The sequence below is a fragment of the Anopheles marshallii genome, chromosome 3, assembly GCF_943734725.1.
Source record: "Anopheles marshallii chromosome 3, idAnoMarsDA_429_01, whole genome shotgun sequence".
Classification (NCBI taxonomy): Eukaryota; Metazoa; Arthropoda; class Insecta; order Diptera; family Culicidae; genus Anopheles; species Anopheles marshallii.
In genome coordinates, this window is record NC_071327.1 from 77244362 (window position 1) to 77305309 (window position 60948).

Sequence of the window (60948 nt, forward strand, 5' to 3'; positions counted from 1 at the left end):
GCAAATCACTTCTCATAACATTCATCTAGAAATCTTGTTTGATTAATTGTATGTGTGCATCGGTGTGGGGTGGAATGTTCACAGTCTTTAAAATATAATATAACGATAACAAGCTTCCTCTTGAAAAAGCACCACACACACACACGCGCCTTGTACGATCGTGTCCAGGGTAGAAACAGCACAACGACAAGACCGTTCTACAGCTTTACCTTGTCTCAAAATGTCACAGGAAAGTTTATCTTCCATGTCGTTGAGGATAGGTTGTACCGAACCATCATCAACAAATACAGTGTCTCGGAGGTTCTTGCACCGATAGTGGATCAAATAGTAAGCCATACGAGCGCATTGCGTGTGGGTTGTAGAAGGACCTTCCGAGCACAAAAATGAACCGAAAGAAGTGCAAGCGACCGTCGCCTTCATTTATTTACGATGGCAAAAGGAAGCTTGAATGGATAATGGAGAGTAACAAGAGTCAAACATGTTGGTCGTATGCCCCGTTTTGAATAACACCCAGCAGACAAAACACCCACCCAGGTCGAGACGGCATGCGACATGAACGACTTTTCGTTTTTTTCCCCCCCTCTCAGTTTCCAAGGAATGGTCTTGTAACGAGAAGAAGCTCTAACGAGAAGCCGAACCATTATTGAGCACGTGATCCGACGCTCGACGCCTTCTACATATCCTTAAAATAAACACACAGAACGAAAGGTATCGAACCAAACACACAACAATCGTACCGGAACGTAATAAAACAGTGGGAGCAGAATGGAAAGAGTGTGGCGTCATGGAAGGGGGGGGGGGAAGTATTTTTATTTCCAGTGAATGTCACATATTTATCCGAACTTTAACCTATGTACGGGAGCCTTGTAGACATTGGAGGTGGTAACATTGAGACTCGATAACACCTCCGTCTCGAGTTCAAATCTCAAGGGAATTGTAGTGTATGTCTAGCCCATATTCAACTATGGAAAATTCAAGTCATATAGTCGTCAAGATCCAGAACACCACTCGACTGTGTGGAACTTTTGGTAGAATAACCAAAGGTAAAGAATAAGTCGCCTTCCCAATCGCGCGAAGCTGTTGAACAAAACGCAATCGTGTACGCCAACAGGCGAAGTACAAGAAACTTTTTCAATTGTGTTCTTCTACCGTGGCACGAAACATGGTTAGGAGGGGGAGCCCCATGAGTTTCCATATATTATTAACACATCACATACTATACCAGCTCGTTTTGCAAATTCCAACTTACTGCCGTTTTGAAAAGTTGGCTCCCGTTCTGCGGGGAACTTGTGGTTTGCCAGCCGTGTTGTAATAATTCCATGTTGCACCTTTTCTCGTTGTTCTCCTTCGGACGTAACACGTCTCGCCTTCGGCTGGCCTTCTACTGCGTGGGGGTTAAAGCTCACCCACCCGATCACGCCTGGTGCAGTAATTTCTGGAACAACAGCTTGGCCAGCGTAGCCCAACCGGCTGTTCGCGTGTCTTCGATGCACACACGACCAGCGCCGGCAGTGCTGGGCGTTGTAACCGACTGGGCCCCGGTACAGACACACTTGATCCACGTCCTTAGGCCGGCCATCCAGCGGGGTGTTTTCGGTGAGGCCGTGTCATCGTCCCGTTTACGCCGATGCTTACGGAGCCGTGCCACCAAACGCTGGGAGAATATTTGGCACACATTTCGGCACCCGTCCGAGGCAAACAGTAGAAAGATAAACATCGTCCTGTACCTTTCACTTCGGAGTCCACTTGGAGGCGATTTCCGGGGGAAGGGGTTCCCTGTGCTGGCTGTACAAACACCGTTAAACAAACCCACGCAAGGGCTGATAATTCCAGCACTTTCTTTGTTTTATTCCCACCTGTTTTTTTTTTTTATATTTTTGGTGTTATCACATTTCTCACCCTGCCAGAGCGGTTCGAGTGTACGGCTGGGTGGGAAAAACAAAACAAAAAACACGGACACAGTTTGTCTTTCCTCCCAGGCGTGTGTTTCGTAAGAAATGTCCCGAACTTTGCACCACCCTTAAGGACACTTCACTCGAGAATTGACTACGGCATGATCACGGAAATGGCGAAACGGCTCAACGCTGGAGCACTGCAGATGGAGTGAAATATGGTTCTTCACATTTTGAAGCAGGTTTAAGGTCACGTTTATCACATTTAAAGCCGTTCCGTGCTGCTGGAAATTCGTTCCAAACAAACAAACAGAAAAAAAGCCACAACACGCACAGCGAATCGTCTCTCATCCGTTCCGGACTATTTCTCAAACTCGAATGGTTGCGTCACACGTCACAGCAGAACCGTGTCGTGTTCTGTGCGTGATGGCGGATGTTGCGAAACATGATGGCCGAACTTTGCCGTTCCAGTGAACCTGGGATGAACTTCCGGAGGAGAAGTGATGCGACATATTTTTTGTCCGCTCCTGTGGCATTCACCTCTAACGCTTTCAAACTTAATCCTTCGGGCCCGAAAGGAACAAGCTTTCCGCGGTCGGTCCCATTTCGGATGAACTCCCATCAACAGACCTCGTGAAGTTGTAGGCGCTTCCTACAAGTGGCAGAATTGCCAAAAAGCACGTGCAGCAAAAGCATTACCGGCACTGGAGCGATCCCAGACGCAGGCGCATGTTTATGTTTTGACTGGTCCCTTGAACCTGAACTCAGGGGGAAACAAACACAAGCCAACTTTCCGCATGTCCCATTCCCTCTATCCACCGTATAGAGTCTCCCGGACACATCCTTCCTCTGGTCCTTCATATCCCTGTGGTTGCGTTATCTGTGAACCTTCAGTTTGGCCGGAAAGCGAGAAAGAAAAACGTCTCTGTGGCGTAGATCAAAGATTATGGGTTATGTTTAACATTCAGAATATTGCGATAAAAGCGCGGACGCCCAGTGCCTGACAGTTCACACCGGAAGTAATGTGATTTACTTTTATGACACGTACGCACCTTATCGTATGCCTAAATGGGCTATTTTGTCATTTTTATCGTAATTTGACGAGGGTTTTGGAAGGTGCCGGAGATGGAAAAACGGGACCTGGCAGCTTACTTTCCGTACACATATGGCCATTTGTTGGAGGGGATGTGTTGTAGATGATTTCAAGCATCCGCTATCCGTCAAAAGCTGTTCCTTTCGATTAGCATGAGGATGCATCGAAATCGTTCGTATGGGAAGCACTTGGCAACGGTTGAAAATTTATGATCCATCGTTAAAATGATCGACAAGCTTAAAGTGCTCTTTCGTGCAGAAGATACATGGGGGTTCTGTTGCTTATTATGATGTTCATTCCGTAGCATATTGTAGAATTTTTCACAAATAGTGTTCTTAAGTTTTGAACTGCTTTTGTTTATTGATCACAAATTTTAGAACTGGGACAGGCAAACAATTTCTTGCTTAAGTAAATCACGTCAACAACAAACAAATCCGTCGAATATAGCCTAGATATATAATTTATGACATTTTTTTGTACAATTTAATCAGATAACAAATTGAACCACGTGGTTCGTTTTAAATTTTTAAAATAGAATAATTTGTTGTAATTCCACGATACTTTCCCACTGTGCAGCATTCAGCGGAGTTATAGTTCAGAGCATTCCTGCAGATGGCGCTATCTTTATTATGACGTTTCCGCGATAAAGAAACCGGCAAACGTAAACAAAACCATGTCGTACGATTTATCACCGATAACACAATGCTTCTTCTTGTGTGAAAACCTCGCTCAAATGCATGAATTTGCATAGTTTACATGTGCGCTCTTCTGTTTTAGGCATGCATTGTGGATGAATCACCAAAAAACCGCTGATTCATCACCGCAAATCGACCTGTTTCAGCGGGAGACACGAAAAGGATGGCGCGAAGATTGTACCAAGGCGCGAACGAGATGGTGCGATAGGTGAAATTTTGACAGCAGCATGCAATTTGCTACATACCAACAGCATAAAAACACGTCGCTGCAGAAACGGATACCGATACGGCCGGTAGGTGAGTGGAAAGGTTGCAGCAGGTGTCCGGCTGGCGGGTGTAGGGGACGGGTAAGGTAAGAAGTTTCTTCTGCCAGCAGAAGACGATCCCGGAGTAATGCATCATCCTCTTCCGCGATCATCGTGACTTCGCGAAGAGAGCAAACGTGAAAACTTGTTTGTTCGTTCGCACCGGAACGGAGGTTTCGGTGAGCCGGCACCAGCTTGGACCGTTCAGTCTCGAAACGTACACGGTCGAAGTCGGACGCAAAGCTGAAACTGGTTCCCCGACACTTTATTGCGTGCGCGAGTGCTAGCCGAATCGGATGTTAGGATCATCGTTGCCCTAGAAACCGCCGCAGGTTGTTTGATCGCTGGTGCGCTTCAATAATACACATCGGTGGAGATTACGAGCACCGGATGACATAACCCCAGTGGTGTGCGGATGTGCTGTGATTTAAGCGCCGGAACCGGTCTTACATCGTTGGTGATTTATCGTCGCGGTCCAGCCGGGGAGGAAGACTTCCTTTAGCTCATCCGTTTCAAACGTCTCGCTTTCCAAAGTGGATTATGTAACGTGGCTTGCTAAGGAATTATCCCGTGGAACGTGAGCAAGATACCCCGTTGATCCAGAGTGTTCAAAACGGTGGCTGAATACCGGTTTCGAACAGTGACCTACTAAACGGCGCGTATAACGGAGCTTCGGTGTGGAACGGCGCGCCACGAGTGACTCGATAGGTTTTCCTTTTGTTTCCCACAAACAACGCAAGAGATAGAGAGGACCACGAGGGGAACAAACTGTTTTTTTTAGACCACCCGTGCCAGAAGCAACCAAAGAAGGCAGAGAAACGATTTAAAGCCACGAAAAAAGAAGACCAACAGACACGGAAAGCTGGTAAAAAGCAGATCGCGCTTTGTGGTGAAAAGCAGACGAGAGAAAGAAGTAAGAAAGACTTCAACCGCCCCGAGGGTTTGTGAACGTGCGATCGAATCGTAGCGTAGAAAAGAAAGCTCGGACTGTGTGGCTGCCCAGTCTCTCGCGTCAGCGTCTTTGGAGAAAGTTACACTCGCGTTCGAATCGTCAGCCATGAACAAGAGCGGAACCGGACAGGGCCAGTGGCCGGCTGATGTTGGCATTGTTGGAATACAGATCGTCTTCCCGTCACAGTTCGTCGATCAGACAGAGCTGGAAGCGTTCGATGGGGTGTCGGCCGGCAAGTATACCGTCGGGCTGGGCCAGCAACGGATGGGCTTCTGTTCCGACCGGGAGGACATCAACTCCCTATGCCTGACCGCCGTACGCAAGCTGCTCGACGAGCAGAAGATTCCCTTGTCGCGGATCGGCCGCCTCGAGGTCGGGACCGAGACGATCGTGGACAAGTCGAAGAGTGTAAAGTCGGTGCTGATGCAACTGTTCGAACCGGAAGGTGTGACCGATCTCGAAGGGATCGATACGACTAACGCGTGTTACGGTGGGACGGCCGCATTGCTGAACGCGATCAACTGGATTGAATCGTCTAGCTGGGACGGCCGTTTGGCGCTGGTCGTGTGCGGTGATATAGCGGTGTACGCGCAGGGATCGGCTCGCCCTACCGGGGGGGCCGGTGCGGTGGCCATGCTCATTGGGCCGGATGCACCGCTACGCTTCGAGCGCGGACTGCGGGCGACCTACATGAAACATGCGTACGATTTCTACAAACCCGACCTCAGCTCCGAGTATCCCGTCGTGGACGGGAAGCTTTCGATCCAGTGCTACCTAAGTGCCCTTGATGCGTGCTATCAGCTGTACCGGTCGAAGTTTGCCCAGCGCCACCCGGACATTGTCACGCCCGTCACGCTCGACACATTCGATGCGGTTATCTTCCACAGCCCGTACTGCAAGCTGGTGCAGAAGTCGTTGGCACGTATTGGGCTGAACGATTTCGTGCTAACGCCGCCCGATCAGCGTGCCACGCTGTTCCCGGGCTTCGAACAGTTCGCGAACGTGCGGCTCGAGGATACGTACTTCGATCGGGACGTGGAGAAAGCGTTTATGACGCAGTACGCGCCGGTGTTTGCGGCCAAAACGAAACGCTCACTGCATCTGGCCAGCCAAGTCGGTAACATGTACACGCCGTCCGTGTACAGCTGTCTGGTGTCGTTGCTGGTCGGTTCGGATGTGGACGAGCTACTGGGCAAGCGGGTTGGCGTGTTTTCCTACGGTTCCGGGCTGGCATCCTCGATGTACTCGATCGCGGTTACAACCGACCGGGACCGATTGGCCGATTTCAAACGTCAGCTTAACTACGTTCAACCGTTGCTGGATCGTCGAACGAAGGTAGACCCGGCCGAGTTTACCAAGCTGATGGAGGTGCGCGAGAAGAACAACCATGCGGCACCGTACGAACCGTCCGGTTCCGTTGATGTACTGTTCCCGGGCACCTACTACCTGAAGGCGGTCGACTCGATGCACCGACGGACGTACGAACGTGTGCCACCGGAGCAACCTTCCTCGTGAGCCACCACCATGACCAGAGCCGGAACGAAAGTTGATTTCAAACACTCGAAACTAACACACATACGCGCGCGCGCCTTCCCCTTTCCGCCTTCGAAGACTGTTGCCCGAGGGATGCTGCTTCAAAGGAGTGTACTTTTGTTTATCTTTGTTTAATGTAAGCTTTTCCTCCGATCGCGATCGCCGAGCAATCCGATCAGACTGTAGAGTTTGTTAATGCAGGAGATCCAGTTGAGCCAGTCAGGAAGATGATATAACTATGCATGAAGTTGTTTTTTTTATATAGTGGATTAGTTAGAATAGTTAGAGAAAAACACACACACACACAAACACCAAAAATGGTGCGGCACAGTCCACGGTGGTGTTTTTTTTTTCGTGTACGAATTTTCCTCTCTCCATCCGTGGTTTGGTGTCCGATCGGTTGTGTTAATATGATTCGTTTGTTCATTTTTTATACGAGATGAAAAGTATCAAAACAAAATGTATGGTGAACTGTATGACAATCATCGGGCGTACGATTCGTTTTCGAAAATGAAAGAAATTCATCCCAAAACGGTTGATCAACACCGGATCAACGGACGTCCTCCGCACGTCGTTTGCACTTACACGCAATCGTTGCGTGATCGATCGCCCTGTGTGATGGGTGTCAACATTCGGACCTTCGCACTCACCGTACCATCTCCCCAATGGGGAAAAACTGGTTTAATTCCCACCCAACATATTACGTGGCCCATCTTCCCGTGGCTCCACCCGTAGTGCGATCGGCGTGTTTTTGACTGTCTGATTGTTTTGGTGGAAGCTCGCTTTCTATTCCGGTAAAACATTGCGAAGCGGTTTCAGTAAGCGGTCGCATCTATTTCATTAAAAAATGTGTTGTAACATTTATCATCAGCGCAAAGCCACTAGCTCTAGCACGGAGTGGTGTGGTATGGAAGATGAATTTTTAATGAAAAAACGCCACACCTTTCTTGTACACCAAAATGCCTCCAACAAGATCCTGTTCCGAATACTTTGGCGGTCGATTCGATGTGTCTGGATGAAGGTTTCTATTGGAATTTCCCAAAGCTGGTTTTGTTGGAAGAAGATTATAAGTGCTTGATCAGAGATCGCCCCGACTTTTGGACGACTGCGAATAACGCACGACAGGAACACGACATCCGACGTACGTCATAAGCGCTGGACATAGTGACGCAGAACTTATCCAATATCGAATGTTAACGTAATCATTTACCTTCATTTGGTCAAAATTTCACACTTAACCTTGAAACGATCGACAAAGATCTTGTTCCCAGCAGGTCAATGTTGGGGAAGCTCACAGCCCAACACTAACGACTCATGAAAACACGGTTTAAAGCACACTTGAAATAAATAAAAAAAAAACGGATGCACTGTCACGCCATCCGTTGCAACCGAGGTAACCGTGATAAAAACGCACAAATTTCCCAAGGGTCGCATTGGTTGGACTTTGAACGGCCGCTCCGGCATAGAATGTGTCGTCACGTCAACGACGACGCATTTTAGTCTGCGCGACGAGAGCCAAGAGATAGCGAAAGCAGCATGCGTTCAGTGAAGTGGATACAACAAAAACTACACGTGAGTATTAACAACCAGTAGCCAAGGTACGGATAAGTGTGGTCCATATCAATTAGTTCTGCCCGTTTGTTGCTAAGCTTATCACGTACCATTTGCCGGTCGGTACTCTGATTTAGTGAGATAATTTCGAATGCTTCAGAGCTGCTCCTTAAGAGGGCTTTAATAAGAATGAGAGTATTTGTTGAAAGCATCGGAAATTGTTGTAGGGATCGTTGTCGACGCTGTCCGATTTCATTGCCGCTATTGATTCAGATGAAACGTATTGACCGAACCTTTGGTGGGAGAGCAACGGTCTCGATAAAGATGGTCCCATCTTTCCTTCTTCCCTCCAACATTTACCAACTCTCCAGCAAAGTGGTTATGACTGCTTCGGCGGTGATGTTCGTTGCATAATACAATTTCAAACATCGTCACAACCCATTGATCTGATGCCCGAAGATCGAATGTCACACCTCGGTCATATGGGGTGTTTTTTTCCCATCCTTTTTTTACCTTCAAAATCTTATCGATTCCAATGCAAACTGCTCCCAGTTTGGTGAAACTATCCGACACATTGTTGTACCGTCGGAGTTTTTTTACTGTGTGCATCTGCATCACCGTACTGCGTTTAGCAGACGGATGTTACTTATTTTTATCTCGAGTGTTCCGCGTGCACCGTCAGATTTGGCCTCAGAAATTATACCAAAAACAAAATAACCTTCACTCACATGGAACGCAGCATGATCAGGTCCCCTTCTTGAAGCACCACTCGAGTACGAACATTTGTTTATCATTGAATAATGTTCAATCGGTTGGTGCTTTGCGTGGGGAAAACAAAAAAATCATCTCCAAAAAAACACACACAGACTCAATCGTATCAAACAACAAAAAAGATCTCCAAATCGCCCTCAAAAACGAGAAGCCCAATGGCACAACTGAAGCCACGTGAACGCGCGCGTCTGTAGTGAAATTTTATTCCCATTCCAAAATGTGCCACCCGTTCATTGGGTTTTCTCTGGCGAGGAAAAGTGTGTCATCCAGCGGGTGCGTGTGAGCAGCGGCACAATCTGTGAACGCAACACACCCCAACGGTACGGAATGACCGTGAAGCTGAGGTCTCTTTAACCGCTCGATGATGCCTGCCGATCGGTGGTTAAATTCAGCAAGCTTAGCTAAATAGTGTGCGATCGGCCACTAGATGAAGCTAAACCAACACATTGCCATTTCTCGCTTGTTTATTTGCGCCGTTTTCTTTTCCCCGCACCCTTACGGAACGGATCAGCAAAGGGGGATCGAATGCGGGAACACCACGTAAGAGCGGATGTAGCTTCTTCTCTTCGTTTTCTCGCGTGATGCAACGAACCGAGCGGACTTTCCTTGCTTCCTACGAAATCACAATCCTCCCATGCGCACCCGTTATACAGGCGCACGCAGCGCAAGACCTAATTTATGCAGTTTTTGTGCGGTTTGAGGTACGCGGTAGCGTTCCTGCTCTGGCAACCGACGAACATTGGGCGAAGGAAAATGTAAGCGAAGGTACGTGAAGCATATACTAGTTCGCTACGGTGGGTCAACGAACGAACGGAAAGGAATACGGGCGGGCATTCTTCAACTGACCTTGGCATCTCAGCAGGTTAACGGAAGACGGGAAGTTTCACAGCGTGTCAGCGGCAGCTGGAGAACGGGACTGGTGGAGGGTGAGAGAAAAAGGGAAAACACACCACCCACCCACCCCAAACCGGAAATATGTGGGCAGCAAGTATTGTACGCTTTCAATAACGATTATTGCGCGTTAGACTTTATTCTACACGTGGCTTACACCGAGTCGAGTCCGCTTCTGGTTCTGACACGTTCAGTCTTCCTTCCCTACACCGCCTTACTCCGCACACCGGACACTAGAAGCTGATAAAATCCGTTCCATACTGTGGTACGAAGCGGTACAAGTTGGCACCGGATGGGTTGACCCGCGTCTCAAATGTGGTGCCGGCGCGTACAAGAAACGGAACCGCCTTTGGTTCGAAAAGATCCTACGAAATAGATACGGTAGGTAGAAAGCCAAAATCTAACCACCGTCCGCTGGAGATGATTTCCATCACACTTACGTAAACTTTGTATCCCTTGATGTTGGTGCTGTTGCTTAGACCAACGTCTTCCCGCAGCTTCACGCTCACGGTGTACGGTGCACCGTCGGCCCGGCGTGAAACAAATGCAATTGCTTGCGTCAGCTCATGGCCCACCCGGGGCAGTATGGATCGTTTCCAGATCTGCGTGTGGAAGATACCGACGTGTACAGTGGCCGGGATGAGAGATTGTTTTGTGTCTCCTTCCGCGCACGGTATCGCGCTTACCTCTATCTTGTTGATCGTCTTGACAAGTCGTCCCTGAATACCCAACGGATCCTGGTTAACCTTAATGATGGCCCTGTTAAGCAGTAGCTCCTTAACCTCCGGAGTCACCTTGGCCAGATCGTTCGATATGAGAAACGGGGCAGCGAGCACCGTCCAAACGGCCAGCTGGGATTTGCTCTGATCGTAGCTTAACCCATAGTTTCCAAGAATCAGCTGTCGAGAAGGCGATCAGTGGTGAAAAATGTAACCTCCAGCAGAAGGAACCCCTCCCTTACCGTATCAGGATCATTCCAATGCCCCGGTCCGGAATGTGGGACGATTCTGTTCTGATGGTCGGAAAAGTATTTCGTAATCTCCACCACCGACTGGTGCGAATCCTCAATGTCCCCCCAGTTACGCCACATGTTGCACGTTTCCTTCAGCTGCTCGTAATCCGGCTAAAGTGAAAGATCACCAATTTATTGCCCTGGTTGCAAAGCAAGGGAAAAAAAAACCCCCGCTGGAGGCGGCATTGAAATTCAATAGCTTCACTTACGATGATGCCATTATACTCCTGATAGGCGGGCCACGAGCAGGAGTACAATATTGGACGGCCGGTTTCGTTCATAAATGCACCAAACTTGATGTAATCTGGCCCGTGTAACGAAACAGACGCACGATGCGCAATTTAATACAGTGCTAGGGTGAAAGTAAACCGTTTGCTTTGCTTCGCTTCGCACTCTTACCATCCACCATCAGCTCCACGTCAGCGTAACAACCATCAATCTTGATGAAGTCTACGTCCCAATCGGCAAACGTTTGTGCATCCAGCTTGAAGTAGCCCATCATGCCGGGATAGCCGGCGCACGTTTTTGTGCCAATGTCTTGATAGATACCAAACTTTAGCCCTCGTGCGTGGATCTAGAAAGACGCACACTTTATCTTCGGAACCGGGAGTTAGGTTGGGCAGCGGTAGTGCGTTGTCTTACATAGTCAGCTAGGTGTTTGATGCCGTTGGGGAATCGCTCCTTGTTCGGTTGCAGCACACCGTCCTCATCTCGCTCGTCTGCCATCCAGCAGTCATCGATGTTGACGTACTCGTAACCAGCATCCCGATAGCCTTCGGACACCATCAGATCAGCCATTCTCTTAAACAGCTGCTCGCTGATACACTCATCCGGGTACTTTTTGCAATCCGTTATACACCGATACCGCTCCCAACTCATCCATCCCATCGGTGGTTTTCGTGCCAGTCCATTGTCCAGCCCGTGAACTACTACTGCCGTACAACAAACCAGGATCACTCCTGCTAAAGCTGCACAGATCTTCACTGGTAACATTTTGTCCAACCAATAGCCCACACTGTGTCAACGCTTTCCTAACAGACGACTAGCATTCCCAGTTCTTGGGGAGCATCATTTTATAACAAGAACTAATGCGACCTACCCTTTAATCTGACCCATTAAGATAGGTTTGTCGGTTTTATCAATGCATGTACAACGTGTATTGACTCCTCGGGTACTCGAAACCATAAAATGCCTAGCAGGACACTTCGGAACAACGACCCCCCTCCAAGCGTTGAGTATTTTGATGACCCAAATTTCGTGAGTGCACCATTCTAGTTGGCCGATCGGATTGGTACGCGGTTGGTCAACAAGTACCTGCCGCCCGTGCCAAACAGAATTTCTTAACAAATTTAAGATTTATTGCGAGCCTATTGCTTGAAGAATGATAAGAGGCTTACGGCCGAACGGTGTCATGCGTATATGATCGTGATTAAATGAGCATCTTGATTCTATGAAAAATCGGGATAAGCTGTGAGTTACATTGCTCTTTAATGCTCTTTCGATACGTTTTTTTTAACGCGATTGACGATGAGCATTTCAAGGCCAAATTATTGAAAGTAATGAACCTGTTTAGTTGGAGTCAAACTGTGCCGAGGCGTTGTAAACTCCATTAGCAGAAACGATCATCTTAATTGCTACCTTTATCAACAAGTTCAACATCAACAGATGAATTAGTGAGCTAAAGCATGGCAAATGTAATGCGATCCTAATTGAACATTAATTGACTTCAGCAGGAATGTTTTGAGGTGATTAATTTTGCAGATATTTTTTTTTTATTACAAGAGAACAAGAAGCATTCTTCTGTTTGACCGTATCTTTCACGTTTTTTATTTAGGTTTTAAATGCCTCAAATCTTTCAAAGCTAACTGATATAAATTAATGCGATCGATATAATTGCGAGATCCCAATGTTAAATGCCGGCAAGTGTTAATTACACCAATTTTATTTAGAAAGAGTAAAAAGCTTATTTTTATTTATAGAAGAGGCACCCTGTATTCCTGGAAAACATAAACAAATCATAAAGAAAAACCACAAGCTAGCAATATTTTCAAGCAACTCGTTTTGAGGTGCGTTTGAATCAAAACAGACCCGAATGAAATGGCATGCGGGCCAGTTTTCGCTTCGCGCAAGCGAGACAGCAACCCTTTGACAGCTCCGAACGATTTCCACCACCAACACTCGTGCAAAATACGTCGTTGTGTAGCGAAACGTCGCAGAAAACTCTCCCACACAAGCGCACCGCTCCGAAAGCAATCACGTGAATATTGTAATGGTGGAGAAGAGAAGATCTGCTGCCGTTGGTGTTCTTGCCTGAGAGCTGCCTGCGTTCGAAAGGATTTCCCCGTGTCCGTGTGCTGTCCGGATTTGTTGCCATCGTTCACCGCCGTTCCGTGGAACATCAGGATCTGTTCGGTTGCATTCCGGGACCATCTCGACCGCGTACACACAGATCACCAGTTCCGTAGTTGAACAGTTTGCCTAGAAAAGGGTGAGTCTTTTGCTTTACCGACGAAAACGGTGACGGTCCCTTGAATGGTCCTCGCAGTGGACGGACTATTTTCCCGCTCACCCCGCGTTGGAAAACTCCCGTCCCGTGTGGTGGTGAAATTTGTTTTAGCTGTTACCGACGATTGGTTTTAGAGCACGGAGCGTGAATATTGATTCCAGAAAGGCGTAACGAAAATCGATAATGTTTGTTCGTGCCCCGCACGACGCGCTGGATGTCCTGTGGAAAGTGATGGAAACCGCTGGTGTGGAGAGGGTGCAGTGGCAGGATAAAACAAACATCGGTTCCTGTCTATAGCGAGCGTGCTGGAAAACACGTAAAATATTGTGCATTGAAGGTTTTGAGCAACCTGAGCCAGGAAAAAGGTAGATGTCATGTGACTTATCAGTTCAAAACAGCTGACCATTTTTTCGCTTCGCAAGCACACTATCTCGCTTACACGAGCGGTCGTCGGTATGGTCCATCTCTCTCGCTCGCTGCCGAGTTGCATGGGTTCCCCCATAAGCAGCATAACTGGTAAATAAGTGAAGGCGCAGAACCATTGCATAAGTGACGGGGAAATGATCTACCACAGCCAGAAAAAGCCACCAACGGATATCCTGAAAACTGCAACAGCACCATCATGATTGTCAGTGGTATCGATTTTCGTGTCATCGGTTCAAAACAAATCAATCTACCCCGTGTGTAACACAGCGGACACATGCGAATGTCAAGGGAACCGAGGAGGCTCCGTAACGAACAAGTGAATTAAATATTAAACAATAGTCATAAAGGACCGATTAGGCTCTGGCTGTGTTGAGCTCGGCGACATCCAGTTTACTAATCGATCATTGCTTTTCCCTGCAGGTGCTGCCCCCGATAGAATGTCCACAATGACGGAATACTGGTTAATATCTGCACCGGGTGACAAGACCTGCCAGCAGACCTGGGAAACGATGAACAATGTTACCAGCAAGCAGAACAATCTGTGTGAAAACTTTAAGTTTCATATTCCGGACCTTAAGGTATGAACATGGGTGACACCTTGCAGGGAATCTTCTACAGTAGTTGAGCACACCATTCATGCGGTTTATTCTTTTTATCTATTGTAGGTGGGAACCCTCGATCAGCTGGTCGGACTGTCCGACGATTTGGGCAAGCTGGATGGCTACGTAGAGCAGACAACGCGCAAGATTGCCGCCTATCTAGGCGACGTGCTGGAAGATCAGCGCGACAAGTTGTACGAGAACTTGCAGGCCAACAACAGTGAGTAAAAGCTAGAAAGTGGTGTTTGTTTATTATTATTTGAAGTGTGGATGTATTTTCCTTTCCTCGCAAAGGAATTACCCTTGCAGACGCATAAGTAAATGCATAATTTGTTTTTCCATAATGCTGATCACAATGAGGTATCGCGCAGATCGCGCAGAGTACAGAGTGCGCAAACAAAAATTAATCAACCCTATCAATTGTCGTTCGAAACTATTCAATAGCAGGAGTGGCTGCCATTAGCGTTAGTCTCTTCTGCGGTAGTAGCTAGTTTTGTGGGATGTTTTTCTTTTGCTTTGGGATCCTCACTAGGAAAAGAATACTCGAATGCGACTTCATATTGAGGCAATAAGCGCAGCTTCTTTTAAACACTTGCCAAATGAGTTAGTTCTACAATGATCTGTTGATTTTGATGAATATTGTTTCGATCGTTAAAATATTGTTGTACTTTGGTTCTGTTACATCGGTTCTTTTGTTCCCTATCCTCGCCCCTTACCAATTACACCTTATGCCCTTCCAATCTGAACCTATATTTTAACCAATTCATTCAACACCCTCTGCACACAACCGTACACTTAACCGCTCTGTGTTATGCCCGTTTGCTATCCGCGTGTGCATTACGATGCGGAAATAACACAAAAAAGGCCCGGACTCATCGGATGATGAATCCGGTCCGGCAACACCGGCGTTGGATGATAATAAACGCTTAGCACTATTGAGTGATGAAGCCGGTGGGCAACCATGTGACCAAGACCATCGGCCACGAACTCGTTCCTCCAGCCATAGCCACAACGAGGGTGGCACAACGACGGCAAGTTCCTCGCGCCATGGTAGTATGACGAATTCTTCCTCATCGGCCTGTTCGGTGGAGCGGCATCACGGGACATTGGTAACCAGCGGTGGTGAGCCCGGGCTGGTGTGTACCTGTCCGATACCGTCGACTCCAACAACACCGACCACACCGCCAACGGTGGTGTGCCAAGTGTACGATTACGATACGATTTACACGGTGGCTTGTGGTGACGCTAGCTGTACTTATCGCGCTAGCAGTAAGGATGGCCACCACAGAGCAATAAAGCCACCTCGTTCCCCGAGAAGTTCGAATACGAGCAACAAAAGTCGTAAGGGTAGCAGCAGCAGCGGTAGTCACGGTCACCTGACGGTAACCGGTAGACCACCTGACGAATGTGGACACAGCGCACCCGAGACGGACCATGACGAGCAGGAAGAGTCCGGATTCGAGTGGCGCTGGTTTCATCGACGCAAGCATTCACAGACAAAGTCCAGGTACTGACCGTCACGGTCCCAGCGCACTACTGAGCAGCTAGGCCGGTCATCATCCTGTATGTTGGATGTTGTTGATGATGAAGAATGTGATCGTTTTGTTAAACAATCATCACATACACATCATGTGTTGTTCTTGTCATTGTTTCTGTTGTTTGTTCGTTGATGTTTCACTAGCGATCATTCGGTTCGATACATCATATACGCCGCTGGTGGACAGATTCATTCGATTGGTATAGGCTGGTCTAAAACAAAGTTCATGTTTCATTTCCATATCATGCAGTGTCATCCCTAGTCCATCCATAAATGGGCTGTCGTAGCGCACAGAATATGAACTTAAGGGTGCCAATAGAGCACCGTTCATCATTATGCTTAAATCGAACATATGTGGGAGGTTGTATGTATGTTCCTTACGCTCATCAATGTATGTAACTCATCATCTGAAAAAGAATCATCAACCGAATTGGACAGCACCGTTGATGTGTGTTTGTATTTTTCTGTCTCTGTATGTCCCTTAAATGTTACATCTTGCATACGTCCCATTTGATGCCAGTTGTTCTTTTGCTGTATCACTGAATGTATATAGTTTGTCATTTGGAACCGTTCTGAAGGAACGTGGCCCACTTGTCGCCATCGAAATGAACACGCATTTGTAGTAAATGTTTGCTGTCATTTTTTACGTGTGAATATGGTGATCGTCATGATGATCGGTATATTTAAAACACATTTATTTGAGTTCTTCCACTCTATGCATTGAATTAGAGGCGAATGTATCCTTTGGCGAATGTGTAAACTGTACCAAACATTCCGTTCTCGTTCGCACCACACCACTCCGGCGGTGTTTAACGGACCGGTAGGAGTCGCTCGTCAAGCCATCTATTCGGCGGCCACAGCCCTGGGCGAACATCCGGGATCGGTTTGCGCACCTCAGCCGTCAGCAGTAGTTGCTGTGGAGGTAGAGCGACCACCGGCAGACATGACCGTGCTTCAAGTCCCGAACAGGACGCTGTATGGGAGGTTTACGGCGGCGGTGGTATGCTGGATCCTTCCTCTACCGGCGGTGTTGCTGCTCCGTCTGGGACGACCTTCACGTCCACGGTGGCACGGAATGGGTTACGTCAGGGAAAGGCGACTGCAAAAAAGCTGCCACAACCAACGTCGGTTTCGGCGGTCATCAATCCAGGTCAGGCTTACCTGGTTCCCATGAATGTTGCGATCAATTTTCTTCTTCTTATTTTTTTAAATGCATACTTTCCCAATACACAAAATACACTCTTCTATTTCTCTTTTTCTCACTTCCACTAGCTGGTCTGCTGTACTATGTTATGTTTGTTTAATTGAAAAAAAACTGCATACTTCAGGTCGTTTGTTTTCTGTTGTCTATCCTTTAAATAGTCGTTAGTCTTTGTGTTGCCCACCGCTGATCACCTGTGCTGCTGATTCACTGTGAACACTTACCCGGATAGAGAAGGCTTTCCTTCCTGCACAACCTGTTCGGCTCCCCATATACTAATTGTTTGTTGGGTTCCATAATTATTGCACAACCCACCCTTGCCCCGTGTTGTTGTGTTCTGGTGCCTAAACACTATTTTAATCTATACTCTATGCTCTGTTTGCTACTCTTTCTGTATCACACAATGTATCTCTATCTTATTTCTTTTAATCTGTTTTCCAGTCCTTGTTTGTTTCAGGATCATCGCCATGTTTGCTGCAAGCTGTTTAAGCGCTCTTATGTTTTGCGTGTCCTTTCTTCTTTTCCAGTGCAAGCGTGCTAATTGCATACACAGGTCATACACACTAGCCCCAACCCATACCACTTCCCTCGTATCATCCTCGGAAAGTGCACTCCGTCTGTCCAAACCATCATGTCCTGCCGTTGAGTTTTATTATTTTTCAAATGTCTCGTTAAAGTTATTTGCACCATTTGCAGCGTCCTGTTATCCTAGTAGTTTTCTATTTTTATTATCAGTTGCATTATATCAGGTACGATACTAAGTTCTCGATGGCGTCTAAGATAGTGCGCTCAGATTGTTATTCTGACGGGGTATTCCGATTTGAATAATTCAAGTTATAACCCCTCGGCTAAGTCAACAGTATTAATCGTGTTATAGTTACCTCTAGCTATATTTTGCTTGGAATCTAACTTTGATAGTATCTGTCTTTGGAACTGGCTCCGCCGAACTTAGTAGCGCACTTAATATTTCCGCACGCTTTCCTACCAATAATCACCATGCGTAATTCCCTTCCTTCTGTAACGTTCAAGCCCAAGTTTAATGCGAAATGTTTCACCTCCCAGTTAAAGATTTCGTTTACGTTTCTCTGTACATTGTACTTTTAGCTAGAAATGTGATTGGAAAGGAAAAGAAAAGCAAAACTTATGCAAGCATTTACATTTCGTTACCGTTGTTAGTGTAGCGGTTGAAGTTGTGAACACAATTGAAGGATATGATTAAATTTTGATTGTGCGTAAAAGTGGTGTTTCTACCGTGGAGCGAGTTTAGTGACAAATGATCAAATTTATACAATTATTATAACATAACATGTAAGAGACATATTTTAGATATTCTACTCGTGTAAGCCATGGTTGTCCCTCGCTTTGATGATGTGTTTACCCTTAAATTCTGCCGCTTTGTTTTGCTGTACATTTTATTTGTAGTGTGAAGCATTATAGTAAGCGAACAATATAAAGCGTATATTTATATTTCTTTTGCATACCGATTACTCTGTATGGTGCATACACATTTTCAACAGCACACGCGCGTCATGTATCTTGTACCTCTTCTTTACTTTGTGTACATGTGTACTATTTAGGCTTCGTTTCGTTTTTGCAGGATTGGTTCATACATTATTTTCGATATTTTCCGAAGCACCGACACAGTTTTTTTTATGTTTATTGGCATTTTTTTCTGTTGGCGCAGTACTAATAAATTCGTGTTTCTTTGTGTTTTCTTCCCCATTCTGTGCACTTGTTCAATCTTAGATGACTTGGCTTTGTACATCACCCGTTTCCAGTGGGATTTGGCCAAGTATCCGACGAAGCAATCGCTGCGTAACATTGCGGACATTATCTCCAAACAAGTCGGACAAATCGATGCTGATCTGAAGACGAAATCGGCCGCGTATAACAACCTGAAGGGCAACCTTCAGAATTTGGAGAAAAAGCAAACGTATGTACGGATGAGGATAGCGGTGTGATTGGAAAGTGTTTTTTTGAAAATTTATACCGTACTTTTTCCCCCACAGTGGCAGTTTGTTGACGCGTAATTTGGCGGATCTGGTAAAGAAGGAACACTTCATTCTGGATTCGGAATACTTGACCACGTTGCTCGTTATTGTCCCGAAGTACGTGTACGGCGACATCGCTCAAAAAGCGAGAACTTTTGGTTTCTAATAATTTAATTTGCCTTTTTTGTACCTCTTGAAAGGGCCAACATGGGTGATTGGAATGCACACTATGAAAAGATCACGGACATGATCGTGCCCCGTTCGTCGCAGACGATCACACAGGACGCAGACTATGCACTCTGCACGGTGACGCTATTCAAGAAGGTCGTGGACGAATTTAAGCTGCACGCCCGTGAACGTAAGTTTGTCGTGCGTGAGTTTGTTTACAATGAGGAAGAGTTGGCCGCAGGCAAGAACGAAATCACGAAGCTGGTTACGGATAAGAAGAAGCAATTCGTAAGTAGTATGAGTAAGCGTTTGATGGAAATGTTGAATCAGCAAATGTTAACGTTGCATATTTTCTTTATTGATCTTTCTTAGGGTCCACTGGTTAGATGGTTGAAGGTCAACTTTAGCGAGTGCTTCTGTGCCTGGGTGCACGTTAAGGCACTGCGTGTGTTCGTCGAATCGGTACTGAGGTACGAAGTTATACAATCAGTATTTTAAATACATCGGGTATTAATTATGGTACCTCTTTTCCCAGATACGGACTGCCAGTCAATTTCCAAGCCATCCTGATCCACCCGAACAAGAAGAGCACAAAGCGTCTGCGCGATGTACTTCAACAGCTGTACAGTCATCTCGATGGCTCGGCGGGCTCTTCCGGTGGAAATGCGGATGTAAGTGTTTCAGATTGTGTATTGTGTTTTAACGATTACTCGCAACACAACATAATATTGGTTACTTTTTTTGCAGAACGTCGATATTCCTGGACTCGGTTTCGGACAATCCGAATACTTCCCGTACGTGTACTATAAGCTTAACATCGATATGGTCGAAACGAAGGTTTAAACACAGTGGGAATGTATCTGAGGGTAGAACATTTGTCCGTTCTTTTTTTTCATCCTACCTAATCGTGTTTCCTTTTTCTCCCTTTTGCACCCGTCTATGCCGTCGTCATAGTGTTTTATGTTTTTTTTTCTTTTTTATTCGTTCTTAGTCTCGTTATCTTGTATGATGTTATGCAACTGTTGTTAAGCAATTTATCATAGTCCCTCTGTTACGCACAAACTATTTGTTTTTATTTTCGTTCTTGAGGAACAAAGCAACATCCCTTACTTCGCCTCTGCAAATCGATTTCACGTTTTTGTTCCCTCGTTTGTCGAAATTGATCCGTTTATGTTGATTATTTTATTGATGAGTTTTATTGATTATTGCTTAATGGGCAACAGAACATGAAGCCTACTTGTGTAGTGCGTATCGTTCATGTATGTGCTCGTCTTGTTTCGAACTATTGTATTATCCTTTTTCCCCCGATTCGGCCGTCGTGTTTATTAGCTGTATGTAAACCGAGCATAGTTAAGCAATGTTACAAACAAAACGATCAAAATGAATGTTGTAAGATCGCACTACGAAAGCGTTCGTATCAGGTGCTTTGACCGTGTATTAACAAGCGCTCGGTACCCGACTAAATAGGCAAGAAAGATACAACTAAACATCCCAAACGTTGGCTGGTTTGGCGTATGGAACGGTAAGGAACACGCACACCCAAACCAACACCTTTTGTTTACCGTTCCCAGTTACGATAGCGTTGCGTGCGAGGATACAATCGAAAGCGAAAGCTTCCTCAAGTTCAGCGATTTGACTAGCATATGATCAAAGTATTATCTCGTGTCACAATCAATTTGCCAACTGTCATCGAGCAAATCAATAATAGTATGGTGCCGTGGTGTTAAATGCAAATTAAATCGTTTCTTTTACGTATGTCGTTGTTGCACCCAGTTACACGTTCGTGAATGTGTACATACTGTCACATTGGTGCTGCATTGAATTGGAGTTCAAGCACTATTGACCATCGCCATTGCGAGTGCATTGAATAGATCGTTTCATTCTCCATTATTACCAATCATTGCAAAAAGTCCACTCACAAGTCCCTCACACACGATTGGCGGTGGAAAAGCAGACAGAACAATAATCGCAGTTGATGCTTACCGTAAGGAAGCCATCATTGTGAACCGAAATCCTCCCGTCATTAGTACTGGCCGATACGAATAGGAGTTTGGAGATGGTGAGGATTGTGTTGCAAAAATCTTGTTACTTGAATGTGCAAATTCTATAAACTATTCCATAAGTGAAGCCCGCCTGGAGAAGAACCCTTATTCCAAATGAGTATCATAATTAAAATCGAGTGTAAAGACGCTTGCATAGTAGCTATGGTAAACTATCTTTAGATGCCAGAGAAATCGAGACAGTTGAGCAAATCTATGCCGATTGGATTACACTGCAAGCAAGATAGTCTTTTGTTATCGTATATTATATTTCGTGTAAATAAAACGTAGTTCCAGGTGAAAAGATGTAGACTGTAAAACAAAACGGAACCCAACAGTCCAATGGAAAAGCGCATAATAATGGAACAGTTACAAAATCAATAATAATGATGAGTGGCGATGATGATGATGATAGGAACATTCCAAGCGAAACAAACGAATTATTACTTTTTTCACGGTGTTAAAAACAGACTGAATGATATTGGAAGTATTGAGAATGAATAGCCTTTCCGAAGATTACACAAATTCACAATTGAATGCTGTGGATCGATCTACTTATTGTGATGGTGAGTATACCTATTGAAACACGTAAAACCAACTGACCATTTTACTTGATCTGTATATTGATGATACTAACACATGGGACATTAAAGCCATGACAATGATGTACAACGAAAATGCATTCAGGTTAGTAGAACAATTTAAATGTTAAGCCGTTGTGATAAAAGTTGAAGGAGTTTTCCTACAAACGGGCGACCTCGAACACATTTGCCTTAGGGACTGCTTTAAGTTTGGTCATCATTGTTTTTCAGGATTTTAATGCTCGGGCCTTATAATCTCGCCAACCGTTGATGACATCATGAGAAAGACACCGAACAACAAAATTCCTTTATACGATTTAGCTGTTCTTGTAGCGAGAGAAGACATGGTACGACAGACTAAAAACGTTTGATTATAAGATTCACCCCTAAATTCGTCCCAAATCTAGCTGATGCCAATTAACTTATGCTAACCAATTTATGATCTTGTATGTAGCCAATTTTTATTTTTAGCTGCCAATTGAATGATTTTCGAGTAACACACAATGAACTGGACAAACGTAATTGGGTAATCCAATCTTACCAATGGTGTTTGTTTGTCCGGTTGGTTTAGTAGTACACGCTGATGGTCTTATGAAACGGGATGTACTCCAGCTCAGACGCATGCTTTCGACGATAGTCCCACAGGAAATGATCCAACAAAATCGCATTAACGCACTTCGGATCAATATCAGGATAACTCGTGATCAGTTTCTGTCGTACCATCGCTTTCAATTGTTCCACCACGTGGATAGAAGCACCACGAATTTCTATTTCCTCGCGAGATCCATATTCCAACAGTGTGTCCTCCTTCAGCAATGCCATCAATTCATCGCTGTAAGTTAACGTTCCGAAGTGTACTAGCACCTGTGGTACCCGATAGTCAGCAAACATCGTGATCGCATCGATATCTTCGAACCGACCCAATCCTTCTCCCCGGAAACAGGACCACACATCGCCAACCAAGATTTGAGCCCGCTTGTAGAACGATACACGTGTCTCCAGCGGTGATGCACCATCTTCACCGCCATGCTTCAGTACGGCTTCGTCCCGGAAGCAGGGAAAGTCTTCCACAATGCGCTGCAGCAGCTTAACCGCTGACCCATCACAGGTACGAACACAGTTTTCAAATTTGCCCTCATACCGTTCGAGCAGCACCTCGCCAACCTCGTGCAAACAGTTCACTCTCGATTGTAACAGTGGTGCTTTCGTTCCTTCCGTGTCGGACCGCAGAATTGATTCCAGCTGCTCGACCGTAATTTTCGAATAGAAGGACGGATTGGTAATGTCGATTCCTTCGCGCATTGCCCGGTTAATAGCGGCACACAGTGCAAAGTAACCCGTCTCGCCATCCACTTTCCATTTCGTTGCATCCGCTCCCGGTGTCCAGAAGCAAAAGTTAAGCGTATCGATCAGAAAAATCCAATTGACCGCATGCGGATCCTTTGCCGTCGGATGATGATGGTGTTGGGAAAAGTTTTCAATGTTAATTTCCTTCTCCTTAATGCCTCGGATGACTCGGTCCGCCAGCTTGTCGATGGCTTCGTCATGTACGCTTATGTACCGAGCGTTCTTTACGATCAGCTTGCCGGAATCAGCAGGAAACAGTTGTGGAGCCATAGTGGACTTAGTGCGTCTGCAGGGTTTACTTTTCACACCGAAGTAGAAAGCACGTGTTGCGTATGATTGCGATAATGCGCGTGGTAAGTGTTGCCGGCTTAGCAAGACTGAAAAGCGCGCGCTTTGCTGCATCCAGCTGATGTTTATGTTTTCCCAAATATTGATTTGATTTATTTGACATTAGATATAGGGTTGTTTATATCTATGGATTTAGATATGATGCTGGGATACGACAACGACGAGTTTTTACAGAGGTAGCATATTGATAACGATTCCATAGGTTTCAACAAATTTCTACAATTGCAAAAACTATCAATTAATTATTCACTTGAAGACGTTTTTGTTAACGACAAATCAAATACTTTATTCACTGCATATCAGCGAACTGCTGTATCTATTCCAAGCCTAACTTTTGCTTTATGATGAACTGTGGCAACCGTTTACCCTTCCAAAAGCGTGGTAACGGCACATCGTTGGCCTGTTTTAGCTTACTGGCCACATACGCTTCGGCGGAAAATTTTTCCGCCTCTTTTATTTGACCTATCAGTTCTGCTTGGAACAGTTTCTCCTTTTTCAATTCTCGTCTTTGTCGCAGCTGAAACAGGGGATGAGGTTGTTAGAAGCCGAGCGGATTGTACCTTCTATTACTTCACAATACTCACCTTTAACCATTCGAACTTCATCCGCTTGCGAAGCTTTTTCAGCTTATGCTTGCGCATTTTACGCCTACGGATGACGATTAACCGAGCTGCTTGTTTGCCATGTTCGTCCTTCGCGGTCGTATCGGTGGGTAGTTCTAGTGACGGTATTACCGCGAGGTTATCACCGATCGGTTCTTGCAAACCGGGACGCTGCACGGGAGTTTCGATAATGCGTGACACAATCGGAATGTCGATAATTTCTTTCAACGGGATCAGAGGATTCCTTCGTATGCTATTGCCAATCTCGAACCTTCCTACCGAAGAACGCAATTGAATTGGACGAATCGGAAGCAGTTCGTCCACTTGTTTTCCATTTGCGATAGGCCGAGGTTTTGCACTGTTCGTACTTTTCAGGGCAACAGCCGGCAAAACCACATTTGACGATGGTTCGTTCAGTGCGATGCGGCTAAAACTGCGTGCAAGCGACGCGACTCCTGCAAGGTGTGGAATGTGTGAAACACAGGACAACATACCAAAGAATCAATCGGTGTAGGGTGTTAGCCGTACTTACCGTAAATATGCCGGTGATGGAACATTTTTCCGCGACCATCAACAAATTTCGCTACCGAACCAGCACACGATTATACAATGTTTTGATTTTCCATACGGCGGCGGCTGTCAAACTGTCAACCCACTGGGTACAGTGTGGGTAATTATGTTATAACAGGTTTACAATAAATATTGCAATACGAAAAAGAAAACATTAAAAATAAAACATAATAAACCAATAAGGTAAGAAAAGCTGAATAACATAAACCCTGGCGGAAATTTTGTTAAAGATACGAAGTTGATAAATTTAAAAAAAACTCTTTAATCAAAACATATCCAACTGTTCAATTCTAATGTGCGTACGTGACAATTGGTCAGGGTTGCGTTCAGAGCGGGGATTTTAAATTTTGAAGATATAAAACGTGATCATTTTCCCTCAGTATGGCGCCTCCATCGCTTTGCATCTGTATTTTTCTTGTGGGACGTTAATTGTTTATTGCTTTCAGCTTTCTTTTATTTGTTAAATCAAAACCATTTTGTGCTGTGAGTTGGAAAAGCAATCCATTTCCATTTTGTGCGCATGTGCGGAGAAACGAAACGTTTTGTTGTTGTTCACTTCGCGTGATAGGAAGTAAACAAATATCTGCCATACAGAAGCTGTTGAATCTGGGGCGGATTCGTAGTTTTATCCACTCATACGTTGTAAGAATCAGGAGCATATCGTTCCAAAATGTTAAATTCTGCCTCGGTACACTTTTTCCTATTGTCCATCATAACAATCGCCATGACAGTATGGGCTGCTGACGTTGATAAGGTAGTGTTTCAGTTTCCCGAGTATGATTTTAAGGAAACGAGCAAAAATGTAAGTACGGGACGGTATCGATTTCGACATGGACGCCGGTTCTAGTTGATGCGTTTTCCGATCCACATGCAGGAGCTTACGTTTCGCGAGTACGAATCAGCCTGCGATCAAAGCAACCGATGCACGGAGTTTGATGGAATCGAGCGGACTCGGTGCGTGCGGGAATGTATTTCGCCGTCGTGTTACCAGGAAATATATAAATTTGATGAGGTAAGGGAATAAGTGATTGGCAAAACGGAAGTCCCCAATTGATGGGAATGTTTTTATTATAATTTTAGCTCGAGGAAGGTGAAATCGACGTACGACTGAACTCATTCCGTGCCTGTTTTATGCAACGTCTCAATCGCAACCGTGGCTGAAACACGTTGCTGTGTACGCTTTACTTCAGTAGTATTTGAGTATTCCTCATGGCCTGTTTACTATTCAGTATTGATATTATAGTACGAGCAGTGTGGTCCGTTCCTATCCATTCCTAGGCCGCTACGCGAATCAATCAATTTTTGCAAATAAATAGACCACTTTATTAACACATTCGGATAGTTTATTTTTAATCAAGTGCTGTATTGGTTTGAGGTTTTTTTTAAATGCTTTATTTTCCATCAAATCCATAAATTCATCTTTATTCGCTAAGATGAGAATGAACCACTTGTGAAAACAGAAAGCTCACTGTTCTTGCAATGGTAAATGCAGGAAAGAAAGGAACGTTAAAAGAAGGAAGAAGAAAAAAAAACTACAAACTCATTAACAGTGCATGAACATAACAAAATGGTAATGAAATGAAATGCTTAAACCAAAGGTGAAAAAATGTAACAAAAAAAAATAAATGATGATTTTAAAAGATGCATCGCAGATGGATCACTGTACAACCAACCAATGAAGTGTTTCAAACGCAGCCAATAATAAATTAATTCTTTACGTGTGCCTGTGTGTGTGTGTGTGTGTGTGTGGGTATGTTTTTCCTTCATTCCTACATCCCCGTATGCGTAAGGCTGTTCCTTGCACAAAGCACGATGGATAGAACTTACTGGGTCTTGAATATTGTCGCCACTGGCGAGAGGAAACAAGATGGCCCCGAATCACACACATTACATCCGAATGCATTTCATGTAAATCTAGCCCTGGAATACATCCTACCGAAGCGTTGAGCGATGATGGATGAGTTGTGTATGGTTTGTTTGTGTACATGAAAAACTACATGGCTAAATGAATTTCCACACACTGGGGGTGGCCCGCTAGGCGACTGGTTTTTAAAATGGCACAACGACTCCCTCACTATCTCCATCTCGTTTTTTTCCACTCGTGGAGAAATGATATCGGGTGAGTTCCTCTTCCAACCGGTGAGGATATTCCGAAGTCCGGGGATGTCCACAGGGGGTACGATTACGATTTGCTCTTGAGGCTTTCGAAAAACTCTATGCTATTCTTCAGATGGCCTGGAAGTAGTACGGGACTGCCGGGACGTTCCGGTGACGTATGGCCATCGTCACCATAACCCTCACTGGTCACCTCACCATTGATATCACCGTCCCCTGTCGGCGACGGTTCCTCCTGTTGGCCCACCTTATGGTCGTCTGTTACGTTGTTGGCCCTGTAGTATCCGCGCGCGTGTGTGTGTATGTTGTGTATGTGTGGTAGTATGTAGAATTTAAAAAAAAGAACATATCGTCTCAATTAACTAAACATCCATCGCTGTAATATCGAACACATGACTACTAACTGCAGCTACCATTTGTCTACTACTAAGCTACCGTTCAACGTACATGCAATTATCACTAGTTTGACTACTAAACTACGAACTAGAACAAAAACAAAAACATTAACAAAACAACAAACAACTACTGGCGAAAGTGTGCCCCACCGGAGCAGCCCATCCGATCGACCACGTACTTATGCTCACGGATCTGTTTGGACAGACTGCGCGCCGTTATGCTGTGGCCGGGTGCCATCGGGTAGTACGTCGACTGCCGGTACGCCTCCAGATTGAGCTTCCGTATCTCGCGTATTTCATCCCGCACCGCAATACTGCTCGTGCTGCTGTACTGACGCTGGCCCTTCGCATCGACGCTCGGCATCCCTTCCTCGTTCAGCACATCGGACGACTGGCGGATAAAGTCCTGATGGAGTTGGCGATAAACCAGGAAAGTGAAAGCAAATTGAGATCAATATACCGGCTTTGAGCACTATGGAGATTACTTGGGAATGAAGGAAAGATAGTAGATGAGCTTTTGATTGAGTGATATAAACACACACACCGATGCGCTTTTGGGGTAGAAAGGAAGAAACATTGCTCATGACTGTTCAGTGTAGATGCGAACAGGAATAGAACTGTTACTGTTAGCTACCGTTTGTGTGTAATTGTATCCTGCATGGTTGTATTGTAGTAGTTTTGAGTGTAAACGAGTTGTTTGTAAGTGAGGAACAATATTATATACATGACAGTGTTCTTATAATGAATTTCTAATCTTCTTCGTCATGGAGTTATGATTTTGAACAGGTTTTTTTTTTAATTGTATTATGTTACAAATGTGTTCAGTAGTTGGGTGTTATGTGATCATTAATAAAACACACAATCACACTTATATACACATGCACAAAGGAAGGTGAACGATCGTAAGGGGATGTTCACATTTCGCACACTGTACATTACCTTTCTAAGCTTGACCTTAACGCCACCATCATTATCATCATCATCATCATCATCATCATCATCATGGCCATCATCATAAGTAAAATAAAAACCATAAATAAAAATAAAGCAAAAGATTCCGAAGAAAGAAAAAGAGAGAAAATGTCAACAAAATCCCCGGGCTCGTGCTTTCACTACTATTTAAATCACACACGCGCGCGTGCACACTAAGGCACCGTCTGCAACTAACGGCTGGGAAAGTAAACATCAACATCTCTTTTTAAATATTAACCTAAAAAAGCCTAAAGTACAGCTCCAAAACACAAATACTAGATAAAAACTTTAGCTTCACACAGCCCCACACACCCACACACACCGATTCCCCAATACCTACCCTTGGTTTGTACAGTGGCTTGGGAGGCAACGTCGAGACATCGCTCGTACTTCCACTGTAGCATTTGGCCAGTTCCTTCACCGAGGGCAACACATCGATCACGTCCTTCTCGATGATCGCAAACTCGCTCCCGGTGACCGTTCGCGTGGCGGGAAAGTCAATGTGAAGCGATGAGTGCATTGAAGGCAGTACGTGCGTAGTGCCCTGCTCACATCCTTTGGCCGTATCACTCACCAAACTGTTGGTGCTACCGGTAAAGCTAAGCTTGCGTTTCGGTGCGAAGAACTTGATCGTTTCCGGTGAGAGTGGTTTCACCGGGAAGGGCGAACGGCGTGCATGGGTACGATCGTCCGCCCGATCGCCGGTGGATAGCTGAGACTTTAGGGCAGATACGGTGCTACCTGCTGGCACTGCGTGACTAGCATTCGCCGACTTTACCGGACTCGGTGATGATTGAGGTAGTATTTGGAGGATGGTATCGGGCACTGGTTCCGGTTCCGTTCGGTTCGCACGTACGACCTTCGCCTCACCGGTGGTCAGGTCGTAGATGCGCGTTACGTCCGAATCTTCACTGTACGTAAGGCTGTCCAGTTCTGGACGGGCGGTTGATGAGGTTGGCGAGTTGACGGAGCTCAGTTCAGACGAGAGGCTTATCATCGAACCGTTCGGTTCCGGCTCCAGGGGAACGAGATAGATCTCACGCGCGGGCGTACTCAGGTAGCTCACCTTGGTACCCTGCTTAAGGATCGGATCATCGGCCGTTACCTGTATGGGACGGGCGGCGAAGATATCTTCCACCTTCGGATCTCGCTGTTTGCCGAAGCTGTTCGAACGGTACAGGGAGTTACCGGATGGGTCCGGGGAGAGCTTTTGGTGCACCGCTACACCATCATCGACATTGCGGCCAAGCAGAAGGGACTGTGGAAATAAGAACAGTGGTATTAGTATTCTGTGTTCCAAGAGATGTCGGAATTCTACGAAAGACCCTATTAGCACACTGGAGTAAAATGCATTTATTTCTGGTTTGATTAGCAGCAGTATTGGATTAGTTTTGAATCGACTCGTTTACACCATGTACAGAGTAGTAGATAATCTCCAGCAGATACAATGATTGGTTATGTTATGTGTATGTGTGTTACGCACATCGGACGAAGTTTTACACCAGATCCGCACGAAGCCGATCGTGAGAAGCAGTATCGAGGAATCGCCATCTACGTCCAAAACATTGGTTTTCTTCCCATGCCCTTACTTTTCCACAATTCCTTGATACGTACGTGCTTCCTTGAAATAAATTGTTTCGTTAGTAGCTAGTACATCTTACGGACGCGTTGTTAAAGCGCTGTATTCTGAGGATTACAGTGGATGAGAGGTATGTATGCATGTATGAGAGCAAGTTCACCGGTTGTCGTCCCATTGCCATTATGTCCCAAGTGTTCGTTTACGGCCATGTTGGATGGTAGTTTGCTAGAGATGATGGATGAAATTGTTTGCCCACCATTTAGTGTCGTTACGGACAAAACGATCCCAATGGATGATGGTAAATGATCGATGAGGAGGTCGATGAGTCGTCACGCTATTTAGCCACTACTAACATTAATCCCATTTCGGGCGGGGATGCCTTACATAACATAGAATACGTCCCATTTCCAGCTATTGTAAATCCCTTCTCCCTAACCTCGTCCTATCGGTTTTAGTGTACTACTCCGGATGAGTGTGGTTTAGCTAAGCGACCGTTTCGAACCCCTGAACCAACTGGTAACACCTGATCCGCGGTACGTAGTACATTATGTGAGCACGAGTAACTTACCCTCTGGGTAATAGTGGGAGAATAAATGGGAACGAATCGGATCGATAAAGCACGGTCTGAAATGGAATCCTTCCTGAACGTCTGATCTTCTGCCATAGTTTCAGTGTGTCAGTGGCATGCTGTCGTGTTAGTGTAGGCCTACGTGAGTGGCTCTTGAGAGTCTTTTGGGCACTGAAATTAGAAAACTCTCCCACCACAATCACGACACAGACGCATAACAAACTGATGGGACAACAACTCTTCCAACACTGGCAAATCAACCAACCACAGCAAACGAACAGGACGACGACAACAATAACGGGCAGTTGGAGGGATTGGACAACGATGATGGACACATGCACTAAACCTCAGCTCCACTTACTTCCTAGAATATACGCTGGTAGGACATTTAACAGTAACAATCTATCATGTTTTCGTGTATTTGTGCTGTTGTACGATGTAGAACTTAGCTAAGCATCTATCATTGCTATGCGGGGGGGTATGTAATCTCTAACGAGGGATCGCTAAAATCAGTAACCTGTATTCTATTACTAAAACCTACTATGGATCCGTTTGGTTGTTGTGTTAAATTATTCTCGATTATCATTAAAACAAAGCAGTATTTGCGCTGTCCGCACACGATCTCCACGTGGTTTTGGACAAAATATAGGTAAATGTTTTCCTTGGCACACATCACTACAAATCACCTACTGGGGGCGACCACTTCCGGTTCCACCCACAACATTCCCACACAGTTCCCGCCCCTGTGCAATCATTTGCTTAACGTCGATCGGTAGCTATCTGTCCGTCGGACGACGGGAAAGGTAGAAAACTGTTCGATCCGGCTCTTTACACTAGCGCTGCGCCGTAACGTGCAGAGATCGGTGAAAACCGTCTCAACGACCGGTCCCGAACTAGTCCGGGACGTTTCATGTGTACCTGGCGCACCGACGACACGCCGACAGGACGATGATTTGCGCGGTACGGTATTAGTGGCAGGCCGTTCGACACCGGTCCCATCCGGACCGGGCGAAGACTGTTCGTCGAAGATTGGATTCAGCACGAACTGGCGGGTGGTTGCGTGCCGGGCACGGAAACTGTCCCGCTTGTAGTCGCTGTGTAGCGTTTCCTGCTCGAACTGTGCTATAATGTGTGCGGGAATGTCAACCGCCGTGTCGCTACCGGCCGCGGACGGCGTTTTGGTTTGATAGCCTAAATCAACGGATGCGGCCCGGTGTAGGGTCGACGACCCGCTGTGGGACAGATCGTTCTGGGGTAGGCTGCGGATGGATCGTATGGAAGATGATCGACCGACGGCAGCCGGTGCATTGTTCAGGAACCGATCCATGATGTAGGAGTCGGTCGGTAGCGTGTAATAGGTTTGGTGACTCACTTTCTCATCGTCGGTACTGTGCGATTGCTGCTGTTGGACACCCAGCGTTTGCATGACCGGTGCACCGCCCGCACGAAGACGCTCGGGATCGTTGATGTAGTATTCCCGACCGATCCTAGAAACAGACACAGACACATCCGGATGCATTGAAGCGGTGTGATTGGCCAACTTCCAAACCGAACTTACTTTTTCTTTTCCGCTAACGCTCCACCCGTAACGGATTGTAACGAACGATCATTTTCTGTGCCAGAGTCCGTGGGCTCTTTGGGTGGATTCTCGTCGTCAATTAGTACCCCGGTGTCTCCCGTTGCCGGAGCTGCTTCCTTCCGCACTAACCGATCGATCTCGATCATGCTAGTAGGTCGACTCTTTTCGGACAGTCGACGCTGCAGTGCATCCGGCGAGTAGGGATTGTTGGCGATCGGTTTAGCGTTACGCCATTTCATATGCTCCCGCTCAGCAATCGATCCTAGAATGAAAATAGATCATCTCAACACTGCTGGACGAATAATTTGTGCGCATTAACCCCGGGGGAAAACTTACCCGGTATCAACGTGTCCGTCACATCCAGGGACGCTTCTTGATCTTTCGCATCGTTGTGGCCTGTCCGACCATCACCTGCTCCGTTGGTGGTGCCCTGTTGCTGGTCGGGTACTTTTTGTGCTGCAACGATCGAACAAGCGTCAGCGACAGTGTCCAGTGCGTGCGGTTCCTCCAGATCGGTGTCCGGAGAAGCTTCGCATACAATACTTTGATTGCTATTCGAGGGGTTAGTGTCAATGCTAGGTGACGATGCCTGTTCCGTGAGGTTAGTTGACATGCAATTGTTAATGGTGGCGGTGGAGGTGGTGAAGGTGGTGTTGGTAGAGAAAGAAGTAAATGGCGATGAGAGGGAGGGAAGCTCTGTGTCACTGAAGGGCATGCTGGTGTCCTCGATTTTGGACTCCGACCGGGACTCGATCGATTCCTCCGTGTGTGTGGACGGATCCTCGCCCGAGGGATCCTCGTTTTCGGCCGTTACCGTCGTGGATGGTTGCTCGGTGGATGGTGTGTGCAGCACAGTAACCATCGGTGGCGGTGGTTCCGGCGAAGACACACGCAACGCTTGTGGTGATTCTGCCGACTCGATGGTACACTCCGGAAGGGGGACCGTTTCTTCATCCATTGCAATGGCCTCCTGTACGTACTCTATGTTCTTCAAACTGTCACTATATTCAGCCATCTGTAAACCTGCTATTTCGATGGGACTAGGAAAGGACTCGTCCAAATCAACCAGAGGCACATCGCGGATTGCATGATCCTTACACGGGCGAACTTCCGTTTGTGCTGGATCATTTATGGCAATCTGCAGCTCCTCGTGAAATGCGGCCAGAGCATCGAGTTCCTCGGGCGATTCTACCATTTCCCACTCCGGATCCGGTTCGGGATCCGGATAGGGTGGAAGTGGCTCATCCGATAACTCAACCGCAGGGTGGTTCAGAATATTCTTCAGTTCCTCACAGTACGCACGCATCTGCTCCGTAACGGCCACAATACCTGGTGGTCCCTCCGGACTGGGTGCATTATTGTCGAACGTTACCAGGTCTGGTTGAAGCGTTATTCGAGTTGGTGTGTCTTCCTCTGTACACTCAAATGGATCTTGCTTGACGGGAACGGATGGCTGGTCCAGTGCCATTAGCTGCTCGGCAAACTCTAGCTGATCGTGATTGCTCACGTAATGTGCCGCTGGTGGAGTTTCTCGTATTTGAAGCAGCTCAGGTGATGTTTCTATCGTCGTTCGATCGGGATAGGTTTCTTCCATCAACGAACAGAACTCATCGTCCAGTCCCGTGAGCAGACTGGCATCGGTAGCCGGTTCGTACGCGTCAAACGATTCCAACCCATTGAACGATTCTGCCAATGGAAGACTGTTATTGGTTGCTTCCGATAACGTTCCATACTCGCAATCATCATCCGGTTCCGTTTGCATACTGTTCGCTGGAAGCAGTGGCGATTGTTTCACTTCCGTCGGTAGAGAACACTCTTCCGCAATGACTTCCAGCGTAGTCTCAATCGATTCCACAGTTGGCAATGGGTCCGTTTCAATCTCGTCCTGCAACATGGCCGGCGGTTGCTCCTCGGAGATTGCCGTCAGCGGGGAACTGTTCGGTAGAGAACACTCTTCCGCAATGACTTCCAGCGTAGTCTCAATCGGTTCCACAGTTGGCAATGGGTCCGTTTCAATCTCGTCCTGCAACATGGCCGGCGGTTGCTCCTCGGAGATTGCCGTCAGCGGGGAACTGTTCGCAAGCCGATCAAACACATCCGTGATCGTCATCGTGATCGGATGGGGTGACAGCACCTGCTGTATCGGAGAGTCCGGCGGTGACTGAGTTTCCAGCAGCAGCAGTTGTTGGGACACTTTCGGTTGTTTGAAACACTCAGGCTTGTTAGTATACCTTCTACCGTCGACGCTATCGGGTGTATTATCTTCACTAGCACCGTTACCAATTGTACTATCCGCTACACTAACGCTACTATTACTAGCTGCTACGATAACTACGGGATTTGATGGAGAACTATACGAATGCGTGTGTTGTTGTTCTTGGCGTGCTGCAGAAAATATGGTTAAGGTGGATTGGTTTGAGAGCATTGTTAGTGTGCCATACCGGTGTGTGTTGTGTTTTTGGCTAGTTATTCGGGTGTGTTTTTGTGTTGGAAAGGCAAAGGAAAGTGCATTGCATTGGACTGTACAGGTTAGGTTGACTGTAGGTTGTCGTGGTGGTTAATAAGGGGGCCAAAACTATACGGAGGTTGGGTTGCTACTGGTGCTGCTAGTTGAACGAAGGGTTATGGTAAACTGTAGGACCTGCGGCGGTCGGGATGACTTACCTCGATCTATTGGGATTTCTTTTCGGTCACCGTAACCGTTGGTGTTGGATTCGGTGGCGGAACTGCTGGAAATAATTTTAAAACAGGAGGAACGCGCATTAGAATATTTCCAAACAGAGTGAAGGGTAATAAATTCTATGGACAATCACATAAATACCGACAATGCAAACAAAGCTTCAGCAAGAATAAGCTCACTAAACTCTACTAAATCAACACTAGCTCCACGATGTTGGTCCCTTTTGTATCTGAACTCACCGATTGTCACCGGCCTCGGTGCGCTGTAGTAACTTCACATCATCGGTAATGACGTTATTGTTTGCCTCGAAAACATCATCCAGGAAGGGATTCGTAATGGCCGGATTGGTAGTTTCCACCTTTTCCGCTACCGGTTCCATACTGATCAGATCATCGATCTGCAAACCGACCGTACTGTGACCGTTGGTTTGGTTCTGTGTCGACTGTTCTGCCAGCAGCTGACTGTTGGTCGCCTCCGACAGGACATCCTCATTGACCGGCAGTGAGTTGATCGACACGAGGCTATCGGGCGGCAGCTGCTCTTCCAGCGAATCTTGTGTTTTGGACGAGGAGGATATACCCTCGCTCGTATCCTTACTGCTCGTAGCGGTTACTGCCGCGGGACGCTGTTTTGGTGCATTGCTTCCTGCATTCGCATTACCATCCGACTCGTACCCCTCGCAATCTGATCCCGCCTCCGAAAGATCGCTGATCTCGTCCGCATTCTTGTCGCCGATCAGTGCTTTCACCTCCTCTGTCGGCGATGGCACGAGCATGGCGATCGAGGATTCTGTGGTTTTTAGTTGCCGCTTGCGGAAAAGCCAATTCTCCTCCCACGTACCATCGGTGGCGTTCGATTTGAGTGATTGCAGATCGTCGTCCTCCGCACCGGAACCGGAACCGGTCGTATCGGACAGATCGGGCAGGGGTACTTTGTGCCGTTGGATGTAATCGCTCAGGTACGACTCGTCGGTATCGGAGAGTCGTCGTTCTCCGGGGGCTGTATAGCTGACGCCTTCGTGCAAATGGACGTCATCAGCCTGTTTGTGCGTGTGTGTTGTAGAAGATGATAAAGTATGATCTTTCGCAAAAAAATGACTCGTACGACTTACCGTTACGGACATCTGTCGGAGTGATTCTTTGCTCAGCAAACCCCGATGGCTGCCTGTAGAGGAATCGCATACCACAAGTACACGAAGCATGCAAAAAAGGGCAAAGAAACAAGATAGTGATGTAACCGTTTGAGGACACAATTGCGATCCTATAATAGACTGGCAAAAGCAATTGCAAAGGCACTACAGAAATAAGCACTAAACGGTCTTATGACCGAAGCGGAGGACACCTTTGTTTCAACCGTGGGGGAAGACCTTCAAACCGAAAACTGCGTTCTACGCCTGCGAAAAGTGAACCACTTCCTTAAAACCAACCTTCTCGGGTGTTGGGGAAAAGTTCAAGGCCAATAGATGGGTTCTATTTCAAGTATTACAAGTGGCTCACGTGCAGACATGGCTGGATATCGTGTATCGTGGTAAATCACTGCCAAACCAGACTGAGAAAGACTCAGGAAGATCTTCCTGACAAGTTGGGTCTAGCACGATGCACCGCACATGCAGGAAGTAGCAAGGACCTAATTGCATTACCCAAAAACAACGTTCTTGCCTTGTTCTTGTCTTGGATACGGTGGACACGCATTTTCCCAACAAACTAACAAATCGTCAAACGCATTAATGCAATTATTTTACCTCCCTCTGTCTGTCTTGGTTTTAAATTGCGATTTTAAAATTTGTCACACATGAAAGTACCACTTTTCTGGCGCCAAACGATTAAGGTAACCTTGTACATTAAGCTTTCTAACGTTCTGGCTAAGCAACCGTAATCCGTGACGAAGCATTACGAAGGCTTGAGCTTGGCTTGAGAAGGGCAGAAGACATTATTGAAGAAGGTTTGAAACTAGGCATTGTTGGGGAAAGAAAGTTTCATAATTGGATCAAATTTTCAAAAACCTCATGTTCGGTTTGGGGTCAATCGATATCGTAAAATCATGTTATATCTACACATTTCTTGTTGAAAATGTCCTCACTTGCCATTAAGGCTATTGATAAGAAAATAACTTCTGACATGGTATAGTGACTGTGGTCTCGTTACAAACTGGAACAGGAGCTGAATTCTACCAAAAGCACCTTAGAACATAACCACTAACAGATTCCAAATTATCACTATCAACTTACCCTCCTCGGACAGCAGATTGTGGTTGATGTCAACCGTACCGTACGGTGTGGCAGCACCGCTCGATTTCCCTGCCACGTCACCGCTGTTAGTGAAGTTTTTCGGATTCCGATAGTCGTCCACCACCTGAGGCGAGAAGAAAATATTCGATCACAAAGAACAGATAGATCGACACGATGATAACCGTGATCACGCTGAGCATCGCGCTCCCAGAAAGTGTTAGTTGCTGATTCTTCCCCTGCACAATATTGTTTAGAAATTAACTAAACTTAAGACGTGTTTAGATACACAGAAATGCAGAAATATTAAGACATCGAATCACTCCACTCACTACCGCAGGATGGAACAACTGACAAATTTAACCACGTTCTTAGGCCGCTCCGCGTGGTGTGCGTAGTTCCGTTCCGTAAGATAACAACTATCAAAGTGTTGCTGTCTGATGAACACGGCACTTATGAAGATGATAATATCTCACACCAAATAATATGATAGCCAACACCGGTTGTCACTCTTGCTTTGTACACTACCGCCCTGGTTTGCGCTCGTCTAGACACTGCAGCACTTTCTTGGCAGGAACTTGAGCGTACCGATGTGGCGGTTCTTCTGGCTGGACACGAACTGATTGTATGAAATTGCTCACGAACCAATTCGTTATGGACTCGTTGTTTTTTGTTTTTTTGTTTTCTTACTTTCACTCGGTTATCCCTCCACGTTTGACACACGAGCACCAGTGAGGGTGAGGGAATCCTTACAAGTGTAGTGAGGTTGCTAATGAAACCTTCTGGAGGTAAGCGTAGTGTCCACGACACCCAACACATGACTCGTGTGTCAAGCACATTGACCAACAGTTATGTTATGGGGACTCCTTTTCCAGTAGCTATCAACAAACCTTTCCAGTAGTAGGAAAGACTTTCTTCAGATTGGGAATCTTCCGATCCAGAGTTACAATCCAAATGTCACTCGTTAATCGGTCACATGAGCAACGGAGCGGATAATCTGCATAACAAAACAACGTAACACATTGGCTGGGAGACGGTGGGAGTATGCTCACGGAGAATGGAATCGCAAGGTGTACACCTACCTTATTTAATACCGCAGTGGCCAACAGCTGTTCGTACTTCTTCGGATCGAAGTACGGCAGATGCTCTTCCGGCCGTAGCGGAAGGCCACTGTGGTTCAGCAGCTCCGGCAGCTTGGCGATCTCTTCCAGAATCTTCTGTATCAGTCGCTTCAGCTCGAAGTGCTGATCGCTCGGGCTGTGATGCTGCTGTTGACCTTCCCATAGTGGTAGATCTATCGTGATGTAAATGTAAGTTGAATACAAAAAATTAAAGAATGAAAAAAATATAAACGATAATGTATAAATAGAAAGAAATAGTTCACATAACGTAAAGCAAAGAATTTGTAAGAAGGTCAGTGATATAAGAACAAAGATATAAAAACTCAAAACCATGCAGTAAAGAGGGAAACGAATTCAAACACACAAACAGAAACATTGCTAAAGTGCGTCAAAGTGAGTGATAAAGTGTTGGTGTGAATGCGTGTGTGTGTGTGTACTAGAAGTTGTCAAAGAAACAAGTTGTGCTGTTTGTACTAAAACGAGGGATGCTATTAATAATTTCACACTTAGCGGTGCGTCGGTTGAAAGAGAAGCTTTTCAAGATCACTCTCCATAGGAGCTGAAGTCACTTATGAGTAGCAACTAGTCACTGGTGTTGTTCCTTTTTTTGTGCGCTCTCCCCACTAATGTAATGTTAATGTTGTTTGCTGCCAGCAGCCGGCGGGAACGAAGAGGTGAAGGACACTAATGGTGCATCCGTGCACATCAGGTCGCGTATGTGGGCATGCGACAAGAATCGCTTAATCTGGCCACCAGCTTAGAGTAGACTTGGTCGCTTTAGTCATTGGCTATTTTAAGCTCGTTACATTTAGTCCGTCCGGGTCGGGTGGAGTGTAAAGTGTAATTACCGGTCGAGGGCAATCCTTGATTGAAGTCATCCTGATGAGCTCGCTTTAATTAGCATTCTACGCTCGATTCGATTAAGTTCTTTGCTATTTTGGTGTGCGTTAGGGGGCTCTAGGGCAAGCAAGCAAACAAAAACAATCTCTCGTCGACGTAAGGCAAACAGGAGTCGTCCATCTTGAACTGTTGAGTCGCGTGATGAACGTGCATGAATGTTTCTCTTTTTTAGCTCGGTTTGCGCTCTTACTACAATCAGTTTTATTCAGCTCGTTGTATGGGTTTTTTTTATGCAGACACGATCCAAACTACTAATTACGTCAATGGCCAAGATCAACAAACCTCAAGAGCAAGGTGACACACAAAATATGGCGACCACCGAAAAAAAATAATGAATTAAAAAAAAACATCTATTCGGTCCAGTTTTTAACTGTTGTATATAAATTAAACACAAATTGTTTTTGAACAACAGTTCCAGTTCCGTTTTTGAGTTTTATGTGTTAACTTCCGTAAAGAAAGCGTCAATTTTTTCACGTACTGCTGATACAAGCTTTTAGTTGGAGATAGAGCCTTATGTCCTTGAGAGTAACATTTTTATCGTTTTGACCTTAGTAGATTGTTGACTCAAAATTTCACATCACTGATAAGGATTGAATGCTTGATTTTCTGAACAATAATATTTAAATGACGTTTTCCATATCTGCTGGAAAAACAAGCATCAACGCACCGCACGATTTCGGCCCGCAATCCAATGAAACTGTGCAAGATTGCCAAAAACTGAATCAATAACCAGCGACCCGAGTATAAACTCGAAATCGAAAACTGCAGCAAATGAACCGAACGCAGGCAAAACAGAAACCGAAACCAGAAAGAAACGCAACAACAAAACAACGGCACAGTGAAGCACGACCAAATGGCTTCGTTCGTTCCGGCCGCCTGCTTGCCGGTCGTGAAACTTTGGACCAAAACATTTGTCTTCTAGTGTGTGTTTTTCTTGCTGCTATGCTTCGGGTTCTTGTGCTGCGTCTTGTCGTGGTCACTTGAACTCATCAACCGTCAACAACCAAGCACTGTCCGCACTGCGCAAATGGTGCGTCGATCGTTGGCTCCGATTGATCACGCAAATTACCATTGACCGCGTGCGTATGTGTGTGTGTGTGTATGTGTTGGAAGAAAGGGAAGGAAGAGGGGGGAAGGAGGCTTCCTTCAATCACACTTGCGTGTTTTCCACATGAGTGACTGACGACAAGCACTTGTACCATCTTCGTTTTTGTCTCTTATATTGCCAAAGGGGAAGTTCCCTACTGTCGGCACTATTTGCATAGGGAAATCAATTGCATTATGCCGATTTCATGCATGAGTTACCCTGCTCCGTTGCGGTTTTTTCTGTTTTGGGATTGCTTTTCGATAGACGTAAAAAAGAGAGCATGAAGGAAGAAATGTAAAGCACCTTTACTGATCGCTTTTTAATCGTATAAAATGCAAAAATGCGGTTCATTTGATTCGTTGGCCAATCGAAGGAAATGGCATTTAACTCATTTCCCACCATTTTGTGCAGAGCATAACTGCAATCAGGTTATATCGTGCAACGTCCTTCAACGTCCTTCGTCCTTCGTGAGTGCAAAACCTGTTTCACTCGGTACGAACTTAATTTCCCTCAATGTCCGTTTGCTTTGTTTGCTCTCTTTCTACCCTACCCTCGCAGCATTGAAATCGAGATGCAAATGGTTCCTCCCAGAAGCAGCAGCGGCCGGTGGCACAGGTGGCCCGTGAAGGGCACGAAGGTCGCACGCGAAATTGAAGAGCGAAAGGTGACCGCGTATCGCGTCCGTTTGCGTACGGTGTCAAGTTCACCGTCGCGCAAAATGGCCGTTAATCTTGGTAGCTTACTCGCTGATTTGGTGCTGCGTTCTCTGCGCGAAGTTCGTTTCAGGACGGGCACTGGCGATAAAACATCGGGCGGCGCCGTGACTGTAATTTATTTTCGCTCACCGTAATCAAAGTTCGAGCACGGTAATCTGTGTTTCGGGCGCATTTCGGTACGATCAGACGTGGTCAGGTTATCCGGGTGGATAAATATTGATAATTCTTTGAAACTAGCGCGGTGTATCTACGGTAGGAACTCTGCATTGCTAGCGCCTTGACCATGGAAAGATAGTTTAATCAGAATGATATTACACACACCTTCATCAGGGACGTTAAGACATACGCGTTGAATTAAATAAACAAAAAAACAATATCTTAAGGCTTTAAGGCAAAATAATCGATGTTTTATTGGAGATTGAGGAGATTAACCGGTATTAGTACATAACTAGATATGGACTAATCTGTGTAGAAAGTTATGTATTGTTTACTGTTTGTACTGCAAAATATTTTGCTTACATGAATAAAATAATAATGTGCTGAAAATTATCCAACAATGAACGCGACTCATGGAAGATGTTCTATGGATTACATTGCAACTGAAGTGTTGTCAAGGGAAAGAATCTTATTTCAATATGTTTCATGAGTTTTTTTTTTCTAAACAAAGTTATAAGGTGGGATAAACTCTGGGATGTTTATTATGAGCTTCCGAATCTACATGAAATCCGAATCTACGATCAAATCATGTGGCTTATGTGTTTCAAATGGAAATAAAAGAACAGCTTCCAAAATATTTATTTCATATTAGTCATTAACATCCCCTGATCGAATTCCACTAGACTTGAAAGTGTAAGATGACTAAATGGGTAAAGAACGTTAAAATGTATCACATAAGACTGCATCACCATCATACCTGTAGTATTCGACATGTGAATCACTAGTACAAAGTGTTTCGGAACCACTAAACAATTCCCTCGATGGGGCTATTTTTCCGTACTGAATCACAAATCCATCTTCCCGATGTGTAAAGAAACAAACACAAAATAATAAGATTAAAATCAATTACACCTTTTTGCTGTACGCTTTCAAATGGTTAGTTATTCGATAGCCATATCGGAATAACCATACAGCATGAAGATGTGCCGAATACATTTAACGCGCCCGATCATCGTGACTGTGGTGAGTTTTACTTCCCCGGCGAAAGGTGAAGTTAATGCGATTTTTCCATTGCAAATTTCAGCGAAAGGATGAACGCATCACTACTTCCTGATTTATCACCGTAGATAAATTGCGCCCAGTATTACCTAACGTAACACCATAAGATAAACGCGAAGATAAGTTGGGAAATGAATAGAAATCTACAGTGTCGCTCAATGTCGCTTTTCTTGTTACAAAATATTGTGTGCTGCGCATTGAACCACCGAACGATAGCGTCCTTCACACTTTATCAGCATTTAAATAAAATATTTCCAATGTCACAGCAGTAGTCAACTCTCTCTAGTTCACGCGTCTCGCAATCGATATCTCATTTTGCGCCTCAAATTAGTCCGTCTCATTTGACTGTTTTGATACGCCGATCCGGTGCTATTTGCATTATTGCATCGATTGCTTACCGCAACGATTGACTAATGGTGAAACGGTTGACTCACAATGGGCAAACATGATTGCTTAAATGTAACTCTCATCTAAGTTACCTTTACTGTACGCCATTATTATGGCTTTTTGTTCTAGAGCTTACCTAGCACAACTTGTAGGATGTAGACGGCCACGTATGACAAGACAGCGGTGAGTAGGTAACAGGTAAGGAACGAACAGCTGCAGAATTCCATTTTTGTGCTTTTTTGTTTAAAATAATTCACTTAACCAACCGCAACACTATTATACACATTTAGTTTACGCCTCTTTTAATTTACGCTCCCCTTCCAGTGACGCTTCTAATAGGGGGGTGGAAAAACTCAAAATTATACGCAATCACTTTTCGAACTGTTCGAACACTTTTCTATCCGCGCTGAGATGAATTTCTCGTTCCATGAGTACAACCGGCAAGAGTGAGCATTAATCAAGCAACTGAATCGGTCTCATCCAAATCGTTGGTTTCGATGTTCCTTCCCCACCCAGTCAAGATGCTTTTTGCATATGCCATCAAAGATTTTCCTTCAAAATTTGCCCCTCCTAACTTCCCTCCCACCAAACTGCTCCATCGCCGGTACCACATGCGGTCGCTGAAAATCTCTTCATTCCACCACCCCTATTTTGTGACACTTTTCCGCGGCATTGCTGTTGCCTGGGATCGTCTTGCGTGGAAATTGTTTTCCCCACGCCGCTCCGGGAGGCACAACTTAATTAAATTTTCTGCCCACTTTTGTCACCTTCGGGGAGGGTTTAGAATAAAAGCGGAAGCGTAACGGAAGGCTGGAGTGTAATAGTTTCCCGCGATGGTGATCAGAAACGGTGGTTGGGCATGTGCGCTGGAGGGCACTGGATTATTGGAAAAGTTTCATTGCCATTCAAGTGATGCTGATGGGAAAGCTCCCACCAAGTAAGTGGAAGCTTAAAACAGCAGAAAAAAACCAAGCAATCGGGCGTGTGCGTGAAGGTTAGATTCGAATCGAAGCAATCGTGGCTGAAATCATTTTTGTTTTGTCGATAGTGGTAGTAAAGATACAAACAAACAAAAAAGTCACACAATGAATTTTCCTCCAGTTTCCACACAGGTTCGCCACCGTAAGTTTGTGATTCGAGCCAGATAAGGGATAGATTTCGTACTCCTCGACGCGGGCCGATAAGATAAATTTTTGATTTATTTACACTTCTTCTGCTGCCGCTATGACGACAGATCTGTTGCGTTGCCCTTTACTAACATGCCTTCCTCCGAAAAGAAGCACGATAAAACACCGCAGTGGATTAGAAGCGCTTAGGAACGGTTCCGTTTGTCTGGTGGTGGAAAAGGGATTAAAAGATTGTATTGTTTTTCAAGGGGGATTTATGAAGGGATTGAACCAAAATACCTCGATAATACAAAGTAAAATAATCGTTTTAATACATACGAAAAGTTTGAACTGCATCAAAAAAAGGAATTAAGCTCGAGACTTCCAAAACACCATTCGGAAGGTGTTGTTCATCCCAATTGATGCTAGCATTGTTCAGAATGTTAAAATCAAAGTGATTAAATCGAAAATGAAATGATGATGTTTTTGCTTCCATTTATTGTTTCATAAAACACCTAACGTACGTACCCAGAAGCGGAAGCAGAAAAGCTGCTATAAATCAAACTTTCCCATCACGTCTAGCTCGCGCAAGCTTGTGAAAATATAAAAAAAAAAACGATGATTTAATGCATTTCGTATTAATTCTATTCCATTAAGAAAACTTTTCATCTTCGTCGTGAATATTTCATGACATGGTTCTTGTGGGTAGGGTGAGGGGGTGCCATTTTCCAGGAAAACAGAACACCGTAAAAGCACAACTGAAACCACAAATTAACCACACGCGGTTCGAACTGAAATCGCCTGCAGACACAGTGGCACAGTGCACTTCCTTCCGGGCAGTGGGTGGCAATAACAATCAACCCAGCAGCAAAAACAAAAAAAAAAACACACACATAAACAACTGGCGATAATGCGGAAAATTCATTGGAAGTGAATGGGACTTTTTCCAAATGCCAAACCCCACAAACACGATGGTAAAAAACACACGCATCCCGTTCAAGCACGCTTGTCACTGTGTGTGTGTGTGTGTGTGGTCCCAAAAAGCGAAAGGTTTAAAAGCCTTATACCAATATTAATGGGGTGTGATCGGTTAAATTGTTAATCGGGCTTAAACCGCGAGTGTGCACGATACCAAAGCTGTTTCCTCGAAGGTGGAAAAAAAAACTCTCCCCCCGTTGTCGACAATACCAAAATTGATGCAATAATGTTTCTACAAATAAATAAATGCAAACATTGCGCGCACCGTATGGGCTGATAAGAGCGAAGACACGGACGTCGACGATGACGATCCTCCTTCTTTACTACTATCTGTCCGTTTATGATGACTTATTCATTTGGTTCGTTTCGATTTTCGGTTCGATTTCGGTTGCACTCGGTTGTAACTTTTCACCACTTTCCACATGGTTGGAAAGCCCACTGACCGGTCACTAATTGGGAATAATAAAGCAAGTCCTCCAAAAGTGTGTCTGGTCGGGTTTCATTTTGCCGGGTGCAAGAGGATGATCCAATAACGAAATGGTTGTTACGATTGATACAATTTCGTGAAGAAATGTGGTTTCACTTAATCAGGCTTTCATTAAGATGAATATTTATCCTAAAAAAAACATTAGTTTTGCTATTTCAAGTTGAAGTTGTAAACATTACAAATAATTGCTTTTAAACTTTTACTCAAATAACTTACAATTTGAGAGTGAAAAGTATAAATTTTGGTATAAGCAATACTATTGGTTGTCTAAATTCAGTATCCAATGTGACCTTTAGAGTATATTCTTGCACTATCAACAATATACTAATTTAAAATCTTTCATAGAACACACCACAAACATGAAGATGTAAAAATGTTTCTCATCGGTATTAATAGATACGGAACCAAAAGCGTATCACAATAAGGAAACACTGATTCCTTGCCAAAATTTGCATCCACACCACCCGAACCACCTGCGCGTGATTGCAAAACCAAACTATCATCGAAGAAAATCGACCGGCCTGGCTAAAGTATTAAGGCGCCTGCAGCGTTATATCAACGTGATACCGAAAGCCACCACACAATCAATCAAAACACGGCAATCATTTCAATTTACGGCCAGCAAAACTTCTTTCCCGCAGCACGGCGTTGGATGCGATTTATGATTCGATGCCCACCATCACCATCGATAGCTCCGCTGGCAACACGCAAAGACGAAGGATTTATGATCCCGGTGCAATCGCGTACGCAATACGCGATGCAATGCGAAGCTGTGAAGTGCCGTCGGTCCGCTGTGGTAATCACATTTGGTCCCACACCGTATCGAAGAACCGACCAAGCGCAAATTCGGTGGCAAATTCGATTCCAAGCGCTAAGAGGACATAAATCCTTCGGCGATGTAACTGGGACACGTAGCTACGGTGTAAGCAACGAGCGTCCATCACAACAATCGGTGAGGTCCGTTTCTTGTTATCGAAGGAGAAGTACCGAACGACTGGGACTGGGTTTAGGTGGACCTGTGGTACCTCATTCCTGTCCAGGCGCTGGTAATACGTTCCGGAAGGGCTAGGGAAATTGAAGAAATCAGAACGAACACTTTGGAATGAGACCATCACACAGGTGCTCGACGAACACTGTTAGCGCTGCTCTTATCTCGTACCAATCACTGTAATCGCGTCCGACTTAGGGGTGATTTCGTTTCGACCATACACACTAACAAGTCGCAGGTTAAGCGCAACTCATGAAACTGGCGTGTATTGCTTCTGCTTCCTCTACACCCATTAGGTCACTTGTTATACACTCGCTTATCAGAACTTCCCCTAAACAGGGGTTGATCCACTAAACTCTCCATGTCGCCGACCCCCCAGTCCCCTTCGTGATCAACACTGTCTCACTGCTGGAAGCGATTAAATAGCACTATTACTCTTGTATGATCACATCGCGCATTCTCGCAACTTCAAGGGTGACGAATAACAAAAAAAAAAAACGAAAAAGCACACACTTTTATTATCACGCGCCCAACTCTACCTTGTGCTGTTTGCCTTTCTTTACAGGCCGATGTTCGAGTCGCGAACCGCGTCGACCGCCACCGTTATCGTGCGCGCCCCGTTCAAAAACTGAACCGACCCACGACAAGCGACCATCGGTAAACCCGCAACAGGTACCGCACGCGTGCACAGTGGTATCGGTGGTGGTAACAAAACATTGTGGCCAATATTTCGAGAGATTGCTTTAAAATCGCTGTGCTGATTGTCTATAAGAAGCTTTTTGGAATACTTTTCATGAAGTGTTGGCATTTTAAAAGACAACTAGAGCATAGAGTTTTAGTACTAGTTCAAGCTCAAAATTGAAGAATTTCCAAAACGCCTAAAAGTATGCAACTTATGTGTTTTAGGTAACTTTTAATGCTTAGTAGAGTAAACGATGTTAATTTTGTAAATAATTTTTGTCTGAAATTTATCGCTGAGGCATTTATTATTATTCAATTAGCTCATTAAATATTGTTTATAGTTATTTTTTATCTTTGGTTCATATTTAATGCAAAAATTATAGTAAATAGATTTTTTTTTACCTACAGTAATTTCGAATTAGAAATTCAATCAAGCAATGGGTTAATAAAAAATCTGCTGTGTACTCCGATTCATTGTGTCGTTTTATTTAATTTAAAATACTTCACGTGGAAGTTACTTTGGCCGATTTTTATTCCGCTGTGCATTACCGCAATCTGCTTCTCTCTCGCTTGTTAATCGGTCCGAAAAGATGCGTGACGTTGGGCCGTGGTAAAAGAGGGGTTTGTTTGGGAGCTTCCACGGAACACCACGTTGCGTGCATGAAGAGGTTTTATTTCCCACCAAAAACAAGAGAACGAGTGTGAAAGGGAGAGAGAGAGAGAGAGAGATTGCGAGAGCTTGTGGAAGCTCGAATGGATTAGTCCTTGGTGGCGGAAACAGGCGCAATTTAAGCGTTTACCAAAGTATTCACTTGTCTGCGGCTTTGTGGCAGTGCACGGTGTCGATCGTTTCGAACACACGAGATAGTACTCATGCTCAGCTAGATATTGTTGAGCAGCCAGTGGAGCTTAAAGTTTCGGTTGCAGACGTCACGTGCCGGTATACTTGAATCTGTTGTCCATAAATAGACAACACGTTTTGTCATTTCTCTCCCTGGTCTGTGTGAAGTGACCGGGAAGGCTTTCAATCTTCAATCAACGTAACGCGCGACACGACCTTAAGAAGGCCAGCAAAAGCGAAGGGAGATGACTGTTAACACATTTCCAGGCCGGTTCCTGTTGCTTGCTGCTGTCATCTTTCCGTTTGGAGCTTTTGATTATGCAAAGTGAGCGTTGGAAGTATGAGTAAATGAGCAACCCCGCGGGCTGGAATGGGTGAAAAGGTGAAATGAAACTGAACGAGGATCGCGAGATGGAGCGATACCGTTTGACACTTATCGACGGGCATGGATCCACACGACGGTTAAGACGGAAGCGGGCATAAATGTGGGAATGGATGAAGGAATTATGCAATTAAGGCACAGGTGATTGTTGACAAACCAGTGTGGTTATGTTTAAATATGTTTACCAACCGATTTGAGAGACAAGGAAAAAAAGAAAATACACTAGCCAATGCAAACAATGTCGTGGAATGTCACCTTATAAGCATTTGTCTTATCAATTAGCTTTGCAAACAATTATTCCAAACAGATGGTCTAGAATAGACTCTCGTCAACCTTTCTATGGCAAATTCCACGTGATGACAGTGGCTTCGCGGTAAAACAGAACGGGGTTCAAAAATCTGCCTATCATCGTTATCATCATCATTATTGTTTCTATCAGCACCAACGCCAGCGACGTTTATCAATCACAACCACTTACAGCACCGAATATAGCAATGCGTAGTTTGAGTAGGTACTGGCAGCGAGTAATGCTATTTCACGCAATTCACGATACGCTGCCCTTAACATTTGATTTTTTATCTATCGATTGGTGGATGAGCGGAATCATATGGGGGGTTTATTTATGTGTGGAGCAGTAGAAGAAGGAATAATTCCGTCAGTTGAGGGGAGAAGACTGCTTTATGTTGCGCCCCTGAATTATCCACCAGGTGAGATTGGAATGTTTACCACGTGAAAGAACAAAATGAAGCTTCTCTTTAGTGAATTGATAATGGAATCGATTTCCTTTTCGATTGAATTGTTTGTGACAACAATTGGAATGAAAATATCACTCCCGAGTCCCGAGTCTGAGTCGGTCAGCGTCGCTGTACATCAAGAACAGGTTTTCGTTGGACACCTTCAAACCCGCCACCCCGAACATCAAACAATGAAGAGCTTGATTGGTATTGGGAAGATGCCTGCACCGTCACATATTTGCCAAAGTCACCTGAATGATATTCGAATGAGTCACGGAGGAGCGCAAAAAAGAGTGGATGAATAACCGTTGAAATTAATGCAAAACCTGATGCGTACGGTTAAAACGGACAACTTAAATTTGAATCCTTTGCTGATGATTCAGAAATTGTGTTTTTTTTTTACACTGAAACAGTTTGCTGCATGAGGGAAGTGTTCTACCGCCTGGACTGGTTTTAATCCGTAGCCGAAAAAACATGGGACACAGGTCCCAGCCCATACTGACGTTGATAAAATGAGATTGCTGTTTTGGCGGATGGGAGCGCACGGATCGTACGTGCTAACGTGACACGATGTGACACATATGCTCCCTGACCGTAATGATGGATTGTTTTCGTGTTTCGCGCTCAACTGGCGTGAACTGGCGAGTCCTCACCAGTAGGGCCGACCTAAAAGGATGGCAAGTCATTTGCGAATACGGTCAGATATTTTACTGGACCGAGTGGACTACAAATTGCTACTCGATAGAGAATACTATTTTTTGTTTTTGGGAGATGTTGTTTCGAAGCCTTTTCTCTTACTACAGTGTGGAACATAAGTGTGCAACTCATGTATATTATGTTTATGCAGGAAATTTGTTGTGCTGATTCCAAAATAACAATTTACAGATATAAGAACCAACAAATCTTTGACTAAATTCTGCTATAACAGTAAAAAAATATTGCGAATTGTTATACAATTATAAGCATTGTGTTTCGATACATGTTTAAATGCAAAAGACTTATTTTTGTTAACTAACGTAAAACAAAATAAATTAATGAATTGTTACAAATTTATATCACGCACTGTACTGTCTACTCCAATTGACCATCGCCCATTGTGTACGACAGTTTTAGTGCAGCTTCCTCCTACGTGCAGGAGGTGTGACACATTTTTGTAAAATGTAATTTATGATCACCCGGTTCGACGGGCGGAAGTGAACGGTACCGAAACGGAAAACATCGGATCGTTTCGGATTCGCTTTCCAGCAGAGTACGACGCGTGCACACGGCGCTGGGCGAAGGTCATGGATAAGTTTGCTGAGAAAATTACACCCCTTTCGCACTGTTGCCCACCGTGGCCTCCCTTTCGACCCAGGGGCGAGAGTACAAACGATCGTGGCGGGAGCGTAGGGCATATAAAGTAATCAATTATAACACCGGTGTGCTTCCGGAGCGTAAACTCGGTCCAGTGTATATGTGTGAGTTGCACTCAAGTTCAAGCACACGCCGCCCGGTGCGATAGAAATCGTTTGCGCGTGGTGCAGTAAAGAGGCCTGAAAGCACCTGGTGGAAAATAATAAGCACGATAAGGATCGCAGATCGTGTACTGCCAAGGGCAGCGATTTGGTGCCGCGCTCCTGGCAGGTGGCAAGCGGAAGTAAGTGAAGAAGCAAATTGGTCTAATAAGATGCGTGCGAAATAGAGTAAATGAAGATAGTAGAATAGAATACTTGAAACGTCGAATAACGGAGGCTGCATTGGTGCGAACATGCAATAAGAATTATTCGACTGTAGGATAGACCTTGGACATACAACAGAAACCGGTGCGTGTACATAGGATGCTACGAGTGATCTCAGGTGAAGTGAGCTGATTGTGGCAAGACTGTTTGCCTCGGTTGCCACTGGTTGACTGTTTCTTACCCGACATTAGTGAGTGATGGATCGAGAGTTCAAGATTGTACAGACACCTGCTCAAACGTGTGTGGAACTTGCGAAAAAGTCTTATATCTGTAGGGTGAATCAAGAAAATATGAGTGTCCAATGTTTGAACCTTCAGTCCGTGAGAAACGAAAAGCTCACGGGCTTTTTCGTTTGCTTCGCGCGTGAATGTGTGATGGTTAGGCAATCCGCATTGCATGGGACTCGAAGGCGCATTCGCGTTACTCGAACCGATTCGAGCAGTTGCTAGCGTGACGCTTTTGAATGCAATAGGGGGGTTATTCGCAAACTCCCCGTATATGTACTTACAGCTTTCATGTTTCATTAGCTGCCCTACGGACACATCGTCCAGCGGACCGTGCAGCATGCTCGACAACAGCTCCTCGATGAATTCTCGCACCTTTATACGCTGGTTGGACGAAACCGTGGAGCTCGTTGTACTGCGCGCGTCATCGGTGTCTGGGGGTGAGAAAATACGAGGGTAGAGGGTAAACCGCAGCCAAATAAAAAGGGCACACGAAATGGAAAATGGTAACTGGTGCTGCTGGTGGCTTACCCAAACCAAGCCCGAGTAGATTGGCTTCCTTCAGCTCTACCGGGCCGGGCTGTTTGAGCCGGGCGGTCAACTGATTCAGCAACCATTCGCCCGCTTTTTGCTGGATTACGCGATTCGATTGACACCCGGTACATTCCCAGATACCGATCGATTCCACCCACTGGCAGCAGTTCTCGCCGCGGCAGACCAGTTTTTCGCAACCGCGGCATGTTGCGAAGCTGAGCGGTTGGGAAATGAAAGCAATCAGAAGGGATTAGATTCGTTGGACGGGTTGGACGAAACGAAGCACTTACCTGTCTGTACTTTCGAGTTCGATGTTTACGTTACACATGTAACACTCTGCCGCATCAGGCTTCCGGGAAGAACGCCGTCTATGGCTGAGCTTGCTGCAAGTGATTGAGCACATTTCGAAAGATGGTAGTTTTAGTAATATGTGAGAAAAGGTCTATATTAGTTTTATAAACTAAAATTGTTTATCAATAACTACTTCTAATTTCAATAATAACTATTACCAATAAATTTATTCAATCGCAGTCACACATTCTATCCAGTTAATCTCTTGGATTTATAGAGCAACATTTTTGATTTCAATATCAGCTAATCCCCATCGCACCGGGAGAATTCATTTCGCATCAACTATGGAGTGACATTTCACTCCAATCAACAAACTAACACCACACGCTATAGCCAACCAATTAATTAGACATGCATCGTTGGTGATTGCAACTCGGTGACGCCTTCCTGTGGACCGGTTCATTAATTCCTGGAAGCATTAATTCCGTTCACATTCGTCGATTAACTCGCTCATCGATTTGTGTGTTCGGGTTGGCCATCGAAAAGTGCGTCAACTCTACGTCAGATACAGAAGCTAGGTATCGTCCGGCAGTAGTTGTTAAGGAAAGCACCATTCAACATCCCAGTGACCCCCACTCCTAAATACTGCCAACAAATGTCACCACGTGCGAGAAGCACCATACCAACGCGCGGACACATAGCGGGAGCTTATATCATAGCGGGGGCTTGTAGCCATTGCCGTTTGGTAAACGCGGTCGAATCGATGTAGCAACCTGTGTATCGTATTGGCGTGATGGAGCTGATGTCGTTTTAAGCACAGGCGTAAGCCACTGCACGTTGAGTGAGTGTGTGGAAAAACAAACAAATGAGGAAACGGCATAACAATTTGCAGATGATAAAGTGGATCTCTCTCACGGTGTTCAGGCAATCGAATGGCCTATACCAACACAGTCGTGAGATCAAATCTAATTTTAACCGGTTCTTGTTAGTTTAGTGAGCCAATTTAAACCAATGAAAGAGATGAATATCGAAAATGTTCTAAAACAAATAAGCTTTATTATGTCACATGATAAATCAATTTAAGCACTTAAATAACAAAAGAGAAGAAAATTTGAAACTACTCTTGTTAAGAATCAAATTGTTAAGAAATTGTTCCTGAAAAGAAACCATACCAGTTTTGAAGGTATAAATAATGGTAATATCTCCTCGTCTCGTAACATTTCTCCTAATATGCATAATGATTGTTTCCCCAAACATCTTACGCACATCGTAATAAACGTTTACAATGCACCTGGATGAATGGACTCTCGTATGCGAAGAAAGTAGTCTAAGGAACGGAAGAAAGAAACTCTTTCCAGCTGGCCAGTTCATGTACTTCCTGAGCAAATCTTTCACCGTGAAAGATTAATTGATCGTAAAACATGCCACTATGTTGGATGTTGGATGTGCATGGATTATCAACCCGCATCTTCGACGGTCCCTTTTCATCAAACGCATCAGCCAGTTGCATCATGGTAAGGTGCAATTAATTTTCACGAGTAACGCGTACATAACGATTATCTGTGATGTTCAAGGTTGTTAATTTTTTTAAAGGTAAGATCATTAATTACAGTGGTGCTACTAATAGTGTGTCAAGCTATCTCGTTATTCATTGATTCAGTTGTCCAATAACTTTAATTAACCAACAATTAAAAAATTGGATCACGTTTACCATGTTTGTTTATGCATGTGAACCACCAAAATGTTGAATAATAAATATTTTCAAAAGTTTTTCATTTGAGCGAAGTAAAAAGTATATATAACTCAAATGTTAAATAAACTCAAATATTACCAGCAGCATCATTGACACTGCAGGGATAATATTTGCAGCATAATTCTCCAATTCCGCATCTTATGCTGCAAGGCCTCGCGATTACGTAGCCGTCTAGAGTAGCATACACACAGATTCGTATGTATACCGCTGGGTCAATTTCAGACCCATGCCACCCCCCTCAACGCTAAAACCGGCTGGTTGCATTTTACCCAGCTGATAAGTCGCTTTTACTTTCGATCACAGCCGTCTCGTTCGCGCTCGAACTCCAGGGAGAGAGAGATGAAGCATCATCTCGCCATCGACCGTTACGGCGGAGGTTACAGTTACAAGACTCCCAAACGTGCACGCAGCTGCCGTCATCGCAGCGGGCCAGGATCAGAGACCGAAACCGAGCGCAGACAGTGCGACAGACCCGCCGACCGACTGATCGAGCGCGAACGCGTTGACCAGTTTCAGTTGCTACAGCACCACGAAACGTCGTTGACGTCGACGTTACCGTTATTGCAAGTGATCGTTCCAGTGGCAGAGTCAAGCTCACCTTTCTCACCAGTTTTGGGTGAATAAATAAAAGAGAAAGAAGTTGATTAAGAGGGAAGTAACAGGAACGCTTTTTAAACAGAAGTCTATCGCACAGGAATCAGAAAGTTTTGTAGACAAAAGGTGTTTGTAAATGTCTAAAGTTATGGACCTACTTTAACCTACAGACGAACCGTAGCTCGCGACGTTTAATTTCGTATGCAAATGAAGTTTGGTCCGTTTTTTGTTGTTTCAATTCCGTCCTACTCGTTTGGGGTAGGCAGGTTCAGTTGGTTCGGTGCGTGCGAGTGATAAGCGACCCCACACAGCCACAACGAGGTAGAAACGTTTGCCCGTGGTGCGATAGCGGAAATGTGTAATTGACGCTCCGTATCAAGCAGTCTTTACCGCGGCGTCTAGATTAGGTCACCCGACCCGACCAGCAACGATCAACGCACATATCAACTATTGTTCTGCACATCGCCGCCAAGAGAAAGCAACAAGATGGTACTGTCGGTACTGATGGTCCAGACGCTAACCACCCTGCTGGAACCACCGCCCGCGATCGGCGGTACCAAAGGTCTTTCGCCGACGGGGCAACCACATCAACCACAGGCCAACATAGCGGTGTTTATGTTTCTGTTTATGCTGTGTGCTGCCGAGGTCGTGTTTATTAAGCTACTCGCCTTAACGTCCTTTGGGAGTGGTGATGTACTGACCACTACTGCGATGACTGCCACCAACAGCAACGCCACCAGCACTACCGCGACCCAAACTACGAGTACGAACGGCGATCAACCCACAGTAGCAGAGCGATCTTCATCTCCAACCGGTCAAGAGTGAAGAAATGATTCGTTCGCTTTGTTTTTCTACAAATAAAAGTGATCACCTTGGAACATGCTATCCTTGGTGCGAGCGACTGAGGGAAATTTGGTCCATGTGAACGTGAAACTTTACTCCTTACGTTGGGGCCACAGATTTTTCACAGTGCTGTTGTGTGGCGAAGCATAGCATACACTGTGATGGAATAGAAGTGTGAAGGACGCGTGTTGAAAGCAAGCATTAATGATTTGTTGTTGTACAAGATCGTGGAACTGAAGGTGTGATGTTAGTTGTGGGGTATTTATTCGTAATGTAACATTAAAACACAAACTTTGAAAATTTAGCAGATTGTTTTTTTGCTAATATAAACCAGTCAAATTAATTTTTGTCCAAAATCGAATTTAAGTTAGCTTGAAACTTTATGCCCAGAAAAGCTAATGATACATTATACGGCAAACAGTCCTATTCATACTGCACACACTGTGACTGTGTTATCATAAAGAGCAGGTCACAGTCAGCTCGTGCACTACGGTCGAGAAAGCAGACAACAATCATGTGCATTTGCGGTTGGTTTATTTCATTTAAGAACATTGGCCAGAATTGAGCCGTGCTGCGTTACGTCCCGTCATCACAATGGACCGCTTAATCTACCGCTTCTATCATTCCAGAGTAAAATGTACAAAACAGGTTGGATAGGGAAATGGAGCTGGTTATGCAATGATGTGCAGTAGGCAATATCGAGGTGTAAAATGTAAGAATAAAAGCGATGTAAACAGTGCAGTAGATATGGTAATATAGGCGTTTAGTTTATAAAATGTGCCCAAAGTGATAACAAAAGTTTGTTGCCGAGTAGATTGTGCTGTGAGAGAATACCCAACACGGAACCCATCGGAACGACAGCGAGAGAGTACGTGTTTGGACAAGAGCCTTGGAGACGATTTAACCTTGAGACGCTCTACTCTTTGCATCAGTAGACACTTAAAACACGGCCAAGAAAATTCACTAGCGAACAAAATCAATTGCACTAGTTTTGCGGCAAACAGTGAAAAACGGTGGTGCATTTGTTTGAGACTGTGTAATAGCGAACTGTTAATGTTAAGTGTTTGCAGGTTGATATGAAAATCTACTGAAAATAAAGTTTTTCTGTTAAACAAATTTGATGTGTTGTTGTGTGTGCTTTCGACGGGGAAAGTTTAAACCGTAAGTTCATGAGTAAGAGTGAATAGATTAAGCAACCAATAACCTTAGCTCGTTTGCATTTGGCATTTTGGAATGAGAAAGGATTAAGCAAACGAATTAATATGCAACTCTGCGTTAGCAAAAAAAAAAAACCGAAGGTGACAAATTGCACATTTCCATAACAAATGGTCCAATGCTTCATTTCAGTTGGGAAGAGCTTTAAAGCACGGTTTGGATGGTTTTATCGCTCTATTCGTATCGTTTTGATCAAAGGATTTTGTGTTCTGATCACATCACAGCGAAGTAATTGAGCGCACAGCAAACCGTTCTCGGTTGAATAATAATAGTTTTTAACGCTTTCTGCGCCTAGAAGACAACAGCTCAGCAATTGAACCATCACCATATTTTGTACTTCCTTCGATGCGACATAGAACATTGCTGACCGGTATTTTGCTGGTGGTCAATCAACTGGACGAACAAATTTGGTAAAAGTCCATTTCCGCTGCAATAATCCCTCGGCCCGAGTGAACGTCACAGGCGATGCCGTTGAACTTGGAACCTTATGGCGCACCGTTACCATATGTTACCCGTTCGGCATTGCGTACTACCACGGGACGGATGTAGCCGTCTCGGGCAAAATGCTAATGAAGTGTGGTAATTGATAGGTGTTTCCGTTTCGCTAGTCTAGCATCGAGTGTCGGGAAAAAGGTCGAGCAAATGGTTTGCTTTTGGGGTGCGTATAAAAGTTCTTTCGCAAAAGTTCTTTACAAAAAAAACATAAAATGTTTTTGGTTAATTTGGGCGTATGCGTTGTGACAAGTTGATTTACTTATTGTTGAAGTAAAATTATAAATATTATAAATCAAAGATATAGAATTATTCACTCAACTGTAACTGGCAAAAACACAACATTTTTGTTTATGCAATACAGTCTAAAAATCTTTGTAAACATTTTAAAAGCTATAAGGTCTACCTACATTTAGCAAAGCACTACCAAAAACCAACGATAAACTATGATCTACAAGCCGGGCAAGCTCTACAACCGCTCCAGAAAGCGATACTGTGCGAAAAGAATCGCTATGCCAATTCACTTCACTAATTTTTCCTTCAATTCACCGGTTCTACCGTACAATTCACTGTATGTTTTGCAAAAAAAAAAAAAAACAATCGCTAGACTACGGATCAACTCGCGTCTAATTAAAGCATTGCCCTTGCAACAGAATTGAAAGCCTTTTTCCACAAGACCGCTTACATCAGCAATCCAAAATTGAGAACACCTTTAGAACACATTGTACTATCACTTCATTTTCATTTAGGTTTGATTCTTAATGATACACTGGACTATATTTTGCCAAACGATGCGCCGTTCAATTCTATTTTTGCTTTAGCAACTAGGGCAACCACTCTACTACCCTGAATCACATTTACTACGAAACTGTGGCAACTATTTGCATGTACTTTTCACCATTCACTGCGAACTTGCACAAACATTCTATTTCCACACCTGCCCGTACCGGAAGGGCTCGGTTTTAAAAGATCGCTTGAAATTAATTGCTTCTCTGGACCGCACAGGAGTTGGTACACGTTTGTAACGAACACTAACCGGAGACTGCCTGCGGCTGCTCGGAAGTATAAGCGACGAACCTGTGTCTCGTTCATCCCGTCCACGGCGTTACCTTTCCTGCTTTAACGTGTGCATTTTCCAAGTTCCCCAAGCCAGGTGTGCGTTTCTATTTTTTGTTAATCCCCTTTCCACCGTTTCACCCTCATATGGCCACCACGGGACGGCCGTTTTCCTTTTCCTCTACATATTATTTTCTCTTTCCATCGTACGCATCGTCCGTTGCCTTGTGTAGGTGGTTCCGGATTCGGAAGCAGGGAACGGGCTTCCATCACGACGACATGCACACATCGTGCGTTAACCGTTCATGTATCCTTCCTCGACACTCCCCTCGGGGCGCACAGTCCATCGCAAGCTGTTAGAACAAATGTGCGGAGTGGAAGGAAAATGGTGTTTGTGTTCTTTTCTTTTTTTTTTGTTAAACACATGCACCGCACAGTATGTTTGGTTGTGCAGCCACAATACACGATCGTACGGCGATCGGACGCGTGCGATCGTTACTTCCTGTGCTGGTTTCGGTGTGGTCGTCTACCTTACACCGGAACAGAATGATCACAAAGCGGAAAGTCGAACAAGCGATCGTCTGTGCTCGCTTTGCTTTACTGTTCGGTTTACATACGATGATATTATATGTTTCATGTTAAAAATATTGATCAATTTTTGTGTTATAGACACAAAATAGAGCTAATTTGCAAACTTAGAAATTGGCCAATATTTCTTAATAGTAAGCACAGGTGATCACCTTGCTACAGCTGAACGCACGCGTTTCGAGTCGCATACTTTCCCATACTCGCTCTCAGTGGAACAAACGATCGTTATTAAACGATGAACGGCAATGTTGCTGGTGAAAAGAACTCAACAAGGGGTTGCATCAAAGCAAAAAAGAAAGGGGTTGAAAATGCACATCCACTACGCTGCTCTCTTTCAAACGGTCAGTTTCTGTCATGTGTGACGAATACGCACACTGCTGTGCATACGCACCAAACCCCATTTACACACACACACACACACATGGATTACTTGGGCTTTGGCCGTTAGCTTTACTTCCGCTTTACAGCGTTGAATTTGGTGTCGATCATTATTTTGCTTAAATTATTGTGTTCCACTACCACTGCCACAACTGTAGAGGGTCAAGTGTACTTTATTCTAGTTTTGGTGTGGATTTTGTTTATTGGGCAGAACCTCACATAAGTGTAACAGTCGAAAGCCGAAGCCATTGCGCTGACAGTCGGTGAAGGTCATGGTTTTTTTTTTTGGAGCTGAACATTTAATGCTCCGAAGTAAAGAGAGGATGCTCTCTGATGGAGTAGCTTTGCGGTAACTGAGAAACGATTGCACGTGACGCAAATATGTTTACAGAGAAGCATAAGGGTGACAATTGAAGTATTGTTTAGCACAATTTTTTTACTACACAACAACAATTTCAAATAGTGAGAAAAAAATGTGTTTTTATGTGTTTTGCTGAACAAATATTAAAAATGCTCACTTATTAATAGAAACCGTTTTCTTATAAAAGTAAAAAAATTGATTTTAAATTTCTGAACCATCGAAATAAACAGTAACTGTAACTGCGAAGTTTTTTAGGCAAGATTATTATATAATTTGACTTTAGATATGGTAAACAATTGATATAGTTAAAAAATAGGGCAACTATATATCACAACCATTCTGAAATATTTATTTTTCTCTCACAGCAACGATAAATAAAGGGTGGCAAACAGAATGATTTGGTTTTAATTTAATATACCCCCAAAAAAATGTATCTCCAGGCAGATGAAAGCATGTTCATGCAATCCATGAACAATGAAGACCTGCTCTATCGGTGGTCAGACAGACGATGGTTATTATTTGCACGGTTTCAAAACGCACCAACTGCACAATGCAATGGGTTGCATTTAGCTGAAGTAAACTTGCATTAAGATACCGATCCCAACAGGGTTGAAGCATACCTGCGCAACAATCGGTGAGTTTGGGTAACGAGAAAGATGCTACCGGCGATGCCGATCAGCAGCGTCATCCCCACGCCCGGTGTCAACTTCATCGTTGACCCTGGGATCCCCGGACTGCCGAGAAACAGGTCCCCCGGTAGCATGCCAACGTTCGGTGAGTTATGCCTGTCCGCTGTATAGTTTGTGCGCCGTATCTATTGCACAGGATTAATTTCACCTTCACTTTTCGCTCCAGAGCCGTACTAAAACCACCGGATGCACTGGTTAGGTGGCATGTTATCGATACCATCACCATTCCATCGTTCCCGTATGAGTATGGGAAAATTCCCAAATACACCACGTATCATCACTTTCACGCTAATTGTCCATGTTGCACTTTTTTTCGGCTGAATAGTTTTAAGAGGATTAAGCAATGTGTGGCACTTTTTTGGGATTTTCTTTCTTTTTCGGCCCAAAAATCAGTTCTCATATAACACTGCTATAATAAAATATAAAAAAGGCAGTTGCCAAATAGAAGTTATCAGCGGTAGGTCTTAAAAAATCTTGAAGAATGAGTTGGATAAATTATGTTTCACACTGACTCTGCACTCTTTGGGCGATCGCTATCGAACTGGTTGAAACAACACTCACACGCTTTAATTAAAACATTACTTCTTACAGCGCCAATCACAATGGATGTTTATCGCGGTTTTTGTTCAGTTTTTCTTTTATAATTGGACGACCTAATTCTATTAACGTGCACACCTTCTATATCTTTGATCGAGATTTTACAATGGGTAGCGATGACAAAGATTTCTCAACATCCCATCATAGTGTGGAAAACAATTAGTTGAATTTATTTGTTTTTATAAGAATTGATACGTTTTAATAAAGCCATTGTTGGAACTTCGTATGTGATTGTAAAGAGTATAGTATTATTTTAAAGTTTTGCTGCAGTTGCAATTCAGTTTACAGATAAGTGCAACAAAAAGAATGCGATTCGTTAAACAATGTGGTAACTACGATTGTAATCCATTTATCAGTGCGATAAGAAGTAAAGTCAATCGCGTCCCCATGATGTCATACTTGGAAGAACCATAAAAATGCATTCGAAAGGGGCACGTTGTTATCAGTGTTGTATATTCAGAGCATTTTTTTATTTTATTTTCCGGATTATGAGGCATGAAATTGAGAAATTGGGAACACAAGTCCGGGTGTATTTATCGTTAGATAGTTCGAGTAAGTAATGGACCAATAATTCTTCTAAAATAACCTTTGCTGCTAGTCCTCTGTACACATAGCACTGTGATAATTATGTGCGATTCGATTCCCATGTCTCTAGCGCGTCAAGAATTTGTGAAAGCATCTTGTTTGGGAATTATTCTCGATTTAGGTATGTCGTACGAAAGCTGCCATCTTTATCAACACATTTTTTTCTGTGCACTGTATCCGGCCTCATCTTCTGCCCTCATTGCCACTGATAACACCAATCCCCACACTCAGCACATGGCACGTGATATTTGTTCATTTTATGCACAGCGTTCGTCTGGTATGGTTGTCTAGTAAAACGCCAACGCAAACTAATGATAACTGGAATGGCATGGAATTACTTCATCCAACTCTCAAGATCACATGATGTGTTCAAGGTTGATTACGTCTTGGCAAGGTAAGTAGATCACTGCGTACAATATGGAATTTAGTTTGAAAGGAACAATTTGTCACATTAGAACGTCACCAACTGCACTATTCTTAACACGATTGATCCTGGAGGCAATCCGAGTTTCGAGGTTCAAATTTCTGGGGTTCTTGCGCCTTAAACGACGTCCACTACAAACAGTCTCCACGGACGACTGGGGCACAAAACGCACCACTCAAACCGTTCGCTTAAAGTCGTTCAATGTCCCCGCGTGAAAACGCGTCAGCTCCCAGCCACAACAGCTCAAGTATCTCGCATCAC

The 60948-nt window shown here is 44.7% G+C and overlaps 7 protein-coding genes across 7 annotated transcripts; 3 read left to right on the forward strand and 4 right to left on the reverse strand.

Moving 5' to 3' along the window:
• The first annotated feature begins 5042 nt into the window (after positions 1 to 5042).
• LOC128715753 (hydroxymethylglutaryl-CoA synthase 1) lies at positions 5043 to 6493 on the forward strand. Its single transcript, XM_053810668.1, has one exon. The coding sequence runs from the start codon at positions 5043 to 5045 to the stop codon at positions 6450 to 6452; it is 1410 nt and encodes a 469-aa protein (XP_053666643.1). The 3' UTR covers positions 6453 to 6493.
• Positions 6494 to 9916: 3423 nt separating this feature from the next.
• On the reverse strand, positions 9917 to 11688 carry LOC128712058 (alpha-N-acetylgalactosaminidase). The gene is made up of 7 exons (XM_053806953.1): positions 11338 to 11688; positions 11095 to 11269; positions 10905 to 10999; positions 10645 to 10806; positions 10370 to 10582; positions 10124 to 10285; positions 9917 to 10048 (listed from the first exon to the last, which is right to left on the reverse strand). The coding sequence occupies exons 1-7, from the start codon at positions 11686 to 11688 to the stop codon at positions 9917 to 9919; spliced, it is 1290 nt and encodes a 429-aa protein (XP_053662928.1).
• Positions 11689 to 14073: 2385 nt separating this feature from the next.
• LOC128715441 (V-type proton ATPase subunit C) lies at positions 14074 to 19966 on the forward strand. Its single transcript, XM_053810338.1, has 8 exons — positions 14074 to 14205; positions 14293 to 14446; positions 18711 to 18897; positions 18974 to 19078; positions 19156 to 19411; positions 19496 to 19593; positions 19659 to 19794; positions 19871 to 19966. The coding sequence occupies exons 1-8, from the start codon at positions 14074 to 14076 to the stop codon at positions 19964 to 19966; spliced, it is 1164 nt and encodes a 387-aa protein (XP_053666313.1).
• A 2344-nt stretch (positions 19967 to 22310) lies between these two features.
• On the reverse strand, positions 22311 to 23492 carry LOC128714094 (queuosine salvage protein). Its single transcript, XM_053808970.1, has one exon. It carries the CDS (start codon positions 23490 to 23492, stop codon positions 22311 to 22313), a length of 1182 nt encoding a protein of 393 aa, XP_053664945.1.
• A 262-nt stretch (positions 23493 to 23754) lies between these two features.
• Positions 23755 to 24597, reverse strand: LOC128715024 (uncharacterized). The gene is made up of 3 exons (XM_053809904.1): positions 24573 to 24597; positions 24023 to 24495; positions 23755 to 23955 (listed from the first exon to the last, which is right to left on the reverse strand). The coding sequence occupies exons 1-3, from the start codon at positions 24595 to 24597 to the stop codon at positions 23755 to 23757; spliced, it is 699 nt and encodes a 232-aa protein (XP_053665879.1).
• A 683-nt stretch (positions 24598 to 25280) lies between these two features.
• LOC128714191 (uncharacterized) lies at positions 25281 to 25771 on the forward strand. Its single transcript, XM_053809066.1, has 3 exons — positions 25281 to 25412; positions 25485 to 25622; positions 25691 to 25771. The coding sequence occupies exons 1-3, from the start codon at positions 25281 to 25283 to the stop codon at positions 25769 to 25771; spliced, it is 351 nt and encodes a 116-aa protein (XP_053665041.1).
• A 1021-nt stretch (positions 25772 to 26792) lies between these two features.
• Positions 26793 to 59155, reverse strand: LOC128713478 (uncharacterized). Its single transcript, XM_053808338.1, is given in 18 exon segments — positions 26793 to 27000; positions 27300 to 27526; positions 28060 to 28074; positions 28433 to 29350; positions 31612 to 31726; positions 31798 to 32080; positions 32155 to 33633; positions 33769 to 34011; positions 34483 to 34547; positions 34738 to 35537; positions 35610 to 35662; positions 36726 to 36849; positions 37805 to 38016; positions 50245 to 50331; positions 50572 to 50721; positions 50819 to 51036; positions 51112 to 51204; positions 59013 to 59155. Coding segments are annotated over 18 exon segments (5433 nt in total).
• Between the last annotated feature and the right edge of the window lie 1793 nt (positions 59156 to 60948).

Bases quoted from the DNA above. Each gene is read 5' to 3' on its own strand.
- LOC128714191 (XM_053809066.1), top strand. From the start codon at position 25,281: ATGTTAAATTCTGCCTCGGTACACTTTTTCCTATTGTCCATCATAACA. The intron at 25,413-25,484 runs GTAAGTACGGGA...ATCCACATGCAG, and splicing joins TTAAGGAAACGAGCAAAAAT to GAGCTTACGTTTCGCGAGTA. The intron at 25,623-25,690 runs GTAAGGGAATAA...TTATAATTTTAG, and splicing joins AAATATATAAATTTGATGAG to CTCGAGGAAGGTGAAATCGA.
- LOC128715441 (XM_053810338.1), top strand. From the start codon at position 14,074: ATGACGGAATACTGGTTAATATCTGCACCGGGTGACAAGACCTGCCAG. The intron at 14,447-18,710 runs GTGAGTAAAAGC...GTTCAATCTTAG, and splicing joins GAACTTGCAGGCCAACAACA to ATGACTTGGCTTTGTACATC. The intron at 19,079-19,155 runs GTACGGCGACAT...ACCTCTTGAAAG, and splicing joins GTTATTGTCCCGAAGTACGT to GGCCAACATGGGTGATTGGA.
- LOC128715024 (XM_053809904.1), bottom strand. From the start codon at position 24,597: ATGTTCCATCACCGGCATATTTACG. The intron at 24,496-24,572 runs GTAAGTACGGCT...CACACCTTGCAG, and splicing joins CCATCACCGGCATATTTACG to GAGTCGCGTCGCTTGCACGC. The intron at 23,956-24,022 runs GTGAGTATTGTG...CCCCTGTTTCAG, and splicing joins TGAAGTTCGAATGGTTAAAG to CTGCGACAAAGACGAGAATT.
- LOC128714094 (XM_053808970.1), bottom strand. From the start codon at position 23,492: ATGCAGCAAAGCGCGCGCTTTTCAGTCTTGCTAAGCCGGCAACACTTA.
- LOC128715753 (XM_053810668.1), top strand. From the start codon at position 5,043: ATGAACAAGAGCGGAACCGGACAGGGCCAGTGGCCGGCTGATGTTGGC.
- LOC128712058 (XM_053806953.1), bottom strand. From the start codon at position 11,688: ATGTTACCAGTGAAGATCTGTGCAGCTTTAGCAGGAGTGATCCTGGTT. The intron at 11,000-11,094 runs GTAAGAGTGCGA...TACACGGGCCAG, and splicing joins CGTGGAGCTGATGGTGGATG to ATTACATCAAGTTTGGTGCA. The intron at 10,049-10,123 runs GTAAGTGTGATG...TCTATTTCGTAG, and splicing joins TCAAGGGATACAAAGTTTAC to GATCTTTTCGAACCAAAGGC.